The following is a 65,372-nucleotide window of genomic DNA, read 5'->3' on the forward strand; positions in this document are numbered from 1 at the left end:
AGGTTGTTCCGCTGGTCTTTACTATTAAGTATGAATGATTATGATATAAAATACACAAAAGGCACCTTAAACTTTGAAGCTGACATGTTATCCCGTGATATTCCTGACAATATTGAACACAATAGTAATGTTGATTTAAATAATGTAAGCCATTTTTCACATCTTTTGCAATTAGATGAAATTCGCGAAGCCCAACAAAATGATAATTTAACTGGAAATTTTATTAAAATATATAATGTTTTGTGTTTACGTAAAAAGGGTTTTACCAAAATTGTTGTTCCATTTTCAAATTACTTGAAATTTAATAAAAAAAAGTTGGCCTTCCGGGAATTCAAAAAACTATCAATTAACTTACTCCTGTTTATTATTGGGAAAATATTACTTTGGACATTTCAAATTTTAACAAACATTGTCATACTTGTCAAATTAATATAAAACCTAGACAGAAAAGATTTGGATTACTTCAGGAAATGCCCCCAGTTGACAAACCTTTTGAAATAATTGCAATCGATAGTGGTTTTAATTATAACAATTCTACAAAAAAATATTTAACTTTAGTAATTGATCATCACAATCGATATATGTGGTCTTTTGCATCTAACTCAATAACTACGGAAACTTATGTTAATTTTTTGCACCAAATTTTTAAAATTCAAACCCCTAAAAGTGATAGAAATGCCTCGATTACTTCTTCCTATTTTAAAAACATTACATTTGTTAACTACAGCCCATAGACCCGAAACTAATGGAAAAGTTGAACGTTTAGGACAAACCATTGTAACACGTCTAAAATGTAAAATTATTGATTCTTCTAAAAAAATTCCTTGGCCTAAATTATTAAAAGAAGTAACTGAAGAATATAATTTTACTCCACATTCATTAACTAAATTTCAACCAGCTTATTTAATGTTTGGCACTGTCCCATTTAATCATCCTTTATCAGAAGAAATTTATCCATCAATAGAAGAAACAAGAAAAATTGCAGTTGAAAGAACTAAACAATATCATGAAAAAAAAACAAATTTATTATGATGCAAAATTTACTCATATTGAATTTTCTCCTAATGAAACAGTAATGTATGAAGATTTTAAATACCCCAATACTAGGAAACTTACCCCAACTTTTTCCGGTCCATATATAATTCTTGAAAAAATTTCTGATGTTAATTCTAAAATAAATAAAAAGAATATTCATAATAAAGAAAATACAGAAATAGTTCATATATCAAAATTGCGAAGGTACCACCCACCTGACAAACTGAAATTATGTCACGAATAAAAAAACATGTAATTATTTAAATAATGGAATTAATTATATTTTATATTAAATTTAATGATTTTTCATTGTTTAAATAAAATTAAAAATACCAAATATGACATTAATACACATGGTTCAATGGAACATGTGGTCCCCTTTTTTCTGGAAGATCCGACCTTTCTAATTTTCTTCAAGTTCAACGTTTACACAAACCTAGAACGATATGGGGCAATGGTAGTTTTTGTCTGTGGTGAAAACCAAAAAAATGAATACTTGGCATTTCATTGAATCTAGGATCTTCCAGCACACCATTGTTGAGACTAGGAACTGTTTTCCTTCATTTGGGGAATACAGCCCCTAATCCAGCAAAAATTTTTCCCTAATCTTAAACTTCAGATTAAAGACCATTGTGTCAATTTTTTTTACATTTTATTTTCAAAGTATTCAATCCTGAATACAAATTTCAGATTGAAATTTTTTTGACAAAACGTGTCAATTTGTATTTTTGTATCTCATATCAATTGTATTTTCATATTTTTTATCTTTCATGTTTTTGAATATTTAAATTTTTAAGAAATTTTTTATAGATTTCAGCCACATACTGTTTCTAAATCTAATTTAAATAAGGACATTTTCCCCTTTAAAATTCGTGAGAATCACTCGAACTATTTCTTAAACCAATAGTAATATCTAAGATTTCCCTCTTTTCCCTAAATACAGAAATTTTCGCATTTTTTACAAGATTTTCCCTACCAGAAAGATTGATCGCTCATGGAGTAAACAACACTTTTCTCTTGCCACTCAACAAAGTATGACATTATAAATTTCTTTCGCTTTCATTAAAATCCTGTGTCTGTTTTCCTGCTCTGTCCGACTGCATCATTTTACATATATATACTTGTATTATATATATATATACTTGTATAAAATATTTAGGAAATTAGTCTATTAAGGAAAAGTAGTTTGTATAAGTTATTAATTGTGAATAGTACCTAAATAAATAACCTAAAGTTACGTAGTGAAAGAAGTAAACTATAACAGCTCTTATGGTATAAAAATTTCTTGAATAATTTTAAACAAACAATTTATTTAATTAACTATAATGCTTAGTATCACCTTCATAAGTAGTGTTGGTAACGGAGGTGAGGATATTCCATATTTTTGGTCTAGTTTTCAGATAATATATTAATACCAAACTTTTATTTTTATAAAATGTAAATATTGCAACAATTAATGAATTCAGAAGTAAAATAAATAATTATAATACATAGTTAACCTTACGCCAGCAGTAATGGAGTTGAGAATTCCAAATAACCAATCTGGTTAATAATAGTTATTTAGGAAAAATAAAGGTGATATTAATGCTAATGGAACTTTTTTCACACAAATCAAAAAATGGCTTTCTTCTTTTGTGTTTCTACCTAGAATAAGGACATGTACTGTCCTCTATGAGTGGCTGTTCAAACAAAATATAGTAGTAAAGGAGTTGAGGATTTTTTCAGGATTGGATTGGATTGAATGTAGAAGTTTTATGGCACAAGATCCAAAGGAGGATATGCTGTGCCAAACAATTTGTTGAGTTAGATCTAATGGTAAATTGCACACAATAGTTTCATTGTCATAAAATAAATGAAAGTAATAAAATTGTTTATCTCAAGACACGTATTTTTAAAAGTTCATAAAAATCATTAAAAAGCATAATTCTATAAAATACACAAAAAGGTAAAACGGTTCATGGGTAGGAAATAAGAGTGAATAAAATCAGATAAAACAGTTATATACAATATATAATACCAATAGCTCGCAGAAATGCGAAAATGTTGGGATGATGAATATCATCTAACAAATCCTTCATACATAAAATCGTGCTATTAAAAAAGGTAAGACGATGTTGGTTAAAACAAGGACAAATGGTTAAAATGTGATGAACCGTAAGTAAAGTATTGCAAGAGTCGCATTTGGGAGGAGATTCTCCAAACAACAGATGAAGATGCGTGAGTCGAGTGTGGCCGATTCTGAGACGATTAAGTTTTACATCTGCATTACGTAATCGTAATACAGTTAAGGGGTCTATGTATGGTTTGATGTTATGAAGTTTATTTTGAGTTTGAAGGTCNATGGTGTAGTAACTCCTGATAACAACAACATTGAAGCAATTAAAAACTTGAAACCTCCAACTAATGTTAAATCTCTTCAACGATTTTTAGGTTCAATAAATGTGTATAATAAATTTATAAATAATTATGCTAAAGTTAGAGCACCTTTAAATAATCTCTTAAAGAAAAATACACCCTGGTGTTGGACTCCCAAATGTTAAGAAGCACTCGAAATTTTAAAGAATGCTTTAGTTTGTAAACCAATTTTGAAAATATTTAATCCTAAATTACCATGTTATATTTTTGTGTGGTGTTGGAGCAATTTTAAAACAGCCAGATGTTTCAGGTGTCTTACACCCAATAGCATTCCATTCTCGTTCTCTTAGAGACTATGAGAAAAATTATGCTATCATAGAACTGGAATGTCTTGCTATTGTTGATGCATTAAACAAATTTTATCACTATTTATTTGGAAATAAATTTACCATGCGGCTTTAGTTTGGCTAAAAAAATCTGAAGGGTAGGTTGTTCCGCTGGTCTTTACTATTAAGTATGTATGATTATGATACAAAAGGCACCTTACGCTTTGAAGCTGATATGTTATTCCTGACAATTTTGAACACAGTAGTAATGTTGATTTAAATAATGTAAGCCATTTTTTACATTTGGACGAAATTCGCGAAGCCAAGCAAAATGATAATTCCACTGGAAATTTTATTAAAATAGATAATGTTTTGTGTTTGCGTAAAAAGGGTTTTACCAAAATTGTTGTTCCATTTTCTTTAAGGCATAAATTACTTGAAATTACTCATAAAAAAATTGGCGATCCGGGAATTCAAAACACTTTTCTCTTGCCACTCAACAAAGCATGACATAATAAATTTCTTTCGCTTTCATTAAAATCCTGCATCATTTTACAGATATATTCTTGTATTATATAATATATATTTGTATAAAATATTTAAAAAATGAGTCTATTAAGGAAAAGTAGTTTGTAAAAGTTATTGTGTAACAGCACCTAAATAAATAAATAACCTAAAGTTACATTGTGAAAGAAGTAAACTATAATAGCTCTTATGGTATAAAATTTCTTGAATAATTTTAAACAAACAATTTATTAAATAATTATAATGCTTAGTATGACCTCTATTGTATTTCCTCACCTCGGTAAACAGTGTTGGTAACGGAGGAGAAGATATTCCATATTTTTGGTCTACAGTTTTTAGATATTACATTAATACCAAACTTTTATTTTTATAAAATGTAAATATTGCAATAATTAATGAATTCAAAAGTAAAATAGTTAACCTTACGCCAGCAGTAATGGAGTTGAGAATTCTAAATGACCAATCTGGTTAACAATAGTTATTTATGAAAAATAAAGATATTAATGCTAATGGAACTTTTTTCAAATACAAATCAAAAAATGGCTTTCTTCTTTTGTGTTTCTACCTAGAATAAGGACATGTACTGTCCTCTATGAGTGGCTGTTCAAACAAAATATAGTAGTAATGGAGTTGGATTTTTATAGGGACAAGCAAATAAGTAGCTTAAAAATACATTTAAATACGTGTTGAATTTACTAAAACCCTTTTATTTTATGATTAACATTTACTTAAACAGGAAATTACAGTTAAAAATGTTTAACATATCTTTTTTTATTGTGCTTGAAAAGAATTGCGGAAAAAGTGAGTAGGGACATACCACGTGAGGTTTCACATATATAATTCAATATTAAAGCCAAAAACAAAGTAACTAAAAAAAGTTACACTATGAATTATATTATGTAAAACATTCAAAATTAAAATTCAAACTAAAAGGACAGACCTTTTTTGGAGAATGACCATATCACACCTCAGCTTGAATATTCCTAATTTGTGTAACAAAAATTTCCAAAAGCATTTAGTATTTGACTTTTTACTTGATTTTGACATCTAGAGCAAGTTTTTACAAGTTTTACTTTTATTAACTTCTTGCGTGTAGTAGTGTTTAATATTTCTGATTGTAAAAGTATTTTAGAAACTAATTTAGTAGATGTGAGCCACTGTTTCTTTCACCCATCGCCAACCAGTTGTGGCACATTTTTATTGCTGCAAATTTTGAAATTAAATATTACAGCCCCATAAAATGACAATTTTATTAGTGTTATATACGTTTTTTAACGTAAAATAACATTTTCTAAGATTTTAAGATTCTTTTTAGTGGGTCAGGTTTGACTGCAATATAGTTTTTTAAAATAAAGAAAATTTAATTTTGTGTCTGCTGTGCATTGATTATATGCTTGAGTTTTGTGATATAAGCTGTATAATTTTTTAGGATAAAAAGACCTCGTAAACCGCGAAAGGTTCGGAGTGTGTGTCTACCAAAGTCTAATGTATCTATAGATGTTCTTATATCTCAGGATATTCAAGCCTTCAATAGCCTGATACAGCTCATTGTTCAACGAAGTCTAATGAATCGACAGATGTACCCATGTTTCAGGACATTCAAGCTTCCAGTTCTTTACCTGGTATATCTACTCGTACTAGTGAGATAATTTTTACATCAGTAAATCCTACGTTGGTTTCATCAAGCGTAACATTCATTTCGGACTCTAATTGTTCTTTGACTGTATCCTCTTCCAAAGATGATTTAAAAAGAAAAATAGACTTATTAGAGGATAAACTTGAAAGAAAGAAGCATTAAATTGTTGCAACAGCAAGCTCGTAGGTATAAGAAAAGAGTAATAACTCTAAAATCTCTTATATCCGAGCTGAAAGAGAAGCATTTGATGGCAAGCGACGATTTATATATTTTGGAGACTGTTTCAAACGTAAACAAAGCATTTCTCGCTCGGCAACTGGCAAGTGTTGGGAGAACAGCGTTACCGAATGCATACTGTGAAGAGTTAAGAGCTTTTGCTTAACTCTTCATTTTTATTCCCCAAGAGCATATGAGTACGTCAGACAGTCTTTTAATTTGGCTTTACCTCACCAAAGAACATTAATTATTCCGGTGGTATGGTGTAATAGATGGCAATCCAGGCTTTTCTAAAAAAAGTTTCAAGGTTCTGGAATGTAAAATAAAAAGCACATCGTATGAGTTATCTTTTGCCTTCATAGTCGATGAGATGGCTATTCGGGAACAAGAAGAGTTTGACGGTATGCATTTTCTTGGACATATTACTCTGGGGACAGGAGAGGGTGATGATTCTTTTCTTTTGGCCATAGAAGCATTTGTTCTTTTGATTGTTTGCATCATTGATTGTTGGAAGTTACCTTTAGGATATTTTTGCAGGTAGAACTGCAAGTATCACTGGCTCTCAGAGAAAAAACTTAATTTCTAACTGTCTCTTTTTATTGAATGATTTTGGAGCTAATGTAGTCATATTAACATTTGATGGCTTGGCTGCGAATCTTTCTATGATTGTAGACTTTGGCTGTTCTGTCAAGCCTGGTAATCTAATTTCATCTTTCCAAAATCCTGCAAGTGAGTGTAATAAAATATCTGTATTTTTAGACCCCTCACATATGATAAAGCTTGTTAGAAATACTTTCGGAGACATTGGTAGCTTAGCTTAGCATATGAAGGCTACCCAGCCTAGCATATCTTTAATAGACTTCAGATTCATTAAAGAACTCCATAAACTTCAAACTACCGAAGGCCTACATTTTGGAAATAAACTTAGATCTACCCACGTCTATTACTCAAAGCAAAAAATAAAAGTGAAATTGGCATGGCAGTTATTTAGCAAAAGTGTTTCGGATGCTATAGAGTACTGCAGGGAGAAGTTAAAGCTTCCGCAATTTCAGGAGAGCCAACCTACTGTAGAATTTGTTAGAATGTTCAATGACCTATTTGATATTTTAAATTCACGCTCTCCCAAAAGATATGGCTTCAAAAAAGCCATAAATAAAGAACATTTTGAGGAAGTAAGAAGCTTTCTGATTATGGCCAACAATTACATATCGTCTTTAAAAGTGTCCAGGGGTGGTACTTCAATTTTATATTCAAATCGAAGAACTGGTTTTCTTGGCCTCCAACTTTGTATTAAAAGTTTTTTAAGGGTTGCTGAAGAATTGGTAGCTAGAGAAAATGTTCCGCTTTTTTACTTCCCTACTTACAAAGTTTCCCAAAATCACCTTGAATGTTTTTTTCTTGCATCAGATTTCATGGGGGCAGTAACAATAATCCCACTGCCAGGCAATTCAGATCTGCGCACAAAAAGCTGCTAATACAATCTGAGTTGAAATCCGCATACGACTGGCAACTGTATTCAAGTGAAATTACAATTTTGAGTGCAGCAAATTTCCATTCTCCGGAAACAGTAATTAATTTAACCAGTTCCGCTACCGACAGTAGCACACCAGAATCTGATGTGCAACATATTTTTCTTTTTGAATCTGGTGCTATCAACCAGTGTTCCAGTGACATAATCTATTATAATGTTGGATTTGTTGTAAAACGGCTCCAAATTTTTTTTTAATGTGGTGAGTGTCTTTCTGTCATAGAAGATTCTGCACAACCTTAAAAACTGAACTTAATTTCTTTTAAATCTGAAGGAAAACTAATGTATCCCAGCAGTGATGTTTTTAAAGTTTGTAAGGTGATTGAAGCAGCCTTCCGCAAGCTAGTAGTTCGAGGGGAAAAAAAACTACTCTATGCAAAAGATGGCTGTGCAAATTTTAGAGGCAGTTGATTTCCAACATTTGTTTGTTTCCATTCACGATCATCAATATGATAATAATCCTTTGGACAACCACTTAATACATTTAACTCGCTCTATTATTACTCAAAGACAGTTAACCAAATGTATTTTATTTAAAGGACATTGATTTTTACAGTATTTTCTAAAACTTTAATTTAATTATAAAACAATGCTGCTCTTAAATTTGACATTATTATTTAAAAGTAATGATAAATATTTGTATAAATTTATGTATTTCAATTTCTAAAATCCTTCTTTAACAATAAGCGTATTTCAATATTATGGTATTCAATTTATTTCTATATTGAGCTTGGAGTTAGCTGAATGGATGCAACACATTCATAACTACCTAATATTTTTTTCCTTAAAATAATTAGTTACCTGACTTTATGGACCCATGAATTTACCAGCCAAACTAGCTTCTTTTTCAATGAAATATTTTTCAATATTTTCAGATATTACTAATTAATTTTGAATATTTTCATTCAAAGTCAAAAGCAGTTCGTTTTTCTCTTTGAGAAGTTCAAGATAAAATTCAGAAGTTTAACTTTACAAAACGACTTTTTATTTACAAGAATTTTAAAAAGCAGAAAAACGATATACTTATTTTTCCATAGAACATAGAGAGTTGCTATTAGCGAAAACTAAAGTGAAACAGCAAAATTAAGTGGAAGTAGTTGTAGTTAGGGTCACTTGATATTAACTATAATAACATATTACAATCTCTAGCGCGATCTTTCATATATTTTTGGATCTACTAATGTTTTTTTTCTTTGAAATTCTTGTGTTAAATTGCTGAAATAATTAGTTTCCGTGTTAGAAAATTTCATGGGAGTATGTTTAGAAATTGTAAACTAAATTTTTTTTAATGTATAAAATATAAAAGTATTAAAAAAAACGTATTCTAGCTATTTTTGCACGTTCATTTTGAAGAATATCAACTAGAAATATATAGAAAAGATGGTCACAATAAATTAAGATCTGCTATTCCAACAAGTTTCAAAATTCCGTAAAATTCCTCAAAAAAGACTGAAAGGAATAGGCTGTCCAAAAACTGCATCACTTTTAGATAAGCTTGAATCTAGTGCAAGTATAAATTTAGTAAATGTTCGCCATTTGCCTAGTTTTTATTATTAAAGAACCAAAAATTTGTATAAACTATTTCAATCTAGTAATGAGTAATATATGTATGGGTCATTCTCACGAAAACTGTCATTTTTCAGTTCATAAAATCCCAAAAAAGTAAAGTGAATAAAAAGCTCTGAAACTTTTTATATTAATAGAAATATGTAATGGCATTATAAAGAAAGTATATATCCTATAAATTATACTTAATATTTAAATTAATTAATTTTTTAAATAATTAATTTATAATTAATTAATTTATAATAATTAATAATTAATTAATTAATTTAATAAATAAATTAATTAATTTAATAAATTAATTTATTAATTTTTTAATTTATTTTTCAAATTAATTAATAAGTAAATTAATTATTTTCACTATTTAAAAAGTGAGGGAATGACACTAATAGTGAGGGAATGATATTTTATTTTAATACATGTTTTTATCTAAGTTACATCTACCTAAAGTTTGAAAATGATAACATACTAAGTATATCTAATATTTATTATAATTTAGTCTTATATATTTAATAGTTTTTACAGGTTTGGGAAATAAAATTGGCTGGCACGATTGAACAAAAAAAAATTTGATAATATACTCATCTTGAATCATTCCCTCACTTCAGCGTCATTCCCTCACTTTATACACTAGTGAGGGAATGACGAATTCAATAAAATTTAAAAATAACAGTTAGGCCTAATTAATTTCTGAAGTCAATCACATACAATTATATTCATACAAGAAAGCAACATATAATTATCCACTTTCTCGATGAAGTTGTATTTTATTTTACTCTAAAAAATGACATGAGGGAATGACAAATGTAAAAAATTTTACCTGGTTTGATTCATTCAAATTTATTCCACAGCAAAGCTTCTTTAAGTTGAAGATGGAAACATACTGCAATTTTGTTCTATGATGCCAGTTGTTAACTTCTGAAGTTTTTATTAAAATATTTTTATTCTAAGAAGATTGTAGGTGATAAGAACATTGTTGTGAGGGAATGACGCGAAACCCTAGGGACAAAGTTTAAAATAGTGCTGTGTTAATATTTTTATCAGAAATTAAATTTAAAATTGATTTTCTGAATTCTATATTTCAATAGACTGAAATAAAAAACACGAATTTGTAAAATTTTTTATTTCAGAAACATTTTTTTCTTTTTTTAAATCAACAGTGGGGACAAGTGAGGGAATGACATATTGGTATATTTTAATTACCTAAAATAAATAAAAAATAAAAATTGATAATTTTATTTTTATTCTTTTGTTAGCCTGCATTCTGAAGGACACTTTCTCTGAATTTTTTTTTTCGTAAGCTGTAAAACAAACATAAAATATACTGGGGACATGAAAATGACTGTTTTTGAGAGAATGACCCATATATAATTTTTAAAATTGTATTCCTTATTTATGTATAAATGTAATGAAAATGTGATTAGAAAGATGTTTATTTAAATAAATTATTTAAAAATTTATCATGCGTCGTTTCTTCTCTTCCCCATAAAACTCTAGTTTCCATTTATATAATAAAAATGGTTAAAAATCTTAAAATTCGCCCCGTCCTTAAATGTTTTAATGAAAATTCAATGTTTCAATTAAAAACACTAGTTTTAAATCAATTCTTGATTTTGAAACAAAATTTATTGCTTCTAATGATGTTAAGACATTTACATTTAGATTATTGCATGAGAAATTTAATTATTTTAAATATTTACTTGTCTTGATATTGATTTAATTTGATTATTTACTTGTCTTGATGTTGAGTTACCTATGTCTGTCCCGCTTTCACACTGGAAACACGCTGCTTCGGAAAAAACTGTTTTGGACTGGAACAAAGAATATTTGCCTTCAGCGAAAGATATGTGGACTAAAAAATTCTTCCAAACTATTTTTCATCCGAAAAAGTATAAAACTTTTTCTACTGACTTTAAGCTGACCAAAATTCTTACTGGTCACGATAATTTTAAAGTTACTTGTTTAAGTTTAATTTGATAAATGATTATCTTTGCTCATGTGATCAGGATACTGAAGCTGTTGAATGTATTTTTTATTGTAAGCTATACTCAAGCCAAAGAGAAAGTTTAAAAAAGGAGTTGCAGGTATTTATTGGCCACCTGTTTTTATCTTCTTCAGTTATGTGCACTGAATACTTTACTATTTTGTGAAATTTGCATACAGCTTAAACTTTTAATTCTTATTTTGTTTCTTTGTAATTTTTATTTTCATTTGTACTTTGCCCACTTACTTCTGTAAGCCTCATTTTATACATTGTGGAGCATGAGGAGTTGTTTAAAACGTAATTTAAAAAAAAAAAAATTTGGTTTGCAATTGGTGCAACACCACTCTCTTGGCTACTCATTAAAACTGGAACTTCTCTGCGGTTCATACGAAGAGTCTCTTCTCACAACTTTCTCGAGTCGTCAGGAAGACACAAACTCTGCTTTTGAGATAAACAATAAGTTAGTCAGCGCATTTTGGCCATTGGTAGAGGCCATGCTGCGTTAAAGACTTTCTCGGCTGTCTTAAACATGCCTTCTATGAACAATAAAAAAACATTCTCTAAATATCTGCATAATTTATCAGTGAAAAACAAAGAACTGAAAGTTAAAATGCTCCAAATAGTGAGAGAATGTCACGAGTGTAGATTCTGTAAAAATTAAAGGCATTCTAGATATAAGCGTGTCTTATGATGGCACGTGGCAAAAAAGAGGCGACACATCATATCTCGGAATGGGAATAGTAATTAATGTAATGACAGGTCTTGTATTAGATTATGAAATCCTTTCCAAGTACTGTCAGGATTGCAGTGTCACTGCAAGTGATCTAGGTGCAACCAGTGCTGAATTCAGTGTCTGGCAAAGTGCACATCAGTATGAGTGTGAAAAAAACTTTGAAAGAAATTCGAGCTCAATGGAAATGCATAAAGCATATATAATGTGGAGCCGTTTAATAAAAGACGAAGATGGATGATACATATTACTACGAGTATTTGACTGTTACTGGAGTAGAATTTTACTAATAGGTGACACAGCGGCTGGAAGGGGATGTTATCTTATAGCATGATTATGTAAAAAGGGAGATTCTTACATTTTCTCGCACATTTTTTTCAAAAGATGGTAGAGTTTGTGTAGAAATATTTTCAAAAGCATTAGATGCAGTCTAATTGAGATTGGGACCAAACATATCACTTAGCACTGAAACTGGGTAAGTTCTTAATAGGAAAACGATTTGATGGAGTTATTTTATGAGGATGCCTTGCTGTAGATGGATTATTTGAGTTGACGTCATTATATAATGGTGTAGACATACATTCATAACGACTGGAACTGCTGATTAAGTTGTTTCTCGAATCGGATAAACATTCTGAATTACATTTCTCACGAAGCACTGGTATAGGACTGCCGTAAATAGAATTATGATTCGAGAAAATTTCACATTAGATGATATGCTTGAAAGACAATCAGATGAGTTTCTATTTGAACAGAGGTAGAACTTCTACGACCATTTTACAAAATAAATCTTTTAGTAACAACATCCATTGGACTACCAAAAATTGTATCTTACATTGTTGGAAACATGGGATCCATCACAGATTGCCCATTTAGTTCTCCCAATGAACTATTATTTAGAGTAGTGTTTTTTATCTCGACTCTTAATCATTATTAGATGATTTTCTGTTTATGTAATCGTTGAAATATATTACAAGTGGGTGTTGTTTTGGGTTTGATAGCATGCGCACCTTATTTGGGACTCAATACCTTTTGTGATCAAGAGTACTGGCAAACAGTGCGCAAGCGTTGCTATGGCGATTGCTACCGTACCAAGTGAAGCCATGACGATTCACAAATCATAAGGATGCACTTTTGACTCGGTCGCCATTGGAATGAGCAGATGTTTGCAATATGTGGCATATTCTAGCGTGACCAGTGCTAAAGGCTTGTATGTTATAATGGTTAATAAATTTGTAAGTTTTTTTTAATTTCACATTTCGGCTCAATTCATATGCGAACGTAACTGTATTTGAAGTTACAAATGAAGACATAAAAAAAATTGATAAATTAATTGAGGGAGAAACAAAACCATTCACTGGCATTATGCAAGCTCATCAAGTTGCATACAGTTAAAGGAATAATATATTGAATTTTCGCTCTCTCTTTCTCTCGTGCTTTGCATGCGATGCATCAATTTTGTGTGAACATTTTAATTTGGGAACTGCATATAACTATGAGACTAGAATCTCTATTCCATTATGTGCTAGCAAAAACCAAAAGTACAGAGGAATACAAAATAGGAGATTGGGTGTTAGTTGAGCTGTTCTGAAGTTCTGCACAGCTGTGATAAATCGTATGCTGACTGATAATTTGCAATCAGCAGCACCAATAGCAACTCAAGTGTTTTTACTGATACCAATCACGCAAGATTGGTTCCAGGTCGGCTTTTCACAATTGCAGGTGTAATTTGTTTCTGAGGACAATTTGGTGTAATACACCTGAGAAGGTGTAATAAACCTGAAGCAGGTGTAATAAACCTGAGAGAGACAGGAAGCGTTCTAGAGCATTATTCAGAGACCATCAACGCTTTGAGTAACACTAGTGCACTGGATGAAATAATTCTTTCATTTGGGGACAACAACTAGAAGGAAGGCCATAGGAGGAGGGCACACAATAAATGAACAGGGCAATCTTGTGGAAACCGGGTCTGGCTATTTGCTAGTTTCGACAGCTCTGTCACACATGAGAACACTGAGACAAGATCCATCTGGAATTACCAACAAATTTAAAAGTGCTGGAGGTTCCAATGCCAAATTATTCACAATTGTAGATGCCGAGATCACTCACATGGAAAGAAGAACAAATGATCAGTAGATGTGCCAAACCTCAAACATAGATCCGCTCTTTCTCAGCTATTACTTCATATATAATAGGCTGAAATTGACAGTTAACGACTTCTACCGTTTTCAGAGACACTTATACAGTATAACAAAGATTGTAAGAGGAAAAGAAAAGATTATTGCAGCTATAGCTGAGAAAGCTGCCCTAGGTATTCCAGGGTTTGCTAAATTCAGAGAGAACTGCTCCGTTAGTAGGGATAAGCATATGGCTCCCTTCTTATTTTCATTGTCAAGAATGCAAGATCTTGCTGTCCAATGGACTGCAAGGTCCCACAAACAATCATCGAACCTGCCATGTCTTGGCGCTATTTTCTTGGCCTAAGTTCAGCAGAATTAGGACTTACCAATTTTCTAGTAAAACTTTGGGAGGTGGAAAGGATTGTAATTGATAAGTTTCCAGACTCAGAGACCAATAAGTACAAAATCTACATAATCGAGAAAATATTACAACAGTTTATAACTGGTCGCAACGGAGTTTTTGCTTGTACATATTTTATCCGAGGCAACGCTTTGGCTTGCAAGGTGGTTGAGTAAAACATTAATAGGTAGGGTGGGAGGGATATTTTTACTTTCATTTTTTCTTATTTACTCTTTTACATTCATCTTTTATTACTAGTATATATATGGCTCATAAATATGTCAAAGTGTTATTTTGGTGTTCTTCATTATTTTTTTAATATATTTTCATGATCTGATAAGATTATTTTACTTAATTGGCAGGGCAAAATAAATATTTAGAAACTTTGATAAAAGTTTATTATCAGAACAATGCTACAAGATAAATGATTAATATAAGATATTGATGAGACAGTCCTCTAATAACACGAATATTCTTACTTTCCAATCCAAAATTAGTATAAGAGTAAATATAAATAATGTTAAATAACCTTTATCTTGTAGTATTTGAGTTGATCTGATGCTTCACACCTAATACCAAATTTAAGTCAATAGTATCAAGTTATCTTAAAATGTTTAATATAACGAAATTTTAGACTCAAAACATAACTTATCAAGAAATTGTTTCTTCTATAAAACTGTTTTATCATCATAGTCAGTATAAATATTCTCCCAAGATGCATCAGAATTGAATTGAATGTAGGGTTTAGTGGCACAAGGTCCAAAAGTGGACATGCTGCGCCAAACAATACGGTCCCAAGATGCATCAGATCATATGTAATTCGTATTTACTCGCATTTAATCACCACCAATAGTCCCACAGCAAGAGCAACCCATAGCAGTTGACAAATCAGAAGGAGCAAAAGACCATCACAAATCAGTTATAAACCACACAGATCTAGAGGGATTCAGGAATACAGAGAAGGCAAGAGAGAAAAAAACAAGATAGATGATATTAAACCAAGAATATAAATCAGTTCAACATCCTAATTGGAGGCCAACAGGAACAGAGCAAAACAGAACTGTGACCAAAAATGAAAATTGAAGACACAGACAGAACAAAATAGAACAAAATTAAGGGAAAATAAAATTCAAATTTTAGTTTATATACATAAAAAGCATTTCATATTTCATCACTTTTGATAGTAACTAGGTAATTTGAAGTAGCAAAAAATAAAGAATAAAGGTAAAAAATAGAGAATTTAGAATAATAAAAAATATATAGTTCCCACCCAAGTAACAACATCTCCTTTGGGAGCTCCAAAAAACCGCTCCTAAAAGCATTAAATATCCATTCTTTACAGCCAAAAGCTAATAAAAACAAGATGTAATCATACACGGCATCCCCGGTGAGTCTTTTCCAACCTCTGTCAGGCTTATTTTCCAATTTTTGAAATCCGATGTTCCATTGATCTAGGCTTAGAGTATCAAACCGCCATATTAACATGTCATCCACTGCAAGTGGAAATCATCACTAATTTTGGCAACAAATATTTTTATATTTCCGACTTCATTTTTGCCTCTAAATACATTATTACAATCGCCTATGCGATTATCTTTCAGATTTTATCAACTTTTTATCTTCCGGCGGTCTGATACTCTTTTTAAAATTTGACGAGATAGGGTATAGGCTGTCGCAATGTTAATTTTTGCTTATTGAAAACGCTGACTGTGAACATTCAAATTAATTTCTTATAGTTAATATTTTTGTCTAAATTTTTAATATGTGTTTCCCCCAACTATTTCTGAAAGCCTGCCGCCCTCTTTTAAATTGTTCTCCCATCCACTGATTTTATAAAGTAACATCACTTTTACATTATAAATCGTGTTCCATTACCCGTAGTAAATTGTAGACAAACTTCATGATTACAAAGAGAACAGTTAAGAGCTTCTCATCACGCCTTTCTTTAATAATAATTTTTTTATTATACTTTAATCTTTTCGATAGTAATACAAAATCTTTGTTGTCTTACACCAGGGATGGGGAAACTACGGCCCGCGGACAGAATTTTAACTAGCTGATCAGTGGCGAATATATCTACTTTGTTTAAAGCTATTTTTGTTCTCTCTTTTTTAACAAAGTGCTGATGACCTTGCCACTTTCTCTATTTTTGTTCTACAAAACATAAATTAAAATAGTTAGCACAAACAGCTTTAACTGGTAAAATGTTGAAAGCAAAAGTTTTTTATAGAATAGCTGTAGATAAGCTCCAACTAGTATTTGTCTTTCTCGAGGAGCAGACATATGGAATCTAATATAGGTGAATTGTACTTCACATGAGGCTGACTACGCGTTTCAAGTTCCAACGAACGGATTTTTCTGTCGGCTCGAGCTCTAGCATAATTTACTGCGTATATAAAGGTTGCACACATACAACGTCATTGTAAATAATAGTGAAATTATTAAATGTATAAAATGGCTACTGCCTTTTTGAATTATTTGTAAATATTTTTTATCCCAAAATGGCAACTAAAAATCGCAAAGTTGATGTAGAGNAGAAAAACAACCTGTTATCTTTATAGTTCCATAAAGTTAATTTAGAGAGCAAATAAATCGTCATCGCATTGTCGCAATTAGCATTAGCGCGGAAAGTTTGAAATCGCTCTCCTGAAAAACTTGCTTTTTTGAGTTACCACGGTTTAGTTTCAAAGCGACGATTTAGCGTTTTCTTGTATCAGCACATCAGAAGATAATGGATTCCTCTCTTTTACATATGGACAGACCCAGGTCAAACCGACTACCGCTGCATCCGTTTTTGCATAGACTAACATCTTACCATTACTTTATATTTTAAGAAAACTATCTTTAATCTAGCGACAGCCTATACACTCCTTTAACAGACCTTTTTATCACATTACTATCCCTGGCAATATGCCAATTTAAATATCATTTTATGCTTTTACACTATTGCCCACTTTTTGGGGCTTAAGTATTATACTTATCTTGCTTGTTCTATTCTAGTGCTTCTGTTATATATTGCATTGTATATTTTTAATTGTTTGCTACCGCTAGATCATATATTAGCACCTACCTTCCTCGCACCGACCGACGGTCTCATTTCTAATTATCCACCTTCTAACAGGCCTATTTAACATCCATTTCATGAATTGGAGATATTTTATCATTAGTCACCAATATTAATTTCTTGCTTGCTCTGCCTAGCGGCGCCCTAAATCTTTCTTTCCTTCCTTACTATAGAGTTTTTACATCATCTAATGCATAATTAATATTACCCTCGACTGTATTAAATCAGATATAACGTTTCGGACATCCTCGCACCGACCACCCCCCCTTTTTAATTTTTCATTCATCTTCAGTCTTCTTACAGGTTGTTCGTCTTTTTCAGACTACGACTCATCCCACAATGTCACCACTAAATTAAATTCTCTAATTACTTACTCCGCCTAGCGGCGCCTTTGATGTTAATTTGTATTCTATAGTTTTCACTTCATCTAATGAATAATTATTAATATTATTGACTGTAATTTATTAAAAGTAACTTTATGGACATACTCGCATCGACCACCCCCCTCCCTTCTTTGCTTATCTCTCTTTTGTTTTATCTCATGTTCTTAGTCTTTTAAAGACTACGCCATATCGCGGCATCATAACCAAATTTATCGACGTTCACTCTGTCTAGCGGAGCCCCTAATGTTTATTCCGTTATTGTTGAGTTCTCAGTTCATCAATTGCGCAACTAATAATATTCTCGACTGTTATTGATTAAATATAACATTTTGGACATCCTTTCTCCGACCACTGACCTCAACTCTTAACATTTTTTAATGCTTGCTCCGACCACCTAGCCAACTATTCATCTTTTGAATTCTAACAGGTTTTATTACCGTTCTTTATGACTGGCGATGGCAACTCTCATCATTGCTTTATCAATGGAACATCGGCCTTCTTCCTCATTTTATCTTTTATGCACTAGATGGGTCTTCCTGGGGGTTCGGACTCGCCATTGCCATTCGTCAAAATCTTGCAACTGACTCGATTGTAGTTCAATTGTAGGTGGATCCATTGCCTCATCGTCTAGACCACCGCGAGACAGCTCTCTAGTGCATAACAACAGTTATTTACCTTCTTCACACAAATCAGCGAACTACAAAACTCAAAATCTTGTAAAGATTAAATTCCACATAATTAGGGAACATTATTATGTGGATGCTACTGATACACAAGATATTCTTGACATCTGCTTATTGTATGATGGCACCAGGCAAAAGCGTGGCCATTCGTCATTGTATGGTATAGGCTTCGTCATTCACATTGAAACCGGACTGGTGGTTGATTATGAAGTACTGAGTAAGTACTGCCATGACTGACCAATTACCAAAAATAATTTGGGAGCTAACAGTCCGGAATTCCATGTATGGTATTCGGCTCATGAACCAAAATGCCAAAAGAATTTCAGTGGATCATCTAATAGTATGGAGATGACAGCAGCGTAAAGAAAAGTTTATGGTGATACCATTATAAATAAAGAATGCATTAATCACACTGCAAAACGCTTGGGGACTGGTTTGCGCAATAAGGTGCAGGAGTGAAAGAGTAAAGGGGTGACTCTTGGCGGAAGAAAGAAAGGTGCGCTGAAAGATGAAACAATTAGGCGACTTCAAAATTACTATCGATGCGCGAAAAAAGATAATGCCCCCGATATTTCCAAAATGAAGTCTGCTATTTATGCATCGCTTTTTCATTGCATGTCAAGTAATAAGAAACCCATGCACAACAAATGCCCTGCTGGTGAAACTTCATGGTGCTTCTTTCAAAGAGCAATAGCAAAAAGTGAGAAACCAGGTAGCCACACTGCGATGAAAACTGTTCTATCAGAAACAGTTGCAGAGAAGATTATGCCGGTATACCAACGACTGGCATCTGAAGACATTTTAGCGAAATGTGTGTCAGCTAAGACACAGAATGCAAATGAGTGTTTGCATTTGGAATAAATGTCAAAAAGAAATTTTCGTTTCCAAAAAAAGACTTGAATTAGCTGTGATTTCGGCTGTACGAGAATTTAATATTGGCTGTGTCAGCTCGTTTGAACAACTTTCAACGACAATTGATGCCAATGAGTTTTTTATGGGAAGCTGAAAAAAGAGATAGGCGCGAAAAACTACTGATTATAAACTAAAAAGAAATTTGAAAAAACTAAAATGTGCATCAAAAAATGCTACAATTTTAAAACGAGAAGGTGAAACATATGGAGCCGGGAAATTTTAATTTCCTTGTAAATTCTTGAGTTAAATTTTAATTTATGTTTTTAAATTTCAAATTTTTTCAATTTAAAAAAAAACAGACTAGCTAAATAGCATATAGTTATGTGAGCAATGTACATGATAAAAAAAAAAATTTATTTATGAAATAGAAATATGTCAATAAATTTGACATTTTTAAAATATTTACATTGTCGATAATGACATTTTTTAAACATTTACATTGTCTATAATAAAATTTTATTTAAATTTATGTATGTTTTGCATTATTTTTTACACACAATTAATCATTCGTTATTATTTTATAATATGAGTGCAAATACACACAATTTTATAGCAGAAAAATTAATATTGGTAAAAGTTTCCTAAAATTGCTGTTTTCCCTAATTATTGTTTTTCGTCATTTTAATAACTTCGAAAAGTTCCAGGCGGCTTAATTTTTGTTCAATTTTCTTGAAATTTTTTTTTACGTTTTGTTTACATGTACAGGAATATTTCTTGCTATCAAATCAAGATATGGTGGGGCTATTGGCATAATTACCTCCAAAATTCTTCAGCGTTGTCACATATTACTTTTTCTAAAAAAAGTCTTTGAATAATATTAATGGTGATAAACAAGTTTTGTTACAGTATCTAATAAGAATATTAACACAATAAATAATATTAACACAATATTTGAAAAATTGATGAGCCTGGAACTTTTTTTTGTGGGTGCTTTTTTAAAATTTCTAAACTAAATTTTATACAGCATCTCGTGTTGTATATATCTATTAACTCACAAAATTTCGAAACATATGTGAAAAAATTGATTTGAACCTCCCTTGTCCCCTTAAAGGATGTCTTCGTAGACACAAAAATTAAAGGGTGCTACTTTCATTTCGCACAAAGCATTTGGAGGAAAGTAAATGAAACAGTTTATAAAATATTTAATATGTTGTATAAATTTATGTAAGTGTATGTTTTGTATCTCATAATTTCTTTTTCGAAAATTAATAGATTATGTAAATAAAAAATAATTTCTAGCAATTTTTTAAATAAAATATTATAAATTTAAAAATTGTTAAGATTACTTAATGCGCAACACATTAAAAGTGATACATTACTAAGTTGTGTTAAAGCTGTCCTTATTCAGTTCTCGCCAGACATAAAGCTTGTTATTTAACAACACCAAAGCCTATTGTGTAAGTTATTTTCCATTTAGTTGCTTTTTTAGATAAAAGAAATGCGAATTTATTGCTCTAGGAGCCGATTACTGAAATACAAAATTTTCATGTCGATTAATTTAATATTTTTCAACAAGATTCGGACTAATTGTAGTCAAACATATAAGGAAAAAATATATTGCAACAATGTTGCTTCTGATTGAGATATAGAAGTATAAATAAATGTTTCATTTTGTGTGAGCAACGAAGTTTGATTATTCTTTTAGAACTGTAGGAATATTTTTTGGGTTATTAATTATTCTTTTGTATAATTCTCCAAATTAGTGTAAAAATTTTATGTCTCGTATACAGGTACCTTCACGAAAATAAATGCCAAGTATTGACTATCTCCAGACACAGACAGTGGCATGCCTAGGACTAAAGAAAAACAACTTAGAAGTGTCCAATTTGTAGCTATCCTTATGCAAACCTCTTTACTATTTTTTAAAACAAAAAAATGTACAATTTTTAAATTTCTTAAAAGGCATTGGCAATCATAGTTGGTGCAAACTCAGTTAAATATGGATATATTCCCTGCAGATTGAATAATTTGAATTTTTGTATTATCTTCTGATTTAGAAGAATTTTTACACATTTAAAATTTTAATTTTATGCAATATTGCAAAAAGTCAGAAGATAGGATATAAGACCGGTGTTTGATGAAGAAAAAGGTCTATATTTAACCTATGTTAGATACATACTGCGTACTTAAGTTTAATATAGATGAAACCATTTCATAATGATCATCATTCGATAAAATACTTTTCTTATTTTAAACATTTACATAATTAAGCTATTGCTACCATGAGTATCCCTTATAAAATTCTGAAAGTAGATAATTAAAAAATTCCTGAATTTCAATGAATTATTTATGTTACGTCTTTTGCTTTGTTTTGTGAAAGTAGCCGAGAAGGAAAATTGCTGTCCTGGAAAGTTTTTTTCTGGCAGTTTAGCTAACATTAGCATTCCAAATCAGGATGATGTGACAGCAAAATTTTTCCAGGAAAAAGTATGCCTCACAAAACAAGAAGTTCGAAACATAGCATTACAGAAGCAATGTTCTAATAGTTTGATTTGTAAGCGTAGGAAACGTATAACTGGGTCTTCTTGCTATTTCCTTATAGCAGGAATAAAAATCCTGACTGGAAAAAGAAAGTTGCCTCTGCAACAGATGTTTTTCCTGGTAATGCTTCGACTTTCCTTGGGCAGGAAATGGAAGACAGAGAGAGATGCATCTTTTCCTCTGATCAAAATGTCGAAGTCTTCTGTTTTGAAACTTAGCATGTTTATTATGGCCAGGTCCAGCTGGGAATGTATTTGACAGGAGCATTTTTGTTATATTTTCATCGTATGACAACAGCTATGTTGTAATTGAAGTTTTTCCTGCACAGAATGATTGTTTTCTTAAAACCTTAACTGCTGCTTATTTTTCTCATTTTTTACCAAATATATAGTCTAATGCTACTCTTCTTAATATTTTTTTTCTTTGTATAATTAGGATACAAATTTTTAGATAATTCTTTGTATATATGTGTTTTAAATATCCTATATAATTTATTACTTTTAGTATAGATATTTTTCAGTTCTCTGCAAATATTTTATTGTATTATTTACTTGAATTTTATTTTTTATGCTTTTGTAGGGGGAACTAACTCCTAGCCCCAGTTTACGGACCAAAAATAGGGCACTGGCAGGGTCTAGAGGGAGGATCTCTTGTAACTTTTTTTTGTAAATATTTATAAGGAAGAATAAATATAAGCTGTGTTTAAACTGATTCATTTTATTATTTTTTTGTGTATTCTAACACAGAATTAAAAAATAGATTTTACATCACTGAAATTTCAACATTTAAATAGGACTTGAATTAGTGCCTGTGAATAATTTAGGCATGTATTCAAATATTATCATAATTATCTAATGAAATCGTTCAAATATTAAATACAATAGGGTACACAATATTTCCCATATGCTATGGAAACTTTCAATATTTCTTTACTTCTTACCCTTAATTTTCAGAGATTTTGTCATTAGTCGGTAAATTAAAGTTTATTGGCACAAGAGCCAGATATAGCTATCTTGTTGAGAAGATCTTGAAATTCTAACACTCTTGTAATAACTGAATTTGTGACACTAAGAATAAATTTAGGCAATCACAAATTATTTAGAGAATGCTTCTTTTTTTAGCGTGATAAAACCTAAGAAACTTTGTATTTACATATTCCGAAATTTAAGAAAAATGATGAGGGAATATCACTGGGGTACCTCGGGAGCGTGATTCCCGTGTTTACTTCAACGAAGCAAACCCCCTGAGGAACATTGTTGCATACAACATGCAATGATTTCATTTTAAATACCTTAGCACAATTATAAATGACAAAAATAAGCATTAAGCAGGTGTAGATAATTTAACTAAAATTATCATTAGAAAAGATTTTTTCTTTCTTAATTGAGGAGATATCTCAAACCAGATCTCACCAGCATGGTCATTGTTAGCAGGGGAAAGGAATGGTGGATTTTTATCTCTTTAACTTTAAGGGGATTTAAACCTTAATTGAAACTGTAAAGAAAAATCATTTGAAAGTTTGATGTCATACATTTGGCAAAAACTGTGCAATTCTTTAAACCTCCCTTTTTTTTAAAAAAAACTTTATCTTTCTGATACTATCTGTCTTCACAATCTAAATGCAAAAATTTTCTTTATTTGTCAGTAATATTGAAAGGGACTTCTGGAGATTTCTAACTATTGGAAAGGTAATATACCCACCAAACACGATTCCCATGTTTAAATTCCTTAAAATTAAAAACACGAAAAAAATAAAAAATAATTACTCTTTTAGTAGGTACTTAGCATATTTAAGAATTTTTTCTTATCTGTGAAATTAGGATTGAGTGCATACTTTAATTGTATCTCCCTTAAAAATTGGGCCCAAGTGATGCCAATGTTGGTCAGCCAAGAAGAAATTTAGAATATAATAGGCTGAGAAGGAAAAGGATATATATTTAAAAATTTAAAGGCTTAAGAAGAATTTAATACTGAAAATTTCTTAGGAATAGAACAATTCTTAAAACAGCAACATCATTTACAAAAAGACTATTTGAATGAAAAACTTTTAAATATTAGAAGTTCCAAAACATTTAAGACTTAAAATAGAGACACATACTCTTATGACTATGAAAAATATCTTTAAAACCATGAGAGAAAAATCACTCAACTAATCATTTACAGTTTCCTTTCTTGTCAGCAGACAATAAACTGCAACTTATTAGGTGTAGCATGTTTGTTATAAGATAGTCTTCATGTCTTTTTAGATATACAGGTTTCACGATCTGAAGGTACATATAATTATTCCAAAACATTTCTTGTAAGTTGTATAGATATCAACCTGAATACTTTTGTTCAAGTCAACAGATTTTTACAATTAAGTGCCTATTTTAAGAGTGCATAGGAATGTCTTCAAATGTGTTAAATGGGGCTTAAAAAGATGAAGATAAAGTGAAACTAACATCAAGGCATCTTAACTTTTTACTGCTTTCATGATTAAACTAAGGGGAGCAATGTATTCCAAATTGAGATAGCATGTTGTAACTTACAATATCTGGAGTATTTGAAACCACCCATTAGAAACTAAGTTTATTTCCACATTCAATTAAAAGCTTACTCTTGGTGCAGCCTACAAAAATACAGCTTATGTCATTTAAGTCCACATTTATTCAATCTTAACTTAAGTAGGCACCCATTTAAAATGTAACTATTTCCATGGAAAAAAATAAAATACATACTATGAATAAACTGAGACTTACATATTTTTTCAACATTGCTTAACTGTTTATTAATGCATCTCTATAAGTTTTTTTTTTCTTGTTTTTTGTAATGGAATATACAGGGGTGTAAGATGAGGAAATTAACTTCAAAGATATTTTAAAGCATAACTTAAAAAATTTATTTAACGATAGCTAATACTGGCTAATTAAAACCTTTTTTAAAAATATTTTAGGCACTTAAAAAATTATTATGATTAACTAATGCATATAATTACATAATATATAAATTATTATAATTACAATAATTAAACAATATTGTTTGAACTAAAAAAAATAAAATACTAAGGAAAGCAAGAAAAGTCATTTTAATACATTTTGTCCACCACTTTACATAATTGATTTAAACAGAGTTTTACAAGATCAACTAATTTTTTCATTTGTTAATATTATTTTCAAAATTTGCTCAAAAAATTGATTTAGTTCCATAACATTAAAAAAAATTTGCAAGTCTCAAATAGTCTAATAACTAGATGAGAATTTGTCACAGTAAAAAGAAAACATTCAGTTTAATCTGTTATAACAAATTTCCACTTTTATTCAAATTAAATGTACATTATAGATTAGACAGCAATACCAAACTAAGGCATACAACGTTAAAGAGCAGAAAAAATATTTATAAAAATAATTTTAATATTTTTATAATATATTTTTTTTATAAATATTTTTGTGCTCTTTAACGTTGTTTGCCTTAGTTTTGCATTTTAGCACCAAGGTCACCCACTTGTGTATTTAGATAGCAATAATTAAATTTAACTTTTAGTATATCCTATGTAAAGAATATTTTCTTATCGTGATCTGCCACACAAACAAAAATAGCCAAATTGATTTCAAATGGAAAAAAAACTTTAAAAAAAAAAAACATGTAGATGTTTGCTCATGGATGGCAACAAGTTATACCCTTCGAGTTGGTCCCTTTCTGCGTTTTTATTATTTTATTTTCTTGCAGGTCACTGCTCTGAAATTGCCAAGACTTAGCAATTATTCTACCATAGATCAGGGTGTCTCTCCATAAAAACTATTAATTTCGAACATTTTTTTTAAAATTAATAGCCAGATAAATCAATGACAGATGGTGGTTGTGAAATTATTATAAGCTATGTGTAGATATAAAAAAAATATATAGAAATAAAAAAAAATAAAAAAACAACTCCAAGAAAAGAAACACCTGAAAATGCAAATACAAAATCAGTCATTAATTTAATATATTTCAAATTATACCTAGTTCTTAAACATATTTACAGAGTTCTCCCTAGGAATGAAAATGGACACTACAAATTTTGAAACAGTAAAAATTTATTAAAATGTTTAGTACTATATAATAACTGAATTTGATTTTCAAAAATTTTTAAATTATCCAAATTAAAAGAACTATTGATTAATTAAATATAAAAAAAATTACAGAAATAAAAAAAAAAAAACAATTTCAAGAAAAGAAACACCTGAAAATGTAAATACAAAATCTGTCATTTATTTAGTATATTTCAAATTATAGTTCTTAATTATATTTTCAGAGTTCTCCCTAGAAATAAAAAGAGCACTATAAATTTTGAAACAGTAAAAATTTATTAAAATGTGTAATATTATATAAGAACTGAATTTGATCCTCAACAATTTTTAAATTACCCTTATACAATTTTACATGTTGTATATTTCAAAAAATAATTCTCTCTCATTATCAGAATAAGAGATAATTTTACATTTTATAAAAATAATTAAAGCCTGCTAATAGATAATATTTGGACACAATTTTTTTAAAAAAATTATTGATAAACTTGAGAGATTTTAATGCAATTTAAACTGAAAATTGTGAGAAAATAAAGATTTAAAATTGCATTACTTTTTAAAAACAAAGTTATTAAAAATGAAGAAATTTANAGATCACGGTGTCTCTCCATAAAAACTTTTAATTTCGAACATTTTTTTAAAATTAATAGCCAGATAAATCAATGACAGATGGTGGTTGAGAAATTATTATAAGCTATTTGTAGATATAAAAAAAATATAGAAATAAAAAAAAACAATTCCAAGAAAAGAAACACCTGAAAATGCAAATACAAAATCAGTCATTAATTTAGTATATTTCAAATTATACCTAGTTCTTAAACATATTTTCAGAGTTCTCCCTAGGAATAAAAATGGACACTACAAATTTTGAAACAGTAAAAATTTATTAAAATGTGTAGTACTATATAATAACTGAATTTGATCCTCAACAATTTTTAAATTATCCTCTTATACAATTTTATATGTTGTATATTTCAAAACATAATTCTCTCTCATTATCAGAATAAGAGAAAATTTTACATTTTATAAAAATAATTAAAGCCTGCTAATAGATAATATTTGGACACAATTTTTTTAAAAAAATTATTGATAAACTTGAGAGATTTTAATGCAATTTAAACTGAAAATTGTGAGAAAATAAAGATTTAAAATTGCATTACTTTTTAAAAACCAAGTTATTAAAAATGAAGAAATTTATTAATATTTCACCTGAAAAACTCGTATAAAAATTTAGAGTCGAAAATAATCCTAACAAAGTAAATACTTGTAATTGTAATCAGAATTAAACCCATAAACACAGATTATTTAACAGTGCGTAATTATTAAAACAGAGAATTAACTTTTATAAAATTGGAATGTAAATAAAAAGGCAGCGTTTTTAATGGATGGGCGGCTTATTTTTACAAAAAGGACAAAGATGGTGAATTTATAAGGATCAAAGTGCCGGCAGGGCAAACCGCCCTTCTAAAAACACTAAGGGAGAACACTGTATTTTTAAATTCAAATAAGGCATAAATAATTCTACATTTATGACAATAAAGTTCATGATTTTCAATATAAATCTAAGACAAACAATTAAGAAACAATTTTAAGGTAAAAATTATGTTTAACTCTTTTTCACAGTAGCCATAAACATTCCACTAACAATATCTTGGAAATTTATCATATCTTTACCAGAAATAAATACCATGAACATAGTTCTAGCAGAGCAATTATCAAATACAAGTTTAACAAGCTCATTTAATTCATTTATCCAATCAGACTCTTCATTTGTATTAAATTCAACATGACTTATTGTTAGATTAAAGTTATCCATATTATTTAAAGTTTCTTTAATGATTTTATTTTTATGAAATTTTGTTTTTTTGTCTATTGTCTCAGGCAAATTATCACCATAAAAATTAAGGATTGGTTCAGGGCCAATTAAGCAAACTTTTTTCTCATATTTAGAGGTCAAGTCAAAGAAACTACTTTGACTTTCATTAGACATTCCAAGTTGCTCTTTATTTTCATTCTCATCTGTTTTCTCACTAATTACTACTCCATTTTCTTCCTCATTACATTGTTTACTTTCTCCTGAAAACTTAATATCAATATCTTTTTCTACATTATTCGAAGCAATACCATCACCAATGCAGAGATCACCATAACTAATAGTGTTATTCAGTTTTAACTGAACCAATTTCATAGTCGCCAAAGCATCTTCGACTGGACTGTGACCCATTTTACTGCCCTGAATATTTTCATTTAGATGAACCATTGACAGATATTTCAATGAGTCTTTTTTATGACGTATTCCACTACAATTAAATATTATGCTAGTGTCTATAACATATGGATGAATCATTTTAAGCGCGTGCAAATCACAATTCAAAGACTGGCCACAAAGGATTGCATCTGATGGCAGAATAGCTCTTAGTTCTCTTTGAACATCTTCCAATCTAGTTTTAACACCACTTAACATACTTTTTGTAATACCACTAAATTTAGTTAAGTAATCAATAATTTTGGCTTTTGGTTTAACTAATGAGTGATAAACAACTTCATGATTTTCATTAACTACAGCAATTCGAGTTAGTTCAGAATTGGACTTATCAGTACGACACATTTCACAATCCAAGGCAAACAGTGGAGAGTTAGCAGTAACCGGAACATATTTCTCCTTTGAATAAGAATAATTATCACTTTTAGAGTATTCAAACACACTTTTAGGTAAAGGATAATTCTCCATTACCAATTGAATTGGGCTGAGCAGCAAATGAACTTTAGAAGGTTTCTGTAAATTCTCATCCGATTTAACTTGAACAGACTTTTTACTTGGGAACATAGAAGAATAAGAATTTCCATTTTCTATGTGAAAATGAGTCACTTTGTGCAATGTGGTTAACTCTTGAGGGAACGGTAAATTCGAAGAAGCAATATCAAATACAAAGGGAAAAATTTCAGTAAGGTTTGAAAGAGAAGTTCTATTCTGTAGAACAACTTTTTTAGGAAGGCCTTCAATGACTAAAAAGACAGTTTTAACAATGTTTTGTGGTTGTTCTAATTTTGACCATTTAATATTCGAATAAGGTGACATATGACCAATAACAGATTTAAGGAGAACTTGATAGATATCTTTCACAAATAAAGGCTTTACATTTTTCGACAGCTTTTTATCTTTTAATCTTAACAGAGATTTATATCCAGTATCTGTAAGGTAAAAGCCTGGTTCCATGTCTGGTTTTCTTGTATATTTTTTCAATTCGTCTTTGAGAGTTTTATAGTCCTCTTGAAGAGTGGTAGAGGTTTTCTTTTTATTTGATATGGTTAGAGATTTGTCTTCCTCTTGAAAAAGGTTAAGGAGGGCTTCCAGTTTCCTTTTCTTTGCTTGAAATCTCTTTTCTTTTCTAATATCGAAAGTGACGGGTTTCATTCCATTGGTTTCCATGATGAATCATAAAATGGCATCAATTGCAGATAACAGATAAAGCAAACATTTTAATAAAATAATAGATTACGTCGAAACAATTTTGACAAACAAATTTTTGATAAGCCAAGTAAAGATAGATATTTTATCGTAAAAGAATATTAAAAATTTCCACCTAAAAAAGAACTAACATGGATGAAAGAATGTGCGGTTACTAATGCTTATAACCGTGACATAAAAATTATCTCTTTTTTTAAAATGTGTTTATAAAATAATAAAGTGAAAATTTAAAGTTGCGAGTTGAATCTTAAAGACGTATTATTAAATGATAATTTTTAAATTATGAATAAAAATTATTGAGAATTTTTGAAACTATAATAAAAAAATTTTAATCGCAACTGTAACAAAATGTTTTTTGTTTTCGTTTTATTCCATTCTGTTTTCTGCAAAAACTTTTTGCAATTCGAATTTTCTTGATAAATGCTTGAATCCTTTTACATGTGATTATAATCATGCAGAAGTGTTGTTCTTCTGCTTTCATACGTGTTTTATATTGCATGAGAAATACTAAATTTGTTTCAAATTTTCATGTTTTTCTCTCAAGAACTGTTGAGGTATAGATATATTTTTTTTTACAAAGTATCAAAAGACCTTTATAAAAAACTTAACTACTTGCCTTCAGTGCGCACAAATTTTTTTCTTTCAATTATTATGTGAATGATAGTTAGTATTTTTGTTTATTGATAATAGACTGATCTCATGCGTTAGTGAAGTTTATAATTTGTTATGTAATCAAATTGTAAATTTTGTAGGCTGTATTATAATATAGCCTATATTATAATATGTGATAAAAAAAGCAGGTAAGACGGAAAAAGTAGAGGAAAAAATAAGTAATTTTTTATAATATTTTTTTAAATTTTTAATATGTGTGTAGGATACTTTTTTTTTCTTTTCGTCGAAGGTATTCACTTAAATTTTATCCTGACACAACTTTTCTCAAAATTTATATCTTGAATGTAATGTACTGACTATAATTTCTGGATTTGCTTCCTGTGAATTTGTGCCTAATGAAGTATTAAAAATAATTCATGTAAAGTTCATTTGATGAATTGTATATTATTATTATTAATTAAAGATAATTCATTCACGATGAAGTATTTCCCCCTGCATTTCATAAGTGTGTGATCTAGCAACAAAATATTAATTTAATTGGTTTAACTTAAAAATGTATTGCAACCATGATTACAAGTTTTTCTTTCAGATTAATTATCACAGTTTTTAAACCTACTACAAAATTGTCTTCTAAGATTATTTTTAACAAGGATCAGACTTAATCGATGTTTACTAGAGATAAGTTTGACTTCACTTTGTGTGGCTTAAGAATTTTTTTTAGAAGGGTGGCTCAACCGAATTGTTTTCTTAACGAATACCTTTTATTTAAAAATGCACCTTTAAATGTTTATTTTCTCAGAATTTTCAGTTATATATATATATTTATAAACTTTCCAAGTTGATCACCAATTAATGCTTTTTTGTTTACTTTAAAAAAAAAAAAATTATACACAGAGATTGTCCTTAAGCTTGCCTTTAATTATTCTTCAGAAGTTTCAAATTTTTCTGTTATTTTGATACTGAAAGAGAATTGCTTAGTGAAATATACACATTAAATAGGAAAAGAGGGTAATTTTTAAATTGAGGATTAAATTCAGTTATTACATTATATTGTACATTTTGATAAATTTTAACAGTGAGTAGTAAGTGCCCTTTTCTGTGAGGAAGCACCATACCCTTTTTTATTCCTAAGGAGAACTCTGGGTTAGACCCACTCGAACCCAAGGACTTAAATTTGCAATTAATAGGATTATTTTATACATAGGACCAAGATGCAATATTCACATTGATATTAAACAAAAATTTGCAAATTGAAAAGCTAATTTAAATATATTATTGGGATTATTAATTCACAACTCTAATGCTTTTACATTTTTACACTAAAAAAAATTTTTTTTTAAATTTTTATTCAAATTTTATTTTGGCTGCATTTTTATTGCTGAAGAAACCTCATATTAGTTTAATTTGAAAGTTATGTGGTATATGAAATCTTTATCACGAGTTCACCTAAAGATTTATTTTAGATAGTGTACTCATCTTTGATGTTTACATCTGGTTCTTTTGCAATGCTTGTTTTGACTTTTATTAACAGGGGTCTGTCCAGGCCGAATTTACTACCGTTTAGCGGTACCTTCACAAATTCAACTTTAGGAAAAACGGTAGTTTCACAAATTCAATTTTAGGAAAAATGGTAGTTTCACAAAATACTTTCTCTTAAATTTTTATTTTTGTATCCCTTAAGAAATGATAAATCCATATTTTTGTGTTGATTTTTTAGTATAATTTTTAATTTTTCACAAATTATGTCTAAATTTTCACAAAATAGGTACCTCTCAGAAAAACCTAGACAGACCCCTGATTAATCATTGTCTTTAAAAGCTAAACAATGGATCAATTATTCAAAATAATGTAAAATATAAAATTTTGAAATAGACATAAAAATGGAGAGAAACAATGTTTTTTGCCATTCAGTAAGGAAACCAATTAAGAAAAACCAACAATATTTCTATATAAAAAATTTTAAAAATCCCAAAGATCAATAGTTATTATTCTGGAAATACTTATGACTCCATCTATCATGTCAAATTAGGTAAGGAAAACACTAAAAATTCTTCACCGAAAAGTTTATTTTCTTTTTTGGTTTTCTTATTTCCATGAAATTCAACATAATGAATATATAGTTTATATGATTTATAATCCCAAAAATCCGAAGCAGAAAAATCTACTAGGAGTTATAAAGCTTTATTTGTTTCCAAAAATTTACTTGACTTTTATTAGTTACCACCTTCATATTTTTTGAAACAAATGAAGTTTTATATCCTTAATTCCTATATCTATAGGTACTATTCATGATATACTACCATTAACAATTTTTACAAAATTGTTCTTTTAATCAATTGTTGCTGTTAGTTTTTATTGGGTTTCATTTTATCTAGCATGAAACCTGCTTTTCGGTTGTGATTTACTAAGAAAGCCAATTTTTCACATTTAGTATTTTAAAATTTAGAAGAATAGCAATTTAGCTTTCAACTTTGTTTTTGATTTTTAAAAAGCAAACATTCTCTTTAAAAGCCATAAACATGTTACAAATTTGTTCTCAACCATAGACGTATATGTTTTATAAGTATAGAGCAGTGATTCTCAACCACTGTGCCGCGGCACTTTTGTGTGCCGCCGAATCGTTAAAATGTGCCGCCAAATATTAGGAATGATACAATAAAAATTATAACGTGAGTAATCTTTTTTTTATTATGAGTAAAGTTTAAATTAAAGAAAAGTGTATATATATATGTATATATATATACATTTTATAATTTTTCCATGCTTTAACCGCATGAACATCTTTGTCGGCGATTGTCTTGTCTCTGACAATCTTAAAATAAGATGGAAGTGTTTAAATTGTATATGACACACAATTTTAAAAAATGTTGTAAGAGCTAATCATTAAAGTAAGCTATGCAATTAATAAATAAATTAACAAAGGATAACTAAAAAAACAAATATATAAAAAACAAATTAACGAAGGATAACTAACAAAAATTAAGCTAACAATTAATAATTAGCAAAAAGAAACTAGTTAACATGAAATCACAAAAAAATAACAATTAATGTAAAAAAAACAAACTAACAGTTAATAACCATAAAAAACAAGCTAACAATTAATAACTAGAAAAAAAAATAATAACTGTTACTAGCTAATAAAAAATTGGTCGAAAGAAATAATTAATCCCTTAAAAAATGTGCTTTTGTAGTGCATATTATTTTATTTCACATTCAAAATTATTATCACAAACTATTTAACATAGTGTAAAATAGGTAATTAAACAACTTTTAATCTAATTTTTTTCATTGTGTGCCGTCAAATTTCGAAATCGTTAAAAGTGTGCTGCAACAAAAAAAAGGTTGAGAATCACTGGTATAGAGGTTCTATATCGCTAATTATTTAAATTCTGTATTTTTCTTCATAGAACAAAATAATTATAGTTGCCAATTAATGTTATTTGTTATTAAATGCTTTTTTAAAGTAACTTCCATTTGCTTTTTTTTTTGACTAAATGTGCTTTAACATTTATTCTTAATTCTTCCATTTTTAGGTTCCAAGACCCCTATCTTATTCTGTTTGTAGAGTTATTTGTACTGACATAAAATTTAACGCTCAAAGTAGTATCCAGCCCAAGTATGAATTAACAGCAGCTCAGGAAACATTCTGCCTTTCACCATTTTTAAAAGAAAACTTTAACATAATTGAAAATCGATATTTTAAACTAATCTCAGTAACAAATGAATGCCATTTAGATGAACTGTTGAGGAAAGAAGAGTTCAAAAAAGTAATATCTAGGGTACCCTTCACTTTCGATGTCAAATTATCAGATTCAATTTACAATGATACAGCTATACATACTTCAGTTTATACTCCAGGCAACTTCAATAACAGCACAGAACTTAATTATGTGGAGCAACCTAAATGTTTTGAAGACTCGATTGTGTTGTGTTCGACTAGTAAAAATCATGGTGATAATTCTGGTAAACCCACTGAGGAGCAGTTGCTTTATGTGATAGAGCATTTAACTTACTCAGTAAGTAAACTTTTCTTACTCTCTTGAACATTTTATTTAAAAAGTTTACCCCCAGGATAACTTCTGATCTAAGGATCAGATATTTAATTTAACTAAGATGCTATTTTCTGAGTTTGAGGAAAGGCTTTAAATATGTTTGATTATTAGTGCAGATATTTTTCACTTTCTTCAAATAAACATTTCTCTTTATAACTTTTAAAATTTTTACCTCCCAAATTATGGGATAGTTGTAATCTAGAAAATGAAATAGTTAAGGTAAGAAATTATTAAAAAGTTGTTCCATCATTTTTCCATTTTGCTGCTATTAATTATACTATAATTATTATATTAAACTAAAAAATTTTTTTGCATATAACTGCAAAAACTGTTCATTTAAAAAATATTTTCCATAAAAAGTAATTTTTAGAAAATATTTATTTTTCTAATTTAATTTAATAATCAAAAAGATTTTTGCATTATTAAATTTTTTTTAATAATCTAGGAAGGTATTTAGTGTTTGATTTTGTTAATTGAAATATTGTCTGTTATAAGTAATTTGTGTATCAATGGTCTACATTTTATAACATATTAGATTACATATTATATTATGAAATCTGATCATTAGTTTAAAAGTTATCCAGGTATATAGATTTGGTTTTTGATTCTGCACAAAAATTTATTGTGTTGTATGTAATCAGGGAGTCAAGTAGGAAAGAATGTCAAGTCCAAATACAGAGTAGGGAACAGAATTGTAATAAATGTGTTCTTTCTATTTTATATAATATACTATACATTGATAAATGATACCAGTAATATTACTTGATAAACTATTATCATTTTACAAAATATTGGTTGCTATTTTATGAAACAAATTATTTTAATTTCAGTTTTTGATTTATGAATAACTTTTGAAATAAAAACCTTTATTTATTTTGCCTAATGTTTGATTTAAATTTCAGCCAATTAATTTCATTTTGAAATTTCTCTTTTTTTTTTTCACACCCAAAAGATTCTGAATTATCTGATTGTGTTTGATATCTAATATCTGCTCTCTATTTCAGCTTATGAACTTCTTTGAGAAACCTCTAAATTTTTCCATATATCACAAAAACATAGTTTTTCAAAACAACTTAAGAGGAGGAATTACTACTAAGTGAGTTTTTCCACCTTTTTATTGTTAATTGCTTAAATTCTATGGAATGAAAAAATATTTTGTAATCTCATTGCTTCAGGACAGTGTCAAAAGTACAACTAAATTATTCAAACAGAATGTAATATAACTTTATTGAAATCGATTTTAAGGTTAAAAAAATTAATGTAAAAAATATATATATATTCATAATAATAATAACAGGTTGCTGTTGTTTTTGGATACCTGGTCACAAATCCTAAAACTTTCTATGTTGAAGTCAACATTAACCTAAAGCTACAATTGTATATATACTGGGTGTATTTAGATTCTATAAGATATATAAATGACATACTTTTATTTTATTTTTACATTTTTACTATAAGTTTTTTTAACTTGAATGCATCAAGTAAGTATTAAAATAAATAAATATACAGTCGGACTTCTATTTAAGGAACTTCCATTTTGCGAATTTCTCTATTTTGCGAAATTTTTTGAGGAACCAAGAACATTTTGGAAATTTCTTCTTAAAATAACTTTTGAATAACGAAGTGAATTTTCTATTTAACGAACTTTTCTTTGAGATCCACATTCCCTATTTCTCAAAATATTTCGAAGCATTTCAAACTTGTTAACGCATTCTATAGGAGAAATGGCTTTGAAATAATTTTCGAAGCCACTTTTCGCTTTTTGTTTGCATTTCAAACCAAAAACTCAGACAAAATTAACAGATTTTATTAGCAATTAAACTTAAGAACCCATGTGGTAATGTATTTAAAATTACTTTTAAAATAAATGCAGCTAGGTATAACTTTATACATAAATTTAGCTTCTTTTTTTTTTCATTGAAAATATATGTAGCGTGATAGTGTAACACTGGATAATGTTTTGCTCTATTCTTGCTTACCATGCAGATTTCTTTTGCGGTTAAGATTTATAAAATAAATAGTAGATACTAGTCTACAAGATAAAGGTGTATCAATTGCTATTTCAATTATATCTACTGTTTAGGAATTTAAAGCCTGTTTTGTGTTAAGCCCCGTGGCAGAAACACGGCGANCATTACACATACATTTATAACGATAAAAATATCTTGCAGAAAGATATTGGTTCTAATTAGGTTTGTCGCAGAAAGTCAGAAAAAATTCTGCCACAGGGGTGTTAAGTATTTCAAAAGTGATTTTCTGTTTAACGAATTTTCCATATAACGAACTCATTATCAGGATTTAACGACTTCGTTAAATAGAGGTCCGACTGTACTTATATAAATAAATCTGAATTGAAAATCTAGATGTAGAAATATAAAACAAATTTTTACAAAAACGTTGTAAATGTACAAAAATAAGAAACCATAAAATTAAAATTTTTCATTGACCTCTAAAGTTAGCTTTATTCAGAAATCAAAATTTGTTACTGCATGTAATGAAATATCATATTATTGTAATTAGAACTTTAAATTATAATTTTTTTTGTGTTCCCACCTTTACAATTTTTTTTTTTTTCATCTGAAGTATTTTCAGTACTGTAAATAACATTACCAAAGATATATATTATGTATGTGGTACCATTAAAGTGTGTAATACAATTATTTCATAGAATAACTGTGTACAGTCCGCAAAAAAAAAAACGAATCACCCTGAATAACTTTCGTTCTAATGATCGGATTTTCACGAACTAAGTGTCAATCTTAATGGTTCCNTTATTTTGCTTGTCACGATGAGCATTTTGCTTGCCACAAATAACACTGCTTACCTCGAATATCATATGCATTAGTCACATGTAAAACGCCACAATTTATCTAAAATTTCCAATTTTCAAAATAAAATAAATCTAAAGCTATTAAAAATCATCAATAATAAAGTTGCGCTAAAATAAATAAAATTAAATTGAAATACAGAGGTCTAAAATGAAGGCAAAAATGAAACAAAATTAAATGTTTGTAAACTTTATTAAAATCAACTTTTAACAGTTGTACATTTTATTGACTCTTTCGATGTCAGCCCTGGTCATTCCTTGCTTATTGTAAGGATCGGATAGTCTCTGTCCATTTTTGGCCACCATAGTGTCTTGGCCATTCTTGGAGAAGGATTTGTTGCCGTAAATCATAATTGAGTTGTAGTCAAAAGCATTGTACAAGATGTTTTGGCTGGGAGCGAGCTTGTTGAAGTTAAACTGCATGTCTGAAAGAAAAATTATAGAGTTACAATCCAGAAGTACTCAAAGCAATAATTCCAACTGAAACAGAAAAACTATAACTAAGAGAATTTATTTCTATAGGAATGTGTATATCTAATCTTTTACATGTTGTAAAAGCAGGATGTTTTTCAAGATTTAAGTATTATTCTTCGTTATCCACTAAATAGCGTATTTGTTTGGTATTTTTTAGAAAAAAAATTGGAAATAAATGTCTAATACTACCTGATAGCTAGGAAAATATGTTTAAAAAAGCAAGAAAAAAGTAATTTAATTAACTGAATCTCATTAATGCCTATTACTGGTAACGTCATCCTCATCTGATATTACTTCTTTACTTGAAAGGAAAGGTTTAGTTTCTTGAAAAACCTTCTACTAGAAGTTGGGCATCCTAATAAAATTATAAATCCCCTGTTGTGTATTTTTAAACTAGGCAGAATAAAATATATTTACTTTATTTAAAATACATTTACTTTATTATAAAATGTATTTACTCTAGGTTTTTATTTTTAAGCATGTTTTGTTCGCATGTTATTACCTACCATGCGAACAAAACATGCTAAAAAATATTGGATGGCTTTCAACAGCTGTTTTCTACCATTATTAGTCCTTTACATATTTTAATACTTACTGACGATAGATTAGAAGAAACATCAGTGTTTGGAGTATCAGGCTAATATATATCGGGCAATGGCACTGAACCTTAAAAAAACATCGGTGTAGGATATACCGGGCATTGGCACTTGACCTTAAAAAGGCATCAGTGTCTGGTATGCTGGGGAAATGTAGACCAGGCAGTGACACTTGACCTTAAAAAAACATCAGTGTCTGGTATACCAGGCAAATGTATACCGGCAGTGGCAATTAACTAGAACTAGTATGACTAGACCTTTGGTAAATGTCCGAAATATATACTTGGTCTAGTTAAGTGCCACAGCCCGGTATACATTTGACCGGTATATCCTACACTGATGAAATATATATTTATTATTCCAAATCTATGCATAAGCGTGTATATTATTGAAATTGTATCAGTTATTGAGAAACAAAATCAAGAAATCAAAAATAATCACATTAAAAAAGCACAATCTGGTGTATAATCATATTCTATCAGAAGCACGCTTTTATGAAACTAGCCATTCCTTGAATAAGGTGTTTTTTATGCAAAATGTTTTATTCAAATTTCTTTACTAAATTGCAAAAAAATTAATGAACGACTAAAAAAGAAACATCGTATTTTATAGTTTGAAGGAATTAAAAATAAAAAGATTAGCAAACGATTATTAGCAAAAAAAAATATGAATGAAATTTTACGCAAAGCTCGCGAAGTCAAGTTTCTCGCAGGTTTATCACATTTTAATATTAATTGCCCCATTTAAGTATTTTTTCATTGTCGCCAAATTATTTTTTTAAAAATAATTAATTTTATATTTTCTCAGCTCCTAATTAATAAAAACAGTTGAAACTTTAGATTTTTCAATTGAAAAATATGTAGATTAATATGGTATAAAAAAATTCATACCTTATAATTCAAAAATTTTTCATCCTCAATTTAATTAATTATAAAAAATTATTTTTTTCATGAAATTATCTTTGGGTAAATGAGTTTTATGAGTGGATGTAATTGTTTTTGAATTGCTTAATTAGCTTTTAAAATATGACCAAAAACGCAAAAAGTGAAATTAACATTAAGTTGTCCAAACTTTGAATCTCTCTCCTGCCCAAACTATGGGGACCACATTTCCCAGATTGCGGCTACCCCCTATATTTTGAAGATTAAGAATCCAAATATGTTTAAAAAATATATGTTTATTCAGGGAAAGTATGTTTTTGTGTCTGATTTCGTAACTTAATTAATAGTTAACACTAATTGACACTTAGTTCGTGAAAATCCGATCATTAAAACGAAAGTTATTCAGGGTGATATCTTTTTTTTTTGCGGACTGTACTTGATGAAATAATTAGACAAGTCAGTTAAAGACTATAATAGATGAAAAATTTCATACTTTATCTAGTTATTCTAATGAAATAACTAATAATAAATTGTTAAAGTGAGAAATAAACAATTTTAAAGTTATTTTATAAATTAATTGATCATGAATTGCTAAAATCTCTCAACAAATACATTTTATCCCTATTGCGGATGATTAGTTGATAAATAATAAGGAAAAATATTTGTTAATAATGTAAAATGCTAACATAAATACACTGTCTAAATTCTACGCCTAACAGCAGCGCAATGAAGCGGTTCGTAACTGAGCTAGAATTGGTTCAAAGAACTTTTGAGTGCCATATTTCATACTTTAATGATCAAGTAATCGTTATTTAATAGAATACTTAGTTAAATCGTAGAATTCAATAATATTACATACTTTAACAAGTCTAATTATTTCATGAAATATCAAGTTATTCTGTGAAATAACGAATTTCAGTTTTTAATGGCAATATATGTATTACATTTGAACTATAAACTAAAAAAACTTAAATTTCATTATAATGTCATCATTCTTTTTATGAAATTTAAAATTATGAAGAAAAAAATTACAAAATTAATTTTTTTAGTAATGTTATACATTCCTATTAATGACTAATGACCATTTACTTGTTAAAAAGATAATTCAAATAAAGATATTCTCTGTTCCTGTGAAATTTTTTTTGGCAGTTTTAATTTCATTTATCTGTTTCATCCTAAATTATTTTATAAAATTATCGTTTATGATAAATTAGTTTTGATTAACCATAATAAGACAGATTTTTAAAGCAGATTTAGTTTTCTGTTTGTAACAATATAAAGTTATAATATAGCATAAGTTAACCTATGACAAAATATGTACATATACAACATAATATGTACAACAAAATGCTACTTAACATGTTTTCCACATGGTTCTTAGTTCTTTTCACCTTGTTTAATAAAAAAAAAAATTTATTTTTAGGGGCTTAACTGCCTATATCCAAGCTATGTATATATTAAAGCTTTATGGCTTTATTCATTATGCCAAAGTTAAAGTAGAAATTTTGAAAATTACTCATCACATTGAAGATGGGGCTATCAGAGTGAGGTGGCGAGTGAATGGTGTATCTCGACAACAGCTATTAGTTAACCTCTGGAAACAGAAAAAACTATCTGTGCCTCAGGAAGAAACTGAGTAAGTGTAATGCAAAGGATATCTATTTTATTTTATATAATTTCAGAATATTTATTTCTATTTTTTCAATTTATGAAAAATATGTAATTCTAATGATATCATTTTTCCTGTTTCCTTTTCATTTTTTGAAACTAATTACATTTTTAAAGAAAATAAGAATTTATAAAATTTTGGATTGATTAGTGAACTAACATTTCAATCTTGTGGTAAAACATCTAACTAGTGGTAAATTTATTGGCACTTTCTGTTCTAAATTGTTTTAAAAAAAATTTTTTTTCTTCTTAGTTTGATATTGTTTATTTATACCTCGACCCGCCCTATTCAGGGCACACGAGATACAGTACGGAACCCGTTATCCGGAAAGCAGAAAACCAAAAAACCGGAACGAAATTCGATACATTTTTCCGCCATTAAGGAAAAAAACAAAATATTTTTTTCCTCATAAGATTTTAGGATTTTTCTTTCTCTTTTGAAAGATGTTTACGAGGGTTGCTGTTTATATTTCTGGCCTTGGCAACACTAAGTGTTGCTTGGCGACCGCAGACGATTTTAATCTAAAGTTTGATATTTTTAAACATAAATTCAGCAGACGATTTACCATTATAGCTTCATTTGTGTTGTTGACAGTAAATTGAAAAGTTCTTCTCTTTCAAAAAATGGAATTGAATCGTGAACATTTTCGTGCCATTATTTTTCATAACTTTCGACGTGGATTGTCAAGACAAGAGTGCTTCGATGAACTTAATTCTTTATTCAGCGATAAAGCGCCATCCTACAGCACTGTAAAAAATTGGTATAACGAATTTAATCGTGGTCGATGTTCGATCCAGGACGAATCCCGTGCAGGTCGTCCAAAATCCGTTGTTGTGCCAGAAAAGATCGATGCTGTGCGTGAACTGATAAAGCAAGATCGTCATGTGACATACCGTGAGATAGAGGCGTCTTTGGACATTAGTATGACTAGCATCAATAAAATATTGCATGAACATTTGAGCGTAAAAAAAATTTGTTCGCGTTGGATCCCGCATAATCTGACAAACGCTCAAAAAAAGGCTCGTGTCGATTGGTGCAAGGAAATGTTGGAAAAATACGTTCAAGGTACATCAAAGGCTGTGTATAACATCTACACAGGTGACGAATCATGGATCTGAGCCGGAAACAAAACAGCAATTAACTGTATGGGTTTTCCAAGACGAGGCAAATCCAACAAAAGTTGTTCGAGGAAGAAGCACATCGAAACAAATGATTGCCTGTTTCTTCGGCATTAACGGTCATGTGGCAACAGTGGCGTTAGAGCAACACAGGACGGTCAATTCTGAATGGTACACGACCATTTGTTTGCCAGAAGTCATCGGAGAAATTTGAAAAAAGCAGAAGAACAGGCCATTACTCTTTCAATGGTGGATTTCAAATTACATAAAATGTTCTAATTTGAATAAATATTTCCTCTACATAATTTGAATACACCATCAAAAGATTGGGAAGCCGATTTTTCAATAAATTATAGTTAATTTTTGATAAATTACACTGGATCTTTAACCTATTAAAATAATTGGGTAAATTAATAAAAGTTAATTAAAATAATAACTTTTTTTGGTTTTCTGCATGGTCATAGTCTTATTGGCAAATCAAGGTAAATGATTTTAAACCTTTAAATATTAAAATGGTGAATTTTTTCATAGTGCAATTTCTCATACTAGTATTAGAATATAAGATGAAAAATTAAGCTTACCCTGTTGTATTTCAATTTTGATTCTTCTGTTAGATCACTCAGTTACTGATAGTGCTTTTTACCCTCTAAAAATTTTTCCACTGAAACTTTGTCATAAAAAAATGACAAAATTATAGAACTGTCAAGTTGTTTTGATAATAAATTCCATTATTTTTCTATAAATTTGATCTGTGCTGTCTACGACTTAACAGGAACAAGATTTTTGCTATCATGATCAAAGAAATATGCTTATACATGAATGAATTAAAAAAACTAGATCTCATTATTAATTCTATATTAATTATTGTATTTTAGGTGGATAGATGGCCTGTCAACTTTCAGTGTGGGTGTAGATGGTTTAATTTACAAACATGTTTGTGATAAGGTAATATTTTCATACTTATCATTGAGAATTTAGTAAAATTTTATTTGGCAATTTTTTTAATTAAATTTATTATTTTGGTGTAGTTGTTGAACGTTATTGTTAAAATAAGTGCAAGATAGGTATTTTTAAAATAGGCGATAATGAAAAACTGTATAAAATGTATTTCATATCAGTTATATTTCTGTATTCAACAAAATATAATCTAAAATTGTTTTTAAGTTGTACTTACTGGATTTGTTTTTAGTACAAACTTGATTATTTATCCTATTTAAATTTGAAAGAGTTCTCATAATTTACATAAAAATATTATTGAGGAGATTTAAAAATGCATCATAATAGGTTAGCTTTTTTTTTTTTTAAAAAAAAAGAGTTAATTTATTTTAAATTTCAAAATTAATTTTTATTTCAACAATCTTGTATTGATTTTAACCAGTTCCCACGAGGGCAACAAATTATTTGACAGCTATTTTAAGAAATTAAAAAAAATAGTTATAATTATTTCATTGCTGTTGACTGACTTGTTGCAACTGACTTAAACAATTTTTTTAGAAAAAGGGATATTATATTATCTTATGTTTATTTCGAAATATGTGAACAAGTAATCAGGTGGATTTACAATAAACCTTAAATATGGCTATTGGCAATAAGCCTTAACTACTCTGGGATATTGCAAACTTTCTGATATAAATCAGGCTAATTGAGCAAATGAAAGATTTTCTAATTATCCTAAAGGTATGCATGGTCACTACAAAAGCTTAAAAAGTTTCAAACAGATTAAAAAATGCCAACAAAATTTTCAATCAGCCTGGCACATTGCAAAATAGTGACAGTTGTTTTTAAAGAACTATCATTTGTTTTAATAGTGTTAAAATACAATCAACCTATTTATCTTTAGGCCAATTAGGAAGTTCGTAAATAATTGCTCAGACTGAATTGCAATAAACTGTAAATAGGGCTATTTATAATAAGCCTTAACATAATGTGCCAGGCTAATATAAAAAATCTTCAGTGTTTTCTAATCAGTCTGACTTTTTTTAGGTTTATGTAATGACCCTAGAAGGCCCTTTAGAAAAAACATTTGCTCAATTATCCCAATTTCAGAAAATCGGTAATAAATCAAGCTAATTGAGCAAATAATATATTTTTTAATTAGCCTGAAGGAATGTTGGGTCACTACAATAGCCTAGTAAGTGTCAGACTGATTAGAAAACACTGAAGATTTTTCCAATTAGCTTGGCACATTACAAAATGATAACAGTTGTTGGTAAAGAATTTGATTACTCAACTAACTGAAGACATATATACTTTTATCTCTGACTTCTTGAAGTAAAATTTTAGTTAAATTAATTAATAAGCAAGAGTTAATTTTTCAAAGCGTTATATGAACAAAGCATTATATGAAGGAAATTTTATAACAATTTGCAATTTTTCTTTACTAAATTAAGAGTTCTTTGTTAAGCATATGTAAACAATTTTTTAAAAAAAATTTCATATATTATGAAACAAAAATATTTTATTAAAAGAAATTTCTTCAGTGATAAATTGATATTTCTTTTTTAGAAAAATGAGGAAATAAAAAAATAATTACGTGTGTCTCCATCTTTTTTATATAAAATGAAATATAATTTAGTAATTTCTGTTTTTTTATAGATGACACCCGACAGTAATGAAGCAACAAACAAGAAACTAGATATCAAGACAAAACTTCTTAGACTCCTTAATTTACCTACGCAAAGACCTGTTAGCTTGCATGCATTAACATGTTTCAAAAATCAAGATTTTCCAAACTCCAAAAGAATTACATGACATAGTCAAGTTTAGCATTGTCTTCAAAATTAACTCTCTCAATCTATGAAAACTGTACATAATATTTACTTAATAGATATTTTAAAATTTACTTGGAATTTTATGTAGTGGGTCTATTTTTTTGTATAGATTATATTTTTGTTTTTTGACTATCATTAGAGCATTTCTGTCAAATTTATTTATTTTGAAACATTCACTTCTAGTATGTTTACTGTTATTTAAATTTTGTTAAAATAAAGTAGTCACATTTTTATTAAAATTAACAACCTTTAGATTTCTTTATGAATGGAAACAATCTTATTTTATTATTGATATTCTAGCCTATTCATTTGGTGGATGTGTGATTTTTATATTCCACCCCTATAGCCTTGCAGTTTTAAGCACGACGTGAGAGAAATTAGCGTGTAAGTATTCAAATAAATATAGCTTTAAGAAATAGTGCTATTATGCACATTTCTGTACGCATTATATAGAAATTTTTGATGGTTTTGTTTTAAAAAATGAAATACTTGGTGCTTTATCGATTTGTGGTGTGGTACAAAAAGTATGTAACCCTTAGTGACTGAGTGTCAGCACTTGGAACCCCAGAGCTGTGGCTTGAGAGCACTATCTTTGAAAGGGGCATGGGTGGGTCAATAAAATAAGTACAGCATGCTTCTCACCCCAAAGCCAAAAATGAAAATTGTCTCTGGAATGTGCAAAGTAGGCCTTGGCTCTTCATGTGCTGTCGCTTCACTGAGTTTAGTACTAGAAGTATTCATTTTTCTCAGCAAATTAAGAAGTCAAATACTTAGAGTGTTATTTATTTGCAATAGTGGTAAAATATTCACTTATGTCTTTTTTTTTTCTCTATATTTCAGAAAAAAAATATTACTGTAGCGATAAGATAAAAGTTATTAATTTTAGTGATAAATTTTTAGAAAAAACATTATCAGAATGCTGTTTACAAATTTAGATTTATTAGACTTTATGCCAACAGCTGACCATAACATACTTGTAAATGATAGAATTTTAAAAATCACTTAACATGTTCAGTTTTTTCAAACTGCAAAAGCACAGTAATAATATTTAAGCTTTTATGATGAGTTTGTTTTAGAAATGTATATACAGTCAGACCTCGATATAAGGTCACCCTAAGGGACATCGCAAAAGTGACCTTATAAGCGGGGTGACCTTTTAACCGATTCATTAGCAGTTCGTAACTTAGCACGTAAATAGTACACATTATAATTTTTTTAAAATTGTAATACAAACAAAAACGGTCGGCCATAAATTAAATATTTAAGTCAATAAATTTTAACAGAATTAATAAAGAATTAAATAAAGTTAGATTAGTAAAAAAAATTTTAATTTAAAATAAAGCTGTTTACAAATTTCCTCAAAGTGTACATGCATACATTACATCCTACCTTATTTAAAATAATCATTTATGCAGGTCTGTCTCGTTTTTGGTTTCATTTTTCGAACAATGTTTTCTAGATTTTGTAACTCCTTAAAATGTTCCTCAGCTCCCTCATGGTTTGTAAAGAAATTTCGTATGACATTCATTGCATTGAAAGCTTCCTATTGGGTTACAGCTACAGTCTAAGGATCACTGTCGTTGTCCTCACTGTCCACAACTTGTGAAACAATTTCAGATATTGTAGCTTGTTCGTTGGCTGCAACATTTTCCTAGAACTCGAGAGGGTTAATTGTCTTGAAAGGAAGTTAAATAGCTTTTGTTAGAAAAGAGCTCCCCTCGCCTCAGATAAAAATGACCTTATAAGCGATAATCATTTTTAAAACTTGACCATATATCCGATAATCTGTAACAAAGAATTCCTATTCAGTGAGCCGGGACTTCAGAAAAGTGACCTTACATGCGGATGACCTTATATCGAGGTCTGACTGTATATTTAAATAACCTGACAAAAAGAATTGTTTGTTCTATATTGTTTGATTATTATATTCTTATAAATAAACATGTACTTCCTTCCTTTTAATTAAAGAATTTTATAGGGTTTACACTGAGTTTATAATCCATTCTAGAATCTTGGATGTGTTTAATTTTAATTTGTAAACAAGTTTTAAAAGTTATTAGCAAAATCTTTGCAGGTGAAAAATGTAAATTTTTATATTTTTTTATTGCTAAAAAATACAATTATGTGTCACAAACAAATAATGAAATCATTATTTGTTTGCGACACAGAATTTGCCTTTTTTTCCCTTCAGTAAATATTTCTCTATGCCTAGGTGTATCGAAACAATAAAGCTTTCTAAGGAAGGTGTGATATTATAAATCTTGTTGCAATTTTTTTTGTTAAATAGAATTTGGTAACTTAGGTACATTGCTGACCACATTTCTACAATCATGTCTACAGTCAAAGTCTTCAATCTTCTTGACCTTCTAGTCCACAACAGACTGTTGTTGAAGAATTTTACATTGCTGGTAAAATCCTTTAGTAAAAATGTCTTGCTCCATTTTAGCAAATTCTGTAATCTAGAAATGTGACAATAGCAGAAACTCTGGAATACAGTGAGTTGTTAGCCATGTGGTTAAGAGTCTGTAATTTTGAAACCACACGCATAATAAAAATTTCACTGAAGTCAGCAACTACCTTTACTTTCCAAACAAGCTAGTATCCATCAATCTGAAAACCTGATTTTTTTTTAAAAAAAAAAATTGGGATGATATATGATCTAAATCTGTTTTGTGAGATAAAAACAATAAATGCACTCACTCAAAATTAAACATAATTTTTTTAATGTAAAAATATATTGAACTTATTAAGTATTGACAACCATGTAACAATTGTAAATAGTATTAAAAAGATTTGAGTTATGAAAGGGGTTACAGGTTTTTACATTACTAGACTAACATGTTTTGGCCTGTTATTTTACTTAGATAACTATATCACATATTTTAACATTCATTAAATAAGTAATATTTATACATTGTTTGGAATGAAATAACAATAGAAACACATGCCACAAAACTATAATACACTAAAAAAAGCATTTTAATAAGTACATCAAACAATGAAGACCTTTTTTTTATCAAGAAAAGATATCACAATCAGAAATACTCCATTACATTCATGCCTAACAATAATCTCTTGTAATTTTTTTTACACAATACAGGAAACAATCAGATTATCTTTTAATGTACTGCTTTCCTTTCAATAAAAGTTTTATCAAAATTCAATCTTTAATTCCTACGAATAAGTAGTTGTTCCATGAAGAATTTTTGATATTAAGTCTACAGCTACATTAATATTCTATGGTTTTTATTAATTAATGACCCAATAAAATGAGGAAATTAAAGTTGCTATTTGATAAATTCCATAACATTCTGTTTCCACTTTTTTATTTAAAATTAAATTTAGAATCTAAAAAATGCTTAGCTATGACTAGTAAACATATTTAAAAATAATCTCAATTTTAAAAATTGTTTTTAATCAGCGTAAAATTTTTGGCACCAAAATACATAGTTAAGATATTTAAAAACTGTTAAACCTTAAAATATCCTTTTTAAGAGGATATTTTAAGAATAAACATTTAAAATATGTAGAGAAATAATACAGAGATAGGGAAAAGAAAAAAAAATTAATTGTATTAATATTTGAAATTATAAATTTCAGAGTATACTGCATCTTTCTGATATACATATTTTTAAATAACCAAGCTCAATGGTTAACTTAGCTGATCTGCAATCAGAAAATCTTCAAAAAGATTGAAGAAAACTTTTTCAAAAGAAAGTTGCATAGTTTATTGTTATAAAAAAATTGTATTCAAAAACCTTACTAAGCATTTTCTTTATGCATAAATTAGTAAATTTAAAGTTTTTATAAAAAGCATGGTTTATTTATTATTATATCTTATAAATTAGGTGCCAAAGAGATGCACACAGCTGGTGCATTGATTTAATGTCGTGCTCCATTAATTTTGCTATAGTCCAAAAGTGAAACATAATTATCAATCCATACACTCTCCAAGCAAACTTTCAAGGAATTTTTTCTCTCTACAGTTCTTGCATAATTAGAGGAACTAGCTTGTTATGCAAGAAAGAAACCAAGTTAAATGACTATAATGCAAACACTCAAATAGTTATTGGAGTTCTACATTGAATCAATGCATTAGGGGAATAGAGCAAAAAAAAAAGCTTTTTCTTCAAAATGAACTTTCACTAAATGTTAAAAAAAAGATTTTTTTGTTTTGTTATTGTCTTATTGTAATCTGAAATGAGACTGAAACATGTTATTAATTGCAAAATAATAGAAGTCAATATTCAGAATAAAATGCTGTATGATAAATTGTGATCTAAATTAAAATCCATATCTATAAAAACAAGTAAATAAAACTTGTATGTAAAACAACAACAAAATTAAAACTGCATGCATTTAAAAATATTTAAGTAAAGATAGTAAAAAATATCTCATAGTTTAGAGTAAATTTCTAAGGAAAAAATGACATTTTGGTTTTGCTTATTCATATCATGATAATAGGTTTATATTTGGGAATATAAAAATTAAACAATTATACTATATATATATAGCACAAATACAAAATAGGCTGGTCGTTTTGGGAAATGAAGAAATTGAGTAAAAAAATAAGTAAATTAAGTACCAGGATTACACAATTATTTATTGATAATTGCACTCAAGTATGCATTTATGCCTTTTTTTTAATCATATGCTACCACAAACGAAAATTTAAGTTAGCATAAACAGGACTGCTGACAAACACTATCCTAAGTGGTAGTGGCACCAAAAGTAGCACGATTATTTTTGCCTGCTAGAGTTAAATATATTAATATTAAGTAAGGAATGTGTGAAAAGTATGGAGTATATTTTTATAGCATATTGCTTTCGATTGATTATTAAATTATCAGAAGAACGGACAATAAAAACGAAATTTACATGCATTGAAATAGGCAAAAAATATTTACATATTGAAACTTTAACACTATTTAAATAATCATTATTAATTTCATAACTGTTTATATAGTTTTTTCAGCTTCTTTTTCATAGCTGATCCTTATAAAGTCATAATTGATATTCTATTGAACACCATTTGAGAATACTAATTAAAACTAAGATCACAAATTAATATATATATATTTGTAATAATTCTCTGAGCAGAAATACTTGTTATATCTGAACTTTAAACATCATAGCGACAAAAAGATGAGAAAAAAAGTTCACAGTGAGAAGAGAGCAAGGAAATTATTGGAAAATATTACTGGAAGACATAAGCATACCAGACAAAGAATAAGTCACTCCTACAGAATATGAACCATGCACCTGAAACCAGAAATGGATCTCTGTTGTTTTGGGATGTTTTCTTAATATGAGATGAACATTATGAATGACCAGACGAGCTTTTCAGTCATTCTCTTAATGGTGAGCTGTTGATAACTTAATTTCTCAAGATGATAACATCAGAGTTTTAGTGCGCTGGAAGAATATAGGACTGATTTTAATGAATATGCCTCAATATATTTTGTTGCGCGAATAAAATTACTTAATTTAAACCCCATGGAAAATCTCTATGACATGTTAGAACAGCAGATAAAATGCCAAAATCAGAATCTCTGTAATTTGATGGATTTGCACAAACAAAGAAGAGGCTTAAAAAGTATGGGTCCTACCTATAAAACCTTTAAGACTCACTTTTTAACTATATACAGATAGTTATCAAGTTCAGAGGAGTAATTACAGGGTATTAAATGTGACTTTTCAGGATTTTATAAGGGTATCTAATACTTTTGTCAGGTAAGCTCAGTGTTTGGAGTGCTTCAAAAATTAAAACATTTTCTCAAACATTATCTTTTAAAATATAAAGAATTTAAAGGAAATTACATTATTTTTTATGTTTTAATCTACTATTGTTTATAACAAATATTAGTTTTTAGGAAGCAGTTTAATTTGATCATTTAAAATTGTCTGTATGAATTGCTTTAGTTTTTCAAGACCAAATACATAATTTGAATCTTCTGTACTAGTAGGAAAAACATGAGCACAATCTATCATAGCAACACGTATAAGACTGCAGTCACTTATTATTTTATGGCAAATACTTTTATGCAATAAGCATGTATTGCAATTCAAATTATTACTTGAATTATTATCAATGAATATGTTTCTAAGGCACTCTGCAGAAATGGCACTAGATTCTTTTTCCTGGCATTCTAATCTACAAAAGTTATGAAGGTTGGTTTTAATCCACTTGTTCCAGGCAGTAAACATTCCCTCATACACAAATAGAAGCGAACTTGAGTAGAAAGCAAATTTCCTTTGATGTTTGAACCAATTTTCCAGTTCATTAAGTTTGTGTAGAAATCCACTCAAAATACAGCAATTAATAAACAAATTGCTTGTGAAGAATAATTCAAGAGCTGAAAAAAAAAGAATATTCTTAGCAGTAATGAAGAAGAAATTAAAGCAAATGCTTTCCTGTTTACTTTTAAATTTAAAATTAACAATTAATTTAAATACATTGAAAAAGGAAAAGTAAAAGCATGCACTTAAACAACAGCAGTACAAAAATAAAATTATTATTTTTAAAAAAAAGGAATTAGAACTAACATTATGTAAATATAATAGGAAATAATTTTAAAAAATCAAATGTGAAATTACATATTCTATTTTTACATTATACTAAACTGCATTGTAAAAAGTTATTACAAAATTATGAAAACCATAAATTTTAACAATGTTACGAAAAATATGCATTAGTACTAGCAATTCTAAAATGTTATTTTTACTGTCAAAGGTATTGATCTCAATCGAACTTAATATCAACAAAAAAATTTAGATACATAAAAATCAATTGAAGAAAAATTTACATGTTTCCATTTTTGTAAGAACTTTTAAAAAACATTTCAGTTTCTTGCAAAATTCTATTTAAAATACTATGTTTAATGTAATCCATAACAGTCATATAACAAACAATACAAAATTTTTTGTGCACTGAGAATAGGAAATTTATTTAAAACTTTTTTGTCGTAGTGTTTTCCTACAATTAATTAAACATTATTTTTAATCCTCCAAGAGTTGAGGCCCTAGACAAGCTTGACACGAAATTTTTGGCCATGTTCTACTTTCCCACTAAGTAGCGCACCTCAAACCGGTTTCAAGATGTAAGAAAGCTTGAAGCAAAAATTTCAGAAAAGGCTGGGCTTAAATCTTAGAGAGTTGAAAATAAATTTAAATATTAAAATTATTTTTTTAATTTTGTCATTGCATTTTTTTAATATTATAATTTCAACATTTTTCTGAATATGAAATTACAAATTCTCAAAACAGTATTATGATCATTGATTAAATACAGGATCGAAAGAAACAATTTAGGGTAAAGAATTTTAATAATTTTAACAATTTACCCACATAACATATATAAAACACAGAAAAGTTACAGAGCTGATTACAGCACTAATGTTATTACCTCTACTGAAGAACATATTCTAAATGTTTACAGATGACACAATTTGTGTTTTGGGTAGAGAGTTTGCCTCAGTGCTGACCATTTTGGCAAACTATTTATTACAAACTTCCCATCTGTTTACAATAAATGTCCCATATTGTAAACAGCATCACTTTTTCTTGAGCTACCATTTTGAAATTTCTAAGAAAAGAGGAACAGGTCACTTATATCTAAGAAAGAAGGGTTAATTTTGATCTATTGAATAATAAAAAAAATTTATAGCACAGAAATAAAGAAGTTGAGTTATTTCCTACTAACTTGTAAAACTTGCGTACAAGGTGTAATAATTAAGTAACCAGACTGTGCATGCCCTTGCCGTTAGGCTTGGCGTGGGGAAGTGGAGAAATTGAGCAGTGCATTCATTTAAAATTCCTAATAAAATAAGAAAAAGAATCTAAATGAATTTTTTAATTGTTAAAGGAAGTGTTTGGAGATATAATTGCATATCACATAGTCAAATTTTTGAATAGCACAAACGATTTTCGCGAGGTTGTTAAAGGCGATGAACGTTCTGGTCGGCCCGTGAACTGAAGAAAACATTAAAAAAATTAATTAAATTGTGCGCAAAAACCAATGCTTGAGTCTTAGAATGATGTCATATATTATAAACATTGAGAGAGAAAATAAGAAAAATTTTGACAGAAGACTTGCACCAAAAAACCAGACATGTGAGCAAAAAATGAACAGGAAGAGAAGAATTAGCTCTAACATCATGGAATGCTTCACAGACGATCCTGAACTAATTAATAAAGTAATCACATGTAACGAAATTTGTATTTTTTAGTACAACCTTGAAACTAAATGACAGTTCATGCACTGGAAGACCCCATATCACCAAGGGCCAAAAAAGTTTGAATCAGCAATTCCAAACTGAAAGCCATGCTCATCATTTTTTTCGATATTAATGGTATCATCATGATAGAATGAATGCTTCGAGTCCATGTGATAAACCATCAGTACTACATTGAGGTCCCAAAATTAAATGAAGAGTGAGAAAAAAAAAGACCACATTTGTGGAGCAACAACACATGAATTTTGCACCAATACAACGACCCGGCACACAATGCACTCCGTGAAACAACCGTGGACAAACTCTGTGAACTGCAAACAAATGCATTACTGTGCTCAAGCATCTACAGTAGTCAACCAGATCTTGCACCATGTGACTTCCACCTGTTTCTAAAAGTGAAATGTGCATCGAAGAAAACACATTTTTAGTCTGTAGAAGAGGTGAAGGCAAAAACGGCAGACTTTTTGAAGAAGGTGACACCTATAATAACTTGAAGCACTGCTTGGAACAGTAGAAAACTCATATGCAAAGATGTATTGATAGCGAAGGAGAGTATGTTAAAGGAGACTAAAAGATATTTGTAAAATGTTTTGAATAAAGTTAATTTTTAAGATTGGTTCAATTTTTTAACTGTCACACCTCGCATGTTTAAAATAATTTTTAAAGGTCAATAATTTTTGTTACTATAATATGCAGCACAAACAAGTTGAATACATAAACATAACACTTTTATGTAAGTAAAAATTTACCATTTTTCATATTTTCAGGAGTAATTCCTTTTCCAAATTTTTTATCTTTATGCACATACTTTTCTTCATCATAGTTATATATCTAGAATGAGAATTTTTAAAAATATTAAGTTTATAATAAACTATAAAAATATTTTATTTCATAGTTTTAAATAAGATTTGTTTATAATAATTTGGAAGTAAAATATTTATAAATCTAACAAATAATACTACTATAAGAGTGATTATATACTTCACAAAAAACTATGTTATATTTTTCACAACTATAATTTAGTACAAAAAAAAATAGTACCTATGAATGCATTAAAAAATTTCATAACTTAACAGTTAATGTTATAAATTCAGATCAGAACATAATCAGAAAACACTGATTTTGTCTAAATTATATTTTAACAACACGTTATGCGAAATTTTAAAAAATTTCAACTCAATTACAAATATTTTCACATCAGAACTTTCATCAAACATTTGTTTAGAAATATGCTGAATTTTATATTTTTTTAAATCCAACTTTTTGAGTTTTAAGAGTGAAAATTGTACAGAGAAAGTTGCTTCCAATAATTTTTTCTAATAAAGAGAGGAACTCTTTAATTTAAAACAGGCTTACGAAATTCAATACTATTTGTAAAACTGATTCTTGAAAACTATTACTTTTTTTGAATAATTAACACACTCAAGACATAGTTAATGTCTACAGATGAATTTTGAATGTAATGTTTAGCCAATGCTGGTTCTCAAATTTCAGCTTAAATTTGCCAGTAATTTAATCATGATATCATCAAGCATAAAAAGACAGCTAAATCTTATCCAAATTATTAGACATCTTTACTCTAAATATATACTATTAAGAGAAAATAGTATTTAATGAACTAGAAAAATTTAATTTTTTTCAAAGTTGACAGGGAAAAGATATGTAAAATATATTTAAGATGAAACAGTTCCTTCTCTTATTTAAATATAATGATTAACAATTATAATGATGAAATAATGATGAAATTAACAACATTTTCAAATTGTGCAGGTAAGAACTTTTGGGTAAAAGTATTATTCCCTTATAGGCAATAATATTATATGATTATTATGCTGTTACCAGGTAACAATACAAAGGAACATTTTAGTGTTAAAATGTACTGGATCTAAATATTAAATAGGATTCATAATCTTCAAAATGTTCTCATAAGTTTTATTTTATGTTTAGAATAACCAACTATTAATCATAAAATGCCATACATGTCATTTAATTTTTTATTTTTATTTTATTACCTTCATTCCCAGAATTCGAAATCCTAAAACCTCACTGTACAAATATTTGCTTTTCTCGTATTCAATTTTAGTTCCAGTGGCTTCAGGATCATACGTCACTTTTCCAATTTTAACATCTTATTGTTCTGTACTTGAGGGTGTATGGAGAGAGTTTAAATGATTATTCTATATAGGACTTGGCAATAAATAGATGTATCTCAAAATATCGATGTAACCAGAGATGCCAACTTGCTCCGGACAGCAAATATGTATTTTAAAGTGGTAGTTTATCAATTGTGATTCTTGGTTTAATAAATTCAATTTAGTAGATTATTATCCACCACTATTTCTAAATAATTCGTGGGCTTATGTGATTCACTATTTTATAATACTTTAGTCATGTTATACGTTTTAAAAAGCAAGCAAAAATGGTCAAATATTTGCAAAATTTACTTTGTAGTTATTTACCGTTTTTTTTTAATTATTTTTATTTTCTAAGTCTAACAACATAGTAGTTTTAGGTCATTAGTTTTTGGATCTGATCACAAAAAAAAAGTAATTTTGCAGAAGGGGGGGGGGGAAATGCAGTGTAGTGTATTTATAATAAGTTTGAGCTTTTGTTTAATTATACTTCTAAGTATAAGTAATCAATATCAGATCTAAATTTTAAAAATAAATCTTATTTTCAACTTCTATACTTTTTTTGTATTCACATTAGTTTAAGATTAATACATAGAAGTAAAATTGAAAATTAAGAAATACAATTAAGGCTGAACTGATAAGCTTTCTATTATAGTCTTGTTAGTTGCTTAAGAATCTATTATTTAATCAAAGATACAGCATTGCCGCATAAATATTCAGACAGTTTTACAAAAACAGTGTCCAATGAAGCATGCCCTTTTTTGATCCTTGTGCCGATTCTCTAAACCAGTGGTTCCCAACCTTTTGTGGACCATCGCCCCCCTCTTGGGGTTGGCTGACACATATCGCCCCTTTCTCTTTTTGCTCAAAAAACCATTCATTGTTGCTTGTGAGCAACCAAACACTGAAAATATGCTATGTTATTTGATTTTAATTTAAATTGTAATGCAAATAAGGAGGCACATTTACCCTGTCATTTTTATTAATTAAAAAAAAATTTTGCATCTTTTTTTTCAAAAAGAAATGATATTTAAAACGGAATAATCAAAACAAAAGTACATTTNCTATTTGTAAAACTGATTCTTGAAAACTATTACTTTTTTTGAATAATTAACACACTCAAGACATAGTTAATGTCTACAGATGAATTTTGAATGTAATGTTTAGCCAATGTTGGTTCTCAAATTTCAGCTTAAATTTGTCAGTAATTTAAACATGATATCATCAAGCATAAAAAGACAGCTAAATCTTATCCAAATTATTAGATATCTATACTCTAAATATATACTATTAGGAGAAAATAGTATTTAATGAACTAGAAAAATTTAATTTTTTTCAAAGTTGACAGGGAAAAGATATGTAAAATATATTTAAGATGAAACAGTTCCTTCTCTTATTTAAATATAATGATTAACAATTATAATGATGATATAATGATGAAATTAACAACATTTTCAAATTGTGCAGGTAAGAACTTTTGGGTAAAAGTATTATTCCCTTATAGGCAATAATATTATACGTGTATTATGCTGTTACCAGGTAACAATACAAAGGAACATTTTAGTGTTAAAATGTACTGGATCTAAATATTAAATAGGATTCATAATCTTCAAAATGTTCTCATAAGTCTTACTTTATGTTTAGAATAACCAACTATTAATCATAAAATGCCATACATGTCATTTAATTTTTTATTTTATTACCTTCATTCCCAGAATTCGAAATCCTAAAACCTCACTGTACAAATATTTGCTTTTCTCGTATTCAATTTTAGTTCCAGTGGCTTCAGGATCATACGTCACTTTTCCAATTTTAACATCTAGAATTGAAGGCTTTGAAAAAGTTTCACAAACATCTTCCAAACACAGAAATTTCTTTTCTGAAAGGCATAATTAAAACTTTTTAAAACTGTGGCGCTGTTTGTTTTTTTTAAAAAAAAATTCTGAATAATCAAATATTAATTAATCATGACAAATTTGTCATAAAACATTGGAATATGCATTTTAAACTTCTCATAAAATTATTCACCATATAATTACAATGATTCCTGATGATACATGATATTTTTTCAGTTACGATTAAAGACATATGATCAGCAAATTTAAATAATATAGTAATTTTTAATCCAATCCAGTAATCCAATTGTAATTATATTGCAATTTTTAACACATAAAACTTTATATCAAAGTTGCAAGTTTCGAAACAAAAATATATGTCTTTAAAGAACTTGAAATTTATTAACACTTTACAAAATCAACGCTACTATAAAATTGGTATTCAAAAATCTTTTTTTTTTTTCTGCTCTTGCGATATTTTAAAAAAATCCACTTTAAGGGGGCCCCTAATCATTGGGGGCTCCAGGCCATGGCCTAGCCACGCCTAATGGGTAATCCAGCACTGCATATGAATTTAGTAAAATATTTACAGAACAAAAATAAACTAACTCTCCAAGTGGTGAGCCCATAGGTAAAATTGTAAGGAAATTTTAGTGGCTATGCACTACTCTCACACTGAATAATGAATGGCTAAAAGTTTTGCCGTGTGTAATGATATAGGTATATAATGATAAAAGCCGCGACCAACAATCAGAGTGTTGATGAATATTTTATCGTAGGAGTTTCGTCAATCCATTCAGAGTTAAGATTCCACTTTTTAACCGTCGTCAACCAGCTAGCAAACCAGGCAAACGATTGGAAATATACTTCATATAACTAAGAACAGATTTCTAACATCTTCTTTCTTGTTTCAAGGAATTTATTATAATTTTTTCTCCTTATTATTAGATAGTTCTAAATTTTTTTTTCTTTTGTTCTTTACACATTAGAGAGGGGAAATTCAATCTTTCAAGTCGAACAGTTGGCAATCCTTGAATGCATTAAATATATTAAGAGCACTGAAAACTTCAATAATAATGATAGTTATATCCTCTGGTCAGACTCAAAAGCATCAACATCATCAATACTTGATTTTGGCACAAATAATAGAATTTCTTTTGATATTCAACAAGAACTTCAACACACATCAATACAAATTTCCTAGATTAAAGCACACAGCAATAGAGTAGGTACTTGTTCCTAGGCTGGAGTGATCTGGACTAGTGGCCAAGTCCTGGGCTATATAGTTAAGGATTTTTCATAACCTAGGTACATGCTCGGGGCTTGGAGGAAAGAAAAAAAAAAGTACAGACTAAATCTTTTTCTGCACAAAACTTGAAGCCTATTACCATTGATAAATTTAAAGAAATAAATATGTTAAAAAGGAAATTTTTTTAGCAAAGCAACGTTTAATAATAAGATAAATTTCTCAAATCCAGCCATTTCCAACTTTTCTAGTTGTGCCAAAAACCAAATAAAATAAAAAAAATTAGTGCCTTTTGAGGAAAATATGCAAACAAAGATCTATTTTTTATATACATAGTGCAAACATGTCAGTAATTAATAAAATTTACTGTACATGAAAAATCAATTAAAAAATATTGAGCTACACCACATTACATCCTGGACTAGTGAATTGTCTTGAAAAAATAGTATGAGACTCCAAGATATATTTTCGTTTACACACTAAGGACCAGTACCCCACTACCCAGTATCCCGCTTCCCACAGCTAATAAATTTGAATTCCATAAGAGATATCACTGCCTCAAATCCATTAGAGGTATCTCTAATGGTTTAACCCTCCGAACAATTCAACTATGGGAAAATTTATACAAAGTTTTTCCTTGTCAAACACACCTTTTTAAAAAAATAAAACTAGTTTGTGCTACAGTAAAGAAACAAAAAGAATATAAGTTTTAAACATAGCACATAAAATAATAAAAAATAGCAGACATTTTGTAATAATAAAATTATAAATGAAATGTTTGTTACCTTTGTCTTTAATTCTAGTCTGGCAGGTACCAAGGAATTTAGGTAAATAGTTACTCAGTTCTGATAGAATTGAATCAGAATCTTTGTTACAGAAAACGTTTTCGTAAAATAAAAGTTCCTTTTCAGATCGACCATTTTCCATGACTGGTTTAATGATAGCTCCATTTTTGTGCTTTAAGACACCTGTTGTAAAAAGCGGAAAGAAATTAAGTCATACGAACAACAGACAGTTATAAACAACAATGAAAAATTCAAATAGCATTTTAAAAGCTGCGATATTTTTCAAAGTTATTTACAAATGCTTTTTACACATATGCACTAACACTCTTAAAGACTTAGTATTTATTTAAAGCCCAAATCACAAAAAGAATGAAGTTAGCAATAGGTTCAAACATAATTACTGTATCATGGTTTAATATATCATAAACATCATATCATGGATTATTATTTAAAGCCCTAATCACAAATGACAAAAAAAGTGCAGTTAGCAATAGGTTCATATCTATCTTTTGATCTGTGATCTGCAGTTTGCATTGCATAGGAAAGAAAATCATAAAAATTGTCCACAATTAGCTCAACAGCAATAAGACATTAACTTATGTTTGATCTAACATAAACAAGATTTAATGTCTGGGAGATACATGGATATTTCAAGCCAATGAATGCAGTAAAGTAGCAAAACTACCAAAAGTATAATCCAGTTTATTTGTGAAATGGTAGTCAATAGCAATACTGCAACTAATTTTCCTTGTGATTATAGCAAGCGCTTTGTAGCTGAAGCATTAATTCTAGTTTTTTATAAAAAGATAAATAATTTTTTAACCCCCCTCTTGTCTATTTAAGTTTCCGAGGATTTAAAATAGATAACAAGAATAATATAGAAAAATAAGGTTGACCATTTAATTTTTGATTTTGTCATTATAAATTAACTATAAAGACAAATATCAAGCATAAAATGAACTGATTTGTTGTGCATCTGCATCAGATGTTTGGCAATTCCTTTCTAACTACTGACTTTTTGCAAATTTTTATTTATTTAGTTTTTGGTGCTGCTTATGTCACGTCTCAAAAAAAAAAAAATTCAACGTAAATCTTTGTTTATATTTAATATATCTCATCGATATTTTGTGTGAAGCTCTATTTTTCAATGATCTATATCGATAAGTATAACTATGAAGCATATAATTTTAGAAAAAAAATTCTTATTTCAAAAATAAATTTACATTCTTTTAAGTTCAAATACAAATAAATAAAAATTTTATAGTTACCCAATTTGGTATTTCCATCATATTCATGGCCTGCTACTTGATGAGAATATAAGCTAGTTTCTTCTGGGAGGATTACATCAGATATTTCTTCAGATTTCATCTTAATATCCAAGAATTAAAGTCCATTCCTAAAAGAGAATAATTAAATAATCAAATAATGAATCCTAATCAACATTATAATATACAAGAATAAATAAATTTCATATTAAAATTTCAGGTTTAATATGAAATTGTAATACATTATAAAATAATTTTGTTAAAGAATTAAAATCATTGTAATAAAAACAATTAATATAAAATTTAATTAACAATAGACAAATAAAACCATTAATTTTTCACTGAGGGTAAGGGCTGAAGAAGAAGAGAATGGTGCTTCTTTAAGTTTTTAAAGCACAAGTGGTTAAACAGTTTGGGAAAATAAATAAGTAGTTACTTTCAAAAATTCAAAGTATTTATTAATCAATTTAAAATAATTTTTTATATAAACATCAAAAAGGCAACTCTATAACTATCTATGTAATATAAGCAGACTTTAGCAGTTACAGAAACAAAACAAATAGAGCTGAAGTATTTTTGTAAAAATAATTATAGGTGTTTTTTACAGTTCAGGAAAATTCGGTATTGTGATCTACGCCAAAATTATTGCCAATATTTGGCGAGATCCCTGCGAGTGCCTGCAGGGAGTTTTATAAGTGGGCGCGGTCAACAGGGTTAGTGATGACGTATTCATGACGTCACCCATCATCCCCTCCCTCTCAGCGATTGTTTTCCTTCTTAAATGATGTATGTTTCTCATNATGAAAACGTGATAAATTAATGTCTGATATTTACAGGCTCCCGATAGAGGGCGTACTCGAGCGTTGCGATCGCGAATACTAAGTAGTTCATTTAATTACATTTAGGAGTTAGTTTGGATAGAAAATCATAGATTTGATGCAACTGCATCATTGATTTTCACTTTAAGAATAATTAGGTTCATAAAAAAAGGACTGGTTATTAGTTTCGGTTTCGAAAGATTGTTTCGGCGTTTCACAGAATTACAATTTCTGCATAAATTATCGTTCAATTCAATAATATTTGAATAAAAGATATTGATAAAACGTTAGCATTGTTCTTAATACTTTTTATGATAAATTAAAATATCTATTTTATTTGTTTATTTCTGAATTTATTTTGGTTTTGAGAATTTGTTTACCAATCTGAAATAAAAAGAAATTTTTAAAACAAAAATTATCATGCGAGGCTTTAGAACCATATCTAATACTGTACCAGGTAGTAAGCATTTGAAATAAGGTTTGCATTGAATGAAGTAATTCTTTAACGTATGTATGTGTCGAGTTTATTTTAAACGAGCACAAAAGATGTTCATTTTAGTGAAAAAAGTTGAATTACTTTTGAAAAAGATTGTAATTACTTTTACTTTAATAATTTTGTTTATTGTTATAAATATTATATAATAAAAACTATGATATCAATCTTTTTTTTTTCTTTATGAAAGATTTTATACTTTAATGCCCATTCAATGGTACAAAAAATGCTTAAAAAAACATGACGCATTAAGCTTATAAATTATTTGAATATCTTAATCCTTCTCTGAAATTCAAATTGTGAAGCATTAAAAATTCTCAAAATAAGACTGTTTGCGATTATCCTTTCCTATGAAGTATATAGAATCTTGACAATCGAAAGAAAAAATTTTGAATTTGAATTTTGATTGAAAAATTTTGAAGAAAATATTTAATTTTGAACCAGATAATTGCTATTCTGCTTGACTCAGGTGCGTTGAAGGTTAATATATATTAAAAAAAACTATTTTATAATATATGAAGCGCATAAGAAATAAAATTAGTTAAAAATAATCTGTAACAATGCAATCGATGTGTATTTCGTCTTTATAGATAAAAAAAACAATTACACTCTAATTGAACTGTTATCAGTTCAATTAGAGAGTAATTGTTTTTGTTTTTTTTCCCTTAAAAGTCTTTCTATAATTTATCACATTTTAAAAGGACCTAATTTTAACTGAATTCTCACTAGCAAAATCAAAATACATTATTTGAAATACGATAACAGAATGAGGACAGATAAGATAACTTTGAAACGAACTATTATTTATTTCATATCATTCGCACTTGGACTGCAGCCTATTACATTAATTTTAACCCTCATCGCAAAGCAGTCAGACCGGCAGAGAAACAGCAATTGTTTTCCTTTAGTCTATATTCATAAACAATATATAGGATTTTTTTTATTTTATAAAAATGATTGGATATTTCCTTAGAATTCTTTTCGAGTTAATATGAATTCCCAGTATTATTATTGCCTCAAACAGCTCAGCATTTAAATATATTGTGAGTTATTAAGTAATCAATTTACAAACAGAAACAAAGCACCCTGTTCGATTATACTACACATTATCACTTTTAAGTATTTATATAAAGCTCACTTATCTATATATATTGTTCTTTCATTCCTAAAACTGTAATAATAAGAAAAATTGCTTATTTATAAAGTTAAATTATTAGCAATAGACTATGTTTTCAAGACATGTATAGAAGACTTTTAATGACATCTAATCATTATTAATAATAAAAATCATTCATAAACTCGAAACTGTTCCGGAATTACCAACATTTTCAGACATAAGAAATATGACTGTTATATTTTAAATTAAGTATATATTACGATGATGGGCATTGTTTAGTTCATAAAACATTTCGCCGATAGATGGCGCTGTTTTCAATTTTGATGAAAAACTAACTTTTATTAATAACATTAAAAAAGATTTTCTGTTTATGTTTGGCTTGCCATTGGAATCGAGGCGAGCAATGTTGTTCCTGTAATGGGAATCATCTTCAAAAATCAAAATAAATCGAATGAAAATAGCATACGTTATTGTCCCATTTCTTGGTATATAAATCGAATCCCTATTTTTCAGATAATTAACATTATTTTTTATAGCAGGAAGAAATCTCAGGTAAGCCAATTTTGATATTAATTCAAAAACTTACCATTCGAAACAGGCATCATTCATGGAAGTTTTATTCATGACTAAATTTATTTTGAAAGATTATTCACATGGAAATTTAGTCATCATTCATTATGCAAATTTTTGAATAATGATTGATGAATAACTTTTCTGAATAATGGAAGCAAAACTAAAATATCATGTCATTTTATTGCGACTTTCGCGCCGATTACGGTAATCATTTTTTAATGTAATTAATTACAGAAAATAATGACTACATTGTAATCATCATTACAATTAAGTAATCACGGTAACAAATAATTATTTCTCATTACAAGCAATTATGATTATTTATTATCACAACAAGAAGTGATTGAAAATAATCGGGATTATAGGATGACCCGGGGTAATTCACGATCACTCTGTTTCTGGGGTAAATAATGATCACCTAAGTTTTATTTTAAAAAAAAAAACTCTCTACTTTACACTCTACTAAAGTATAACTACATTTATTTAATAATAGTTTTTTGTTTAATCTAACAAAATAAATATCTTTTAAATTGCTTTCCGTATTTTTCATTTCAAAGATGGGTTTCAAAATGTGCACATTTCTGCAAAGATCCCCCTCCCTCTCTTAATAATAAATATTTTGAGTTACTTTCTTTTTCTTTTATATAAAAATAGTGTAAGCTTTTGATTAGTTACTTCACATGTACTGTAAACATTATAATTAATTATAGGAAACTATATCAATTGTTGCCCCCTACAGATGGGGTAATTATTGATCACTGGGGTAATTCTTGATCATGGTCATTTTTTCTTATAAATAGTATAAAAAATAGTTAATAAATATAATTGTGTAACGTATCAAGCTATATTAAGAAACAATTCTTTGTTTTATTTTTAAAAAAACATTTATTTCACACCACAAGTACATTAAATTACCTGCAATGGGTTAATAATAATCCTTCAATAAAATATAGTAAATCCCATAAACTTAAAAGACTAAGAGCTACTCTCCAAAATATCAACAACTCTCTGTTGTTTTAAAAATTGTTATTCTAATTTTATCGTCTGCTTTTTTAAAATTTATCTTTTTATGTGTTTATTTTATTTTATTCATGCTTTTTTGCCAACCGATTATTTTTCATTATTTTTAGACTTTATTATTGCCTTTACTTAAATGACAGTTCAAATTTATTAAGTGGAACAACTATAAAATATATTTCAACTGTAACCACAAAATTTGTTTTTAACTGTACGCAAGACAAATGTGTTCTAATTTGTCTTAACTTACTTCTATCTTAATTTTATTAATTACATTTTTAGAATATTTTTTTAGTTTATAAATTAGCTAAATAAATATGGTGAGAAATTATAAGACTAAAAAGGATACTAAGCTTCTAGAAAGCAAAATTAATGATTGTTTTTTAATGATTGAAAATGAAAATTTCAGTGTGAGAGCTGCTGCCAGAGCTGTTGATATACCTTACTCCACTTTACACTGTCGCTTAATGAAATTAAAAAATCCAGCAAAAGTAACCCATGTAGGAACTCTTTCTTATATTCCTGCAGAACATGAGAATGAGTTGGCTGCTTGCCTAAAATGTATGGCACGATGGGGATTTCCTGTAACTCGAAAAGAAATTAAAGTAATTGTTTATGATTTTGTAATAAAAAATAAGGAGGGTACAACAGCATTAGCTGTGCATTTGCAAAAATATTGTCACTTCAAAGATGATATGCCTGGAGAGGACTGGATAAGTTCATTTATGCATAAGCATAATTTGTCAGCAAAAAAACCAAGTATTTTGGAAAGATCAAGATTTGTGGCCTCTTCAAACCCGTTTATAATTTATGAATTTTATGATTTGCTTGAAAAAGAGCTTTCTTCTCTGAATATAAAGAACAAGCCTTCACATATTTATAACTTGGATGAGACAGCTATGTTTTTAGACCCATCTAAGACAAAGGCTGTCGGAGAAAAAGGATCAAAATTGGCAAGAGCAACCGCAACCTCCGGAAGGGAAGCAGTGACAGTAATGGCATGCGTCAATGCTGTTGGAGAAAGACACCCTCCTCTCATAATCTTCAGCGGAAAAAAACTGCAAAGTACATGGAAAACTTCAAAAGTTGACAAAAATTTGACTTTGGCTGTTAGTGAAACTGGGTGGATGACTGCAGACATTTTTGACAGTTGGTTCATTATTTTTTGTGAGCAAGTGAAAACTCGTCCTCTGCTAATTATTTATGATGGCCACAAGACGCACATGTCCATGAATGTCATAGCTAAAGCCCGAAGTGAGAAAATTTCAATTTTAAAACTACCAGCACATACCACTGACATTTTACAACCCCTTGACAAATGCTGCTTTCGACCCTTAAAAATGAAATGGGATAAAAGACTTACAGAAGTACAACACTTATCAGGAGCAACACGAATCAGTAAAA

The 65,372-nt window shown here is 28.7% G+C and overlaps 4 protein-coding genes across 4 annotated transcripts in view; 2 read left to right on the plus strand and 2 right to left on the minus strand.

Annotated features, from left to right (window-relative positions):
- Positions 1-26,849: 26,849 nt before the first annotated feature.
- On the minus strand, positions 26,850-29,613 carry LOC107444391 (uncharacterized). Its single transcript, XM_016058513.4, has one exon. It carries the CDS (start codon positions 29,412-29,414, stop codon positions 27,591-27,593), a length of 1,824 nt encoding a protein of 607 aa, XP_015913999.2. The 5' UTR covers positions 29,415-29,613; the 3' UTR covers positions 26,850-27,590.
- Positions 29,614-29,783: 170 nt separating this feature from the next.
- LOC107444392 (uncharacterized) lies at positions 29,784-46,437 on the plus strand. Its single transcript, XM_016058514.3, has 6 exons — positions 29,784-30,007; positions 33,599-34,081; positions 35,122-35,213; positions 40,319-40,531; positions 42,558-42,627; positions 44,278-46,437. Exons 1-6 carry the CDS (start codon positions 29,906-29,908, stop codon positions 44,431-44,433), a joined length of 1,116 nt encoding a protein of 371 aa, XP_015914000.1. The 5' UTR covers positions 29,784-29,905; the 3' UTR covers positions 44,434-46,437.
- Positions 46,438-47,159: 722 nt separating this feature from the next.
- LOC107444393 (Inositol phosphate kinase 2) lies at positions 47,160-60,598 on the minus strand. Its single transcript, XM_071186932.1, has 7 exons — positions 60,387-60,598; positions 59,954-60,081; positions 58,686-58,868; positions 56,519-56,698; positions 54,700-54,815; positions 53,437-53,518; positions 47,160-50,809 (listed from the first exon to the last, which is right to left on the minus strand). The coding sequence occupies exons 2-7, from the start codon at positions 60,051-60,053 to the stop codon at positions 50,316-50,318; spliced, it is 1,155 nt and encodes a 384-aa protein (XP_071043033.1). The 5' UTR covers positions 60,054-60,081; positions 60,387-60,598; the 3' UTR covers positions 47,160-50,315.
- A 3,756-nt stretch (positions 60,599-64,354) lies between these two features.
- Positions 64,355-65,372, plus strand: part of LOC139426833 (tigger transposable element-derived protein 6-like) — a 6,217-nt gene continuing 5,199 nt past the window's right edge. Inside the window, exon 1 of the mRNA XM_071186933.1 lies at positions 64,355-65,335. Coding sequence (XP_071043034.1) covers positions 64,355-65,335 — 981 coding nt within the window. The remainder of the gene's footprint in view (positions 65,336-65,372) is intronic.

Source organism: Parasteatoda tepidariorum, chromosome 10, assembly GCF_043381705.1.
Source record: "Parasteatoda tepidariorum isolate YZ-2023 chromosome 10, CAS_Ptep_4.0, whole genome shotgun sequence".
Classification (NCBI taxonomy): Eukaryota; Metazoa; Arthropoda; class Arachnida; order Araneae; family Theridiidae; genus Parasteatoda; species Parasteatoda tepidariorum.

Bases quoted from the DNA above. Each gene is read 5' to 3' on its own strand.
- LOC107444392 (XM_016058514.3), top strand. From the start codon at position 29,906: ATGCAGAAGTGTTGTTCTTCTGCTTTCATACGTGTTTTATATTGCATG. The intron at 34,082-35,121 runs GTAAGTAAACTT...TCTCTATTTCAG, and splicing joins TAGAGCATTTAACTTACTCA to CTTATGAACTTCTTTGAGAA. The intron at 42,628-44,277 runs GTAATATTTTCA...GTTTTTTTATAG, and splicing joins ACAAACATGTTTGTGATAAG to ATGACACCCGACAGTAATGA.
- LOC107444393 (XM_071186932.1), bottom strand. From the start codon at position 60,053: ATGAAATCTGAAGAAATATCTGATGTAATCCTCCCAGAAGAAACTAGC. The intron at 56,699-58,685 runs GTAACAAACATT...TATGCCTTTCAG, and splicing joins GACTAGAATTAAAGACAAAG to AAAAGAAATTTCTGTGTTTG. The intron at 53,519-54,699 runs GTAATAAAATAA...TTCTCATTCTAG, and splicing joins TTCGAATTCTGGGAATGAAG to ATATATAACTATGATGAAGA.
- LOC107444391 (XM_016058513.4), bottom strand. From the start codon at position 29,414: ATGGAAACCAATGGAATGAAACCCGTCACTTTCGATATTAGAAAAGAA.